Genomic DNA, 72089 nt, shown 5'->3' with positions numbered 1-72089 from the left:
GTTCCACTTACTCAATGTATTTGTGTATTTTATGCTTAGAATGCTAAAATTCTTAGCCATTTTTATTCAGCATTGTTCACTTGGTCATCTGAGTCATGCCTAGAGACTGCTCTGGCTCCTGAGAATTTTAAGCTTGCACTGACTCACCAGATGGGTATGCAGTGTGATCTTTACCATTTTGAACTGCTAGGGGTTATTTATCTTTGCTTTTAGCTGCAATCATGCTACATAACTAAGCAAAATTTTTTTTTTTTTAATTTGGCCCTTACTTTTTTTCAGCTGCAGTATTATTATATAGACTATCATAAGCACACTTGCTTTCATCTTTCTGGACCAAAGAAATACATTGATTCGCAGGGAATGCCCTTTACTAGAAGGCTTGGCCAATGATTTTACTTTTTTCTTAGATCTATCAAATCAGATGTTGGCAGACAGCTTTGCTCAAATAAAGTGACTTAATAAGCAAAAAAAGACAAGTGAAAAAAGGAGGGCTAAGGAGAACAGCAGATTGTACATATATCTAATTCATCATCAGCAGGATGTAAAAGCTGTTACCAAAATGTGCAGACAACTCAGGAGACCGTGTTTGAATTACTGGAGAGAGTCCTGGATAATCAGAAAGCAGAAGTAGACTGAATAGTGGCATTGACCACAAAATAATGCTGATCAGAGAGTATTTAATAAAAAATCTACAGGCTAGCAACGTGGCACTTCTCCTTCTTTGGCCCACTCGCTTCCTGAGTAGCCACTGCAGCTGAGGCCATCACTATCTTGCTTTAAATACCCACACAGAATGTATAGTTTTGCACGATTCATTATTTTTCCTTCTTTAGATCATAACAGTTCTAGACAATTATATTGACTTATGTCTGTCTCCATATTGGGCAAGCCTGTGGCATAAACAGATGAGGATTGCTCCCCTGTGTCTCCAAATGGTCTTGTCCAGGTAGCTGTCTGACAGTTCCAGACTATTGCAGTTTCTACAGATATTGATACACTGCAGTGAAGTTCATTGGTGTTGATGCCACCATGGTTGGGGAAGCTAATTTTGGTGCTTGAAAGTGTACTGTGTTAGTCTCATCACTGGATATGCCAGAACTTCATTTGTTAAGTAACAGCTGTTCTCTTATGTCATCCTTGGCACTGCATTCCCTGAATTCATGGTTCTCTTCTGTTTGATAGTTGTTTTTCTTATTTTATTCACCATATGAAGTAAGATAGAAAACAACATTCACTGTTGTGTATATAGATAACTATTATGACTGTTGGAATGTGATATTACATATGAATAAAAAGCTTAAGTCTTAGTGGATGGTTCTTCCTCATGTCTTGTATACTATTTAACTAAGAAGAAATGAATTAACAGAAGAAAAAAGGAGGAACAACAATGCAAAAATGTTTTAGTATTTCAGAGAAATTAGAGTCCACTAATACAACATGCAAAAGACAAGGAAAAGAATTTTAAGATGGCGTGTGTGTGTGTGTGTGTGTGTGTGTGTGTGTGTGTGTGTGTGTGTGTGTGTGTGTGTGTGTGATATGTGTGTGTGACACTGGAGAAGAAGGGTGATGGCAAGCAAAGAAAATATGTTTACTTGAAAAGAGTGGGCATTGTACGTAACACCTTTCTGATGATGTTGTGGGTTAAGAGACAGGGTGAGACACCATCATTGTCCTGTTCACATAAATTTCCCTGATATCCTGTGGCCATTCAAAAGAGGGAATTCCCATTTCTATGGAGACTCTTATAAACACTATCTCACACAAAACAGCCAAACGTGCTGATGACCAGCATCACCAAAAAGTTCAACTCTCACCCCACAGAAAGCAGACTTAAAATAAAACTTCAGCCTTCAACATCCTGCATCCATCCATTCCTATGCACAGTGACTGATTATAATATGGGTGATTTGGACAGTTGCTCACAACCCAAAGTACCAGAAGGCCAATTGACAGCTCAGTATGAGCAAGTGACATGATGAGTTGGGTGCCACAGCTGTGGCTTCTTTGAGTAGAAGTGCTATGGACCATTTATTTCTTTAATACAACAGCAGCATCTCTCTACTTTAAATGAATAAATAAACAAATGCCCCACTGCAGCTCTATTCAAAGCAGATGCAGCTATTTTGCACAAATAGGTAGGTGCATCTGATGAATCAACTTTCTAGTCCTTGCTGTCTCATGATCTATGTGAATCATGGAATGCAAATAGCAGATGCCTTGGTGCAAAGTAGCAGCAGAGCTGGCATTAGCATAATTAGCATAAAGTAATTTTCTTTCTTTTTCTTTTTTTAAACATGGCAGTGGTGGGCAACCAGATGGGGCATTGGATAGCTTTACATGGCTAATGTCAAATTACTTTGCTGTGGGGGTTAGCAAGCAACTCTATGCTTATGTAAAATGAAACTGAAATATATTACTGAGTGATCCTTATTTTATTTTATTTTTTTATCTCATTACAATCAGAGAGTGGTAAATTAAGGGTGCCTTGGATTCTGATTGGATTTTAGACCATGGACTTTTTCAATACTTATCTACCAAATTATTTTAAATTCCATTTATTGCTTAATACACCAAAGTTTGTTGGATTCATGTCAAGAAGTTGAGTCCACTTTGGTCAAAACTAAATCTGACTGAAACAATTATGCCAAAACCACTTTCACTGGAACTCAGAGTAAAACCCACTGCAACCTCATTTGGTGTGACAGCATATACATCTTTTAAACTTTTATATATATATATATATATATATATATATATATATATATATATATATATACCTTCTCAGAGTTCACATGACAGTAGAGAAAAGGGAATACTCCACTGTCAATGAAAATGGGTTTGGCATAATTCTTTTGGTTGAGTGCACTTTCACTTGAAGTGGATTACATCAATCAACAGGCTCCCAATATACTCAAGTGTTTTACATTTGAATATCCCTGAATATTTTGCCAGCAAGAAGTGAAACAAAATTTACTAACCAATACTTGTAAAATTATGCATTTCAGAACATTCCAACATTAGTCCTGCAAAGGCAGACCAGTGACTGTTTAACTGGCTCATAACAGCAGGGTCAATCATTTTCATCCAAAGATAGCTCCTGTACAAAATTGCCATATTGTTGTCTATGTACACTTTAGAAGTGGTGTAATAATAATAATAATAATAATAATAATAATAATAATAATAATAATAATATTGGCCACAGTAATATATTTCAAGTTTGTTTCACACAAGAATATAGTAGCCAAAGTCAAATATTCCAACTTACTTCACAGAAATAGACACTGGCAAAGCAAAGTCAGATTAATGATTGTTCAAAATAATCAAACAACAACCCCTGCCACCCCTCAGTAGTTATAGCTACTTTGTTGTCTGTGTGATTTAAAATAATGGCCATAGTAATGTATTACAGGTTTTCTTCACATAAACACCCAGTAGACACAGTAAAGCATTCCAACTTACCTTTCACAAATTAACACTAATGCAGCAAAGACAGATTAATTACCATTTAAAATGATTATGTGACAAGATGATATGTTACTTTCATCTTCAGTATCCTCCCTCACTCCCATACAGCAGTTATAATAGTTTGTTCCAAGGAGACAGTTGCCATAGTAAAGTGTTCTTTCTTACTAAACATAAACATCCACTAGTTCTACAAAAACAGACTAATGACTTTTTAATATGAGCAGATAATAAGACCGCAAATAACTTTCATCCATATTCGGGACCCCAGCCCCACACAACAGTTATAGCTAACATTCAAAATCTGACTGTGATAAAAAATAATAACCACAATGATGCTTTCAAATTGGTTTAACACAAATACACAGTAGCCACAGTAAATATAGCAACTTACTTCATACAAATTCATTAGTCCTGCATAGCCATTTTAATGACTATTTAAATTAAGAAAACAACAGAGTAAGTTATATTTATCCACAGAAAGTCCCCACAATGACTCAACAGTTAGAGACACTTTGTTGAATTTGTACAACTTAGATATCAGACTGTGATAAAATATAATAGCCACAGTGAAATATTTCAAATTTGTTACATCCAAAAATGTGGTCTGAGTGTGACACCCCTATCCACCAAAATGTATGCTTTTCTGAAAAGATTTGTATTAAGGAATTTAGGATTTCAATAAATACCAGCACTGGAGAGGTACCGCAGACATACCAAAGGCTCAGAATTCCACAAAACTCAATCCTTTATTGAAAAGCAGTAATAATACAACACAATTTTGTGGAATTCTGAGCCTTTGGTCTGTCTCCGGTACCTCTCCAGTGCTGGTATTTATTGGGATTTAGTTGGCATGGTTGTGCTTTTGGCACTGTACTTTCCTGCTGTTTTGTGTTAAGGAATTTAGGATGTTATCATGTGAAACACTTACAAATTGTACTACAATTTAAATAAGACAGAATTTAATATTTTAAAGGACTTGTAAAACAAGAATGACACTAGGGTCATGAAACCTGAGAAAGGTGGGGATATAGTACAGAGGAACATATGGAATTACACAGGAAGAATGCTGAATATAAAACTCAATGAAACTCATTCACAGCTTGTTTCTTTAAATGAGGTTCACCAGGCATATATTTGCTTGGAGGTGGAATTTATAATCAAGACTTTAATTTTTCATGGGTTTCTAAACTACACATTGCTATTATTTTTGGCATCCTCAAGATTCATAAAAATGTGTATGACCCTCCTTTATGGCTAATTATGTCTGCTGGGGGGGAGTCTAAGATAGAATCGCTCACCATCTTTATTGACAAGAAATTGAGACCTTTTTCCTTTTCATTATCAGTTATTTTCAAAGATTCCTGAGACCTTTAGGGGAAAATTAGAGAGCTAGTTTATAAGGAGGGAAACCTACTTGTTACCATGGATGTCATGGATCTGTTTATGGTGATCTTTCAGAACATATGTCTGGAATATTTCCAAGACTACATCAACATTAATGCATGTATAAGCAGCACAGGGATTAACAACCCCTGTCTGTTTATGGAACTTGTACATTAAAGCAAATTTTAGACCTTGGATGGTGACAGATTTCTGGGGCTGCAATGCAGATGGCTCATATATCCATGTTTGCTAATATTGTGTTATGCTATTGTAAAAAAGTACATAGTTTTGAAAACAAATATAAACCATTTCTGAAAACACACTAGGTTTTCTGATGACATTTTTGTTTGTTAGGGCACTAGGGATATTTTCATAGAGTTCATCAAATATTTAGAGAATTCTACTTATTTTTTTTGGAGTTCACATTTAGAGTGGAAGATTTTGGTACTACTTTCTTAGATAGTTTTTATGCAGTAATATGGACAAGGGTGCTATTCATCTGACTTGTACAGAAAAAAATACTTTTTCCTGATAGTTATCTGCATTTTGACAATACAAACATCTTTGCTTAGAAAAAAGTACCCTCCCCCCCAGCTTCCTGATGAAATGTTATTCATAGTTAAATCTGGCAGGGGTGACAAATATGCACCTATTCTGTGTAACCACAAAATTTAGAACAAGACTGATATTTTTAGAACTTTTCCAGAACTATGTTTCTGCAACATTCTGTTGATTCAGGGGTATGCAAGACCTCATGGTGCAGAACTAGTACTTGGTTATTAAAAATAACCTGGATCTTCAAAAACTGGGATCAACTCCTGGTATTATTTACAAATCTGCCTATAACATCAAAGGCAATTTTGAAAGGAATAACACCATGTATACTAACAATAGAAGAATGGCCAAGTGTAGAGCTTTTTCTTACTGCTGCTTTTTATTTGAAGGACCAAATGTGGTTCTGCAAGTTATCCAGAGACATAACTAGCTTTTTTATTGGCTGGCACCCCACCTCCCCAACTCTTTGTTTGAAGATTAAAAAAAACAAAAACAAAAAACAAGATACACTCCCCACCAGGACCTGTTTCTGCATCATACTCCTGCTCTAACACAGCCAAGGGGCAAAAAAAAAAAGGCTGTCAGTGAGTACCTGGGGATCCTGAAGTACAGGAGCTAATCGGGTCATATTTTTCCTCCCTGTCCTCAACCCTCCTTCCTCAGATGTTAATTGAGGGAAAAAAAAGAAAGAGAAATCTTTTTTTCTTTTTCTTTTAAATTGTAGCACTGTAGCAAGCAGCTGCTATGGTTTATACCATATAGACAGCCTTACAGCCCTCAGGTTTTGGTTGCAATAGTTTATACCATGCACAGAGTGCTATAGCACTCAGATTTTGGTTAAAAAAAGAACAAAATCTTTTTTTTCTTTTAAATTGTAGCAGACTGCTTGCTACATTCTCTACATAGACTTCTACAGTGCTCAGGTTTTAGTTAAAAACTCTTTATTTTAAACTGCAGCAAACTGCTTGCTGTAAATGTGCAAGCAGTTTGCTACAGTTTAGACCACAAATGGAGCTGTACAGCCCTCAGGTTTGACTGAAAATGCAATACTGTCATTTAAAATCTGGTATGTACTAAAATGTGATCAGGTTAAGTCTCAAAAGACTGATCACACCACTTAATACTTTGTGCGCAGGACAATTCCCCCTTCACACTGCCCTAGCTATGATACTGTCTAATTCATGTAGCTTTAATTATAATGCTACTGTTGTTGTTTATATTGCCCTATGGTCACACTATCCAGCATCTTATGTCAGTTAACCCAAGCATAGACTGAACAAAAGCTTATATGAACACCTCAAATGTATCTGGAAGGGTGACAACACCAATGTTTTATTTAAGGACTCACTTATGTACAAAAATGTAGTAGATGTGGGGATCGGGAAGCTTTGCTATTAAACAGAGAACTGCACTGGTAGATTTTATTGAATGCTTAAGTCCTAGCCATTTGGAATGAGCTTTTATCTATTGCACCTATTTTAAAAGCAAGGTATAACAGACTGAATAAATAGCTTATTATATGCCCCAAATTCATCATATGTTCATTTGAAGTGGATAGATATGCTATTGACTTTCATTCTGATGAAGTTCTTTCTACAGGGAATGAAAGTGCTGAACACATTGATTTTTTTTAACATTTCTCATAGACTGGTGTCTTTTTGGTATTGTGAAATTTGAACACCTTTGCTGTTTCTGTGTTTTTTGGATTTTACTGATAGTGGGATAGAAGTTGTCTTTTTTGTGATTTTCTTATTTTGTTTGTCAATCATTTGTGTTGTTGTGATTCATTTGTGTATCGATAATTTCTGCTGCTGACCAATCATGTTAGTATTTTCTGTTACATTAAAAATATAATCACAACAATGAGACTGGAAATAGTCTCTGCTAGGTTAGCAACCAAAGCGTGAATGGACTCGGAACAAGGAATAGAAAAACACAATTTATTGAAGTACTCTGTACAACGTGGTAAGCGCTTTCATCTGCAAAGCAGACTTCTTCAGACCAAGCATTTCGTCTCGATACCTGTCTTCTCCAGGACATCTGCGCTTTCAGTCTTTCAGTAACTGTTTTTGGGTAGCAAAAGAGCTTGGCTTGAGGCTTGGAGGAGGTGTTTATAATGCATGTTGTACAGATGCTGAGAACTAAAGTTTGTGAAAAGTTTGCCCAAAAACAGTTACTGAAAGACTGAAAGCGCAGATGTCCTGGAGAAGACAGGTATCGAGACGAAATGCTTGGTCTGAAGAAGTCTGCTTTGCAGATGAAAGCACTTACCACGTTGTACAGAGTACTTCAATAAATTGTGTTTTTCTATTCCTTGTTCCGAGTCCATTCACGCTTTGGTTGCTAACCCAGCAGAGACTATTTCCAGTCTCATTGTTGTGATTACGTTGTTGTACGGAGCTTTGGATTTATTTCAGTTCTTTTGCTATGGACAACACATTAAAAATATAGCCAAAGAGATATTCAGACATAATGTACAGCTTCAGTGTCTTGAATCATGAAGGAAATTAAGTCAATGACATTATTTATTCCCTGTAATTTGGAATGGCTTAGAGTGATGTGAAAACCTTAGCTTAGAAGATTATCTCATTGTGATATGCCTTTTGAATTCAGAACCTGCTCTACCACTGAGGTCTTTATACTTTAAGGCCATCAACATGGAGAGTAGTCTCACAGATGAAGTCACATTGCAATCTGGCTGCCCATCAGAGTGGTTAATGCTAATGAGCTATGTGCTGTCTCCCAAAAATGTCCCTGGCACCCAATTTACTAGGCTGTTTGATTCATAGAATCACTCAACCAAGTAAAATTGTACTGTAGTATGAAAAAGTGACTCCAGTAAAATCATTGTAGTCATCCATTCACTGTCAGACGAGTACTTATAGGGCAGGTAAACTCAGTGAGGACATGTGGGTGGGGGTATTAATGTGTGCATTTGTGTGGGCCTGTGTATATGTGTCTATAGGAGCATGAATGGGTCTGCATGAATGTGCATGTATGTGTGTGAGTATGTGTTTGTCTATGGAGTTGCACAAGGGGGTTATGCAGTGAATAAAGTGTATGGATATGTGTGTGTGTGTGTGTGTGTGTGTGTGTGTGTGTGTGTGTGTGTGTGTGTGTGTGTGCACATGTGTGTGCATGTGCTTATAGAGTGGGTTTCTTTGTTAATGCAATGGATGGGCAGTAGGAAGAACACTAGCATAATTAGGCCTTACATAATTACAGTTTGTTTCAGAGACATGTTGCTGAGCAGACAATGAGATATTGCTCATTGGTGCCATACCTGTTACTTAATCATATTTTCACTTTTGCACTAATTGACATCTGTGCTGGGAATTAGCACAAGCTTAGAGGATTATATTGAATCCTTGTCATTGTCTTTGAAACATTTACATTTATAGTTTTTGATAAATAATCAATACGTCTTTTTAAGAGAGAAAACATTACTTTCACTCCTGATGTTAGGTGGTAGGCTATTTCAGTTTACAAGTGCAGTCTTTGTAAGTGCTCTTTCTAAACTAATGATAACAATGATCCAAGTGGAGTAGTTCAGTGTTAAAGTATTTAGTAATAAAGTGGTTCACATAGCCATGGGAAGCCAAAGATTGGACTGATGCATATTTCCTTTATGAATTTGTATTGGGCAGGATCTAAAAGACCACATGTCTTACAGAGATCAATAAGCTGAGTCTATAAGAGGTGATTTTATTTATTTATTTATTTATTTATTTTGCCATAGTTAAGGTTGTTGTCAATGGTCTCCAGTTTCTTTGTTCCCTTCTTGATTTGTTTCTGTAAAGATGTGCTGATCTAGCAATTTCTAGTCTCTGAAAACCTCCCTTGCTGTTTGTGATCTACCTATCATCAGTGACATCACAGGAGATTAAAGTACCATCAGGAAATCTGGATGCAGATATCTTAGACCTAGCATTTGTTGTATTGAGCCAGATGTATAAAACAAAATTCTCCACATGGAAATCAATTTAGCACAATATATTTCAGCTGCAAAGTTTATTTTTGAACATAAGGCCATGGATATTGGGGAAAGGGTTTTGCCCCTCCATGATGCCTTACAGCTTTAAATATATTAATTCTGGAGTCATGTGGCCTCAGTGAAAATAGGAAATGCTGAATACTCAGTTTGGCAAATAAATCAAATCTGTCTATTTCTCCATTACTTTGTAGACGTAGAATATTCTGAATTTGTAGAGCTATTGATTTGTAATGTTTCATTTTGTAGCTTACCAGTCCTATGAACGTAAATTCATGAATCCATTCTACTAATTGGTTTCAGCCTGTGTTTCAACTTCCACATTTTTGACCTGCTTATTTTCCTTACTACATCCACATCTAAAGATAACCTATCTATACAACTCTGTTTCCCACCCCAAAGTATTTACGTACTCCTTGATGAATTCTTAGGCAAAGCACTGGTAGAGTACTTCCTTCTGATCCATGGTAGATTTATGCTTTATCTCCACAGCTTTTAAAATGCTTGAGTCAGAGTTTACTATTTTCTCTTTCTCTTACATGTCTTTCAAAACTAATATACCTTATTTGATCCCATCAACCAGCCTTCAATCCTTCTATAAATATTGTTGGCCATTTTCTAGTATTTTGTCTATCTTTTACACAACTCTCCATCTCATTATAAAACTCCCATTTACTCTCAACTGTTAAGAATTTTGTATTAGCACAGACAGCCTTTCTTCCCTCCTTTGGCTTATAGTAGCTTCTTAGTTGTGCACCTCTCTGTAGCCATTACTTCCCCTTCCTTCTGTATGTCTTGTGGCACTGCCACTGCCTCATCATCCCTAACTTAGATTTCCATTGGATCTAATAACTGTCATGTTAGCAACTGACATCATTCCATTATACCTCCACACGCAAGTACATCAGTCTGCTACATCAGGCCCCTACTTTAGACTGTTTCACAGATTCATATATTCAAACAGTTTACAAACCAGAATCAGTCCAGGGGCCAGAATCATCTTGCTAGCACCCAACATCATAGGGTACATTCTGCAACTAGGAGTGCAAAGTAAGTCAGGCCTAGGATGAATTTATGGATGACCATCTACTGTTCAAGGTTTGCCTTAAGGAAAGCAAAGAAGAAAGGGTATCACTCTGTTTATGTGAAATGGAAGATTACTTCAAGATGAAGAACCATTGAGTAATGAATCTGACCCTCTTTTGTTGATGGAGATTCAAGCAAATACTTTGCGTGTTTGTGAAGCCATTTTTTTGCAGAAATGTAGAAGATCAAGGAGAACTGGATCCTTAACAGCCCTGAATGCCAAAGATAAATCACTGAGCAGGAGTCTACAACAGGCAGACTATAGGGATAGAGCTTCAAGCTGAATTGATAGCCGAGAACCTTTAGTCTTACAGTCTTTTAGTTCTGAATCTCTGGGGTAATTTTAGCTGCATGATTTGTTTAGAGAGATATACACTGAAAGGGTGTTATATTCTACAACTGATCTGATCAGGGCAAAGTTTAGAGGAATAATAACTTATTTTGACATAAATAAGATATTTTTAGTTATTGTTTGGGCTAGATAGAATGATTTAGGAAAGTTCCTAACAAAAATGGTCACAGGCCTAAATTTATTTATTTATTCCTTGCTGACCAGGTTAGTTACACTAGCCTAACAGACACTTTTCAGGGAAAATCCTATATGTCATTTATACTTCTGGGGGAAATTTGGCAAGAGCACTGGAGAACTTCCCCGTCACTTGGTAGTAGGGGGAAGCATTTGTGTGTGACACAATGGACTTCCTTTTCCTGTTTCAGGTGCAGAGGTCACCTGGAGAAACAGGGAAAAACATGGCTGATTCAGCTTTTGCTGAAACTGGAATTAAAGTTGCTGAAAATATAGTCAAAATGGTAGAATCACTACCAGAAGTTTTTTTTTCTGATGATGTGGGTGCAGAAAAACGTGATATTGGAAAAGGAGATTGTGAAGGAAAAGGAGATTGTAGCTGAAACAGAGGTGATTTAGAGGAAAACTTTCAGAGGAGATTGAAGGAGGGACAGTTACCTCTGAAAAATGCGTAATTACAACCCTCCAGTTGAGGGGGGGGGTGCAGGATGATTATTTGGAAGAAATGGTAAACCAAAGTGAACCAGAAGATGGAGCAGCAATTTCATGGAGCAACATCATGGAAAAAAAAAATAGAAGAAGAAAAAGGAGAAGAAGAGACTGTACCAGAAAAAGTTCCAGAGACAAAAACTTATGCGCAGACCGCTGGAGATGGAACAAAGAAGAAAGAAGAAATAAAAGAAACAAAAAAGAAGTGTACTATATGTGTGAGCACTATAAAAGAAGAATGTTTTGACAGGTATAAGGTTTGGGACTCTGTCATAGCACCTCTGGGGTAAAGCAAAAGAGGTACAAGCATTTATTTTAATTAAAAAAGAGAATTTTTTGACTTGATATTTGAGACTGGACAGGCCATGGAAATTATTTTTGGGTGCATATGAATAAAACAAAAATATTTTTCCATGGTCAGAATATGTGGTGCAAGCTTTTTTCAGACAAACAAAAAACAGAATAATGATCCAGTTTAGAGCTCAAGCTGAAGCAAAAGAAATTGAAGAACATTTGTTAACTATATGTAAAGAAGTAATGCACACTACAAAAAATATATGATAAAAGAGGACTGGGGATGGAAATGTGGAATAACACTGAAAATGGAAAATGATAATGTTAGATATGTACCTAGTATTATTAATGTTCATGGTAATAGGAGTTTTGTGAAATACATAGGTCAACCAAAGACTTGTTAAAATGATCATTTAATCAATAAATGTGATAAAACAGATGTTATTTATGTGGTAAAATATGGCATAATGCAAACAAATGTGATTTGAAGTGCAAAACAGTGGCAATACTGGTCATTCATGGCTAGAATGTGAAATGAATGTGCAAGAAAATGAAAATTAAGTTATACAGGAGAAGGAGATAGAATAATGTGTTATACAACAAAATGCACAAAAGGATGTGTCTGATAAAGTGGTTGTACATGAAGCTAAATAAAGTAAAAAGGAAAAGGAAACAGAGGAGACAAGTGAGGAAGAAGCTGAAAGGTGTACAGTAAGAAATAAAAAGAATTTGATAGGGAAAAGAGTTAATGAAAGGAAAAGAAATATCAAAAATATAATGCTTAGAGAAAATAAAAAAGGAAAAGGATAACAATTTAATCATGCAAACTGTTCTTAAAAGCTGAAAATATTGGCTTTAAATGTGAACTGTACAAAAAATCTTAAGAGGAGAATAGGTGTATTACAATGGTGTCCTGCACTAGATGCACATATTATTGTTTTAGAAGATATCAGATTATTAACAGAGGAAGAAAGAACACAAACTGAAAAACTTTGGATTGGTGTGATAGTTTGGAACATGGGGAAAGAAACATGTTTGGGCATATGTATATGATGTCAAGAAAGCATTAACATATTAGCTATAATCATAATGGAACTGGGATGAATTATGGTAATAGATTTGAGATGGAAAAAATATGTCTATAGAATTATAGCTTTTTATGCATATATAACAAAAAACAGGGGAAATGATGTTTAAAAATATTCTTGAATATGTTTGTGTAAATATGGACATTATAGTAGTGTGTGATTTTAATTGTAATTTAAAAAGAACTAAGAGCAATTGTGATGTTTAAATAAAGAAATTATGAGAAGTAGAAAGTTAATTGTATGGGAAAATAACCACTGGACCTGCAAAAGAAATGAAATTAGGACAGAAACTGATTATTTTTTTAATATCTGATAGTTTAAAAGTTAAAAAAAGGAATTACGTATGCTGGATGTTTGGATCATATGGCTATATGGGTAAAAGTATGGAAAATGAAGAATATATAAGAACAGGAAAACGAATAAAGAGAATTAATGAAAAGGAATTAGATTTAGAAGAGAAAAAAGAACTTATGGAATTATGGAAATATAGGAATATGAGAGAATTTTATGAGAATTGACTATTTGGTGGCTTAATATTAAAGAGAAATATAAAAAGTGTTTTTAGAATGTATAAGGAAGAAAAGAAAAAAGAAAATGATAGATATAACATATTAAGTCAAGAAACATTCAGAGACTTTTTAGAGAAGAAAAATTCCTTTTATGAAAAAGAAAGAGAAATATATAAAATGAATCAAAATAAAATTAACAACTTGTTATATAAACAAAAATATTATTTACAAGGAAAGAAAGAAGAGGTAGCACCATATTTGAGTAAAATAATAAAAGAAGGAAAATAATAAAAGAATTAGGAAGGTAAGCAAATAAGACAGCAAGAAGGACTATATGAAATAATTAAAGAATATGTATTGGAATTATTTGTTAAAAGAGAAGACAACAAATGTATAAAAGTGAAAAATTCAATAATGAAGATAATGAGCATTTAGAACAAAAATAAGTATGAAAGAATTGAATGAAATTCTAAAAAATATTAACATGAATTCTGGAACAGGATTGGACAGAACTGAACAAACTAATAATGGAGTGGCAAAAAATAAGTTTTATAGAAGTTATATATTAATGGTTAGAAATTGGAATTAAAGAGAAAGAGATATGTACAGGAGTTATAAGATTTACATTTAAGAAGGAAATAAAGAGGAGATAAAAATTTTCAGACCTATAACATTGAATAATATGGATTATAAATTTTTATGAGAATAATAACAAAAAGGTTACAAAGAATTGATAGAATATATGGCCAAAATGTATTTGAAAAAAGGAAAAGAAAGTCAAGAGTTATTATGGATGATAAGAGAAATTATTGATGATATCATAAAAATGTAGAAATGAAGGTTCTGATAAGTGATATAAGTAAAGCCTATGATAATATTCAATATAAATCATTATGGGGAATTTTTCAAGTATATTATGTAAGCAAAAAATTACAAGTAATAAAATCTGTTTATGAAAGGAACCATGTGAAACTAAATGTAAATGGTTGGATTGGGGAAGAAATAAAAATAGAATATGGAATAAAGCAGGGCTGCCCAGCTAGTAGCATACTTACAATATAGTGTGCACTCTATAAAAGAACTGTCAGTGTTCCTGATCAGAACTTCTATCATCAACTTATCTATACCAGTTAAATGGGTCAATGATGTCAGCTCAGTCATGCAGATGGATGGAGACTTGGCTGTAGCCTCAACATCCCTGGATCAAGTAGGTGTTTGGGTGCTGGAGACGCTATGAGTTGGGGTGGACTGGGGGCTAGAGAAGAATGGTGATGTGCAAGCTTGCTTACCCTTCTCAGGGAGCAGGATGAGAGACCACTCTGGGGTCACTGCCAATGTCAGAATTCCTGTTGGAGGCTGGGGAGCACTAGGAAAAATGGTAGACACTTACAAAGTGGTGGGGCAAGGAGTTTGAGAGATATTGCAACACAGAGGGAGGGATTACCTCCTTGAGACATCCATTGCATGCCTGTACCTTGTATTATAACTCCACATGGTGTAGGAAGTTGGGCTAAGCCAAGATACACTCCAGCCAGTGATTGTTTCTAGAGGCGGCATTGATGGAACAACAGTTTCCATCCCTCTCCATATGACCGCCTCATTGACCAAGCTATCTGACCTACTAGTCAGGGGTAATGGTGGCTTAGGATGTTAGACAGAATGATTGGTAAACTGGAGGATATTGAGGCAGTGTGCAGAGACCAATATACATGTATCACAAGTGTGATTACTCCCTGAAATCCAGTTCCCAACATCTGGCAAAAATAAATAAGTAAGTATGCATTTAAGTACATAAATAAAATTAATAACCTGAGTCAGTTTTCCCTCATTCCATAACTGCATCCATGACTACTATACTACTTATTTGCTCCTTTTAGGAGCAAATAAGCTTTCCTATTGGTTAGTTTGTGTTAAAACTGTTTAACTTCGCTTGTATTTAAGCCTTGTGTTTGCACAGGCTTGTCCTTAGTTTACCAGAGCTGTTCAGAGTTTGGGGACTTTAGCTAGATATCTAGAGTGGATCTGAACAGAAATCCAAGACAATCACTGAATTCAGCTGAAAAATAAGTATATTTTATTGCCTGCATTATACTTTGTGGGCTGTATTTAACTAAATTGCTGCTTTGTTTTTGCTGTTTTTTGCTGTTGAGACTGTTTTTCTGCACTTTGAATTTTTTAGTACTTCTGCCTTATATAGCATAGGCTAGATACAGACTTGCTGACTCTAGACTGTTTGGTATCACTTGAGTATTAAAGCCATACATCTTACATTAAGAGGGCTTCCCTACACCCTTGTGGCAGAAGTGTGTAGCCCAAGACACATCTGAGTTGGGGATTGCTGGAAAAAAGCGCAGTTTTTGGCATTCCTATTGGTTAGTTTGTTAAAACTGTTTAATTTTGGTTGTATTTAAGCCTCACAAATGCCTAGAAAGGCAGTTTTCCCTTGATTCTGCTAGTGAGTCCCACTGCACTGAGAACAGTAGCACACACTGAGAAGCATTGTCACAGTTTTTAACCCTAGCCTACTACAGAATAGACCTCTTGTTTAATCTTGGAGCATAACCTGGTCTAACTATCCCACCAGTAATTAAGGTATAATCTGCCAAAATGGACAGTCAGTTCTCCATCATTTCTCCAGAAAGCCTGATTGGCATGGGCTTCCTGAGGCAATGTTCTAATTGCCTCAGGTTTACTGACAACCATTTACTCCTAAAACAAATACAGTATGTGAGAGATGTATAGACACTATGAGTCTTTAATCAATTCTCTCATGTAACAACAAGCCAGACATCAAACAAGTTGTCAACACACATACTTCACCTCTTGCACATAACAAGCACACAACACATAATTTCGCATATGTGGAGGTACTCACTCAAAGCCTACTAAAAGATCAGAGACCTCCCAAGTGCAAACCTATTGCACACACTGCAGATCCAATAGAATCCAATACACATAATAACATATACACACCAGTGTCTCAACTTATAAGCCCCAAAAGCAAAACACCTCAAAACCAAATGTAATGATCATAAGTGACTTCATACTGGGACACACAGACGTCCCCCTCACCAGGCTAGACAAGGAGAAGGTCACAGTTAGTTAGCTACCTGTCAGGTACCAGGATCCGTTAAATTATGCATTAATTCAAGTCTCCCCACAACAAGTAGCAATATGACTCTGTCATAGTCTATGTTGGAGTGAATGACTTGAGATGTACCTCTCTGGACTAAATGAAGACAGACATGACTGAACTCTCAGGTTATGTACCCAGGCAGGTATATCCCTAGCTCTAGGCAGCATTCTATCTTCACCCAGGATGATGCCTCAATATAAACAAAAAATAATTAACTTCAACAATTGGTTTAGTTTCTGGTGTCAATCCAGGGGGATCCAGTGTCTGTCAACCTAGGATGACATAGTTGACAGACCATGCTGGTTTGCTAGGGATAGTCTTCACCTGTTACCTCTTGGCTTTTGGTTATTGGCAAAGGTACTTGCCTCCCCCATAGTACCTTTTTTAGGCAACATCACAACAACAAAATTTCTGATGTAAAAAAATCCACTGGAGGCAAACTCAAGGTAACAGAAATTGCACTCACTGGAAGCACTCCTCACCTTGAAAGATGCTGATGTTTGTGCAGTTGCTGGGAGATGGTTCAAGGCCACAGACAGTACCCCAGCCATGGAATGCTACAATGCCCTCCACACATTTAGACCTCAGAATGAGCATAAAAGAATCAAAGGCAGAGGTATATCCATCTTCATTAAGGATAAATATACGTTGATACTGCTTAAACAGTATGACTGTCTCAAGCTACTCCAAGTCCAACTAACTGTAGGTAAAACCCCCTTCCACATCATTGTTAGATATAGGTCCTCCACCATGAACCAAGTGAAACACACTGCCTACCTGGGCTTATGACAATCACTCGCTATACAGCCAAACACCTTGGTCATGGGTGATTTCAACTATCCTTCAATCAATTAGGAGACATATATGAGCACAAACATGCTCACTCTGAGGTTTCTGGACTTTGTCAATACAAATGCTCTGGGACATATAGTCTGTAACCCTACAATGGGCTCAAATTTCCTAGACTTAGTACTCATCAACCTGGAGGGGTCACTGACTGCACTACTCCCTGCATGTTGACTTCCCTGGTAAGGTTTGATCATAAATCAGTCTTGTTTGAAGTAATGATTGGGCATGATTTCATGATTAAATTATTATCATTATTTAATGATTTAAGTAATGATTCCCCCAGGGAAGCTAAAATAATGAAACATTTCTTCAAAGAAAACTACAGCCTACTAAGTGATGGTATAAATAGTTTCAAACCCCCTGCTAACACAGCAAAGACTCCTATGCAGAGATGTACACAAATACCCTGTATAACCACTTCTACAACTGTATAAACTTGGCTATACCTGAACAGATCAAAACCAGGTCCTCATTAAAAAACAAGCCACCCTGGTGGATCTCAATTAAAATAGGTTATATAACAAGAGGAAGAAAGTGATGTCTAAGAACAAGAAGGAACTAACTAAGCAGAGGAAGAATACCCTCCACAGCTTGAACAAGTAAATCAGCTATCTTGTAAAGTCCTCTAAAGCTTATTATGAAGATAAATTAACATTCCTAGCTAAGGATAATCATAAGCCATTCATGAGCTTTATTCAAAATCTAAAAGGGAAGGCCCAGCTTTGCCCCCCGAACTAGTAGTGGATGGTACCACTCACATTGAACCTGAGGAAATTGTCAACCTGCTAGCTGACAGATTTGGTGCAAACTTCACCTCCCCTGTCCCCACCTGTCATACCCCAAGCATACCAGCCACCAGTCCTCTACCTAGTATCTTAAAAGAGCAAGTCATAAATGGTCTCTCCAAGGCCAAAAACACAGCCGCAGTGGGACCAGATAACATCCCAGTCTGCTTATTAAATAGCCTAAAACAAGAGCTTGCGGAACTACTTGTCACTTTCTTTATCCACAACCTAGGCACTGGCTTTGTTTTATAAGAGTGAAAAACAGCAACAGTAATCCCCTTGCACAAAGGGGGTCCATTAACTGACTCTGGTAAATGTAGAACCATAAGCCTAACCCGCCTTACCTGCAAGGCCATGGAAAGAATCATCATGGACCTTATTAACAATGACATTGGCGACTTTAAAACTCTCAACCATACCCAACTTGGCTCCATTAAGGGTAAATCATGTTTATTAAACTTGGAAGACATATTTGAGAATGTCATTAAAGCCCTGGATGAAGACAAAACAGTACATACCACCTATCTCAACTTAGCCAAGGCTTTTGAAAAAATCCCCCACTCAGGTATCATTGAGAAAATTTCCCAGCTGGGGATTAATCCATACATCACTAGATGGGTGGCCAACTGGATCACCAACAGAACACATGCAGTCAAAGTTGAGGATCCCACCACCACCAGTAGACCAGTTACCATTGGTGTACCACAAGGATCTGTGCTTGGCCCTCTACTGTTTGGAATCTATTACTTGGTAGTCCAAGCAAAATTAGACAGCCTGTGGATTGCTAAGTTCACTGATGATTGCAAACTGGGTGCAATCATTGAGTCCCCTAATGATATTAACATATTATAAAAGGGACTAACACAGGCAAACATTTGATGCCAAAGCCATGGACTCAAACTAAACACAAAAAAGTGCATTATTATCCCCTTTGGCAAAGGGGGTGTCACTGCAAATTACAATATAGACAGTACCCACCTAAGCTCAAACTCAGTGATGTGAGATTTTGGGAACATAGGTTGATAGCAACCTAAATTTCAATCACCACATGTCCATATGATAAGGAAAGCTTTCTACTTTGCACATCTCATAGGTAAGGGCATCACATCGGGTACTAAGGATTTTATAACTCCTGTGTACTCAACCTTCATTAGACCACTAATAGATTATAACCTCCCTTCTGTAAGTACTTCACCAGACACCTGCAGCAGCTAGAGAGACCACAAAGGTTTCTCACAAAGAAAATACAGGGCCTTCAAAAAGTGTCCTAGATGGATAGACTGAAAGCCCTGTCACTGTAATCTGTATCTTATAGGCTGCTGAGAGGCGACTTGTGCCTGGCCTACAGAGCAGTCTCTGATCTTGCTCTAATGAAAATGCTACATATCCACAAGTCAAATGAGACACGACTCACTTGCTCCAGGGAACTTAACCTAGCCTGTAAGATTAACAGGACATTGCTGCTCCTCTGTAAGAAACTCCGAACTGATGTCAAGCAGAGCTCCTCAATGACCCTATTTAAGCAAAACTTGGACACTTGGATGGGAGACCATTAATTCACCCTGGGAGTGGCACCTATGTTCGTCATGGACAGGGGCAGTCTTTGCTGATCATTGACTCGTAAATACATACCATCTAACATGGTCAATTAGGGAACACAGGTATAACATGGCTAGGCTTGTAAAGGCTCTAGGGCCATTAGCCTAGTAACTTCCTACGATCCTATGATCTGACGATGCTTTACTTACACATACCAATTTTTTCAGGGTATTTTAAATCTCTTCCTAATAATTATGTCTAATATCCTTTTACTCCCTTCCTCTTCTTGACTCCCATGAATCTAAGCTTAGTAGCCACTCTCTCTCTCCTTCCATCATAATGACTGCCAAGGCCTCAGCAACCTCAGTTCTTTTCTTCTCCATCTTCAGACATGCTTTTTTCTTCCACTAACCAGTCATTGGTCTCTGTTACAAATGTTGCCTCATTTCCATGAATTCTCTTTTCTGACCTTTTTATAGTCATTTCATTTTTATTCTAGTTTCTTTCCTTCCTGGTCACATTCTTGGTAGTTTCACTGTATCTGTCCAAACATAAGTGCAGTTTAGTGTATCCTACATCCCTGGCATTTGGCACTAGTTATGTCCATCCAATTTCTTACATCCTTCCCTCATCATACTCCATTCTACTATTGTTAACTTACTATCCAACTTATAGTCTCTCTGGCAAAGAACTAAGTCCATATACAGTAACAGGAACACTCTTTGTCCCTAACCAGCTATCATTCTAATTTATTTTTAGATGCATTTTGCATGCTTGTATGCCCACAGATTATATATTTCAAAGTTCTTGGACTTTTGAAGCGTATCTTTCAAGCTCTCATCAGTGTGATTACACTGACTGCCTTCACCCAACTATACATGTGCAAGCCCCTCTCCCTTCTGTAAGGAGCTTCAATCTCCTGTGCTGTCTTTAATAATTCTTTCTGAAACAGGTATAAAGTAGAGAATGAGTAGGTCTTAATTTCTCCAACCCAATGTAACATCAGCTCATGTCTTTACATCAGTTTAGCTGTGGCAGCATTTTTTGGAAGTCCATAAAGGAAGGTCCATCCTTGTGCCACAGTCACATTTTCCTCCTGTTCCCCACTGTCCTCATATGCAGTGACATCACAATTCTTCCCCACTGTCCTCATATGCAGTGACGTCACAATGGAGTGATATTATTTCTGCTAATAATTCCACTTAATGCTCTTGTTCATAGAGGTACCTGGCACACATACTTTTAGCTTCTAACAGTTGCCAGAGCCAGTTGACATACTTATTTAATTCCCAGTACAGGGAGCTTAGATGACCCTGCTGCTGTCCTGTGTGCATTTGCCAAAAACAAAATGAGTGAAGAAATCAGACTTCAGCCTGCATACCATAGACTTGCTGTAGCCTCATTTTACCCTCAGTTATTACTCTTAAGTTTTCTGTGAGTAACCACCAGTCAGACACACCTTTGGAGACCGCCAAATATGCCAAATTGTTCCTTTTCAGCCATCTATCAGTAAACAATTCTTCTGCACATTATTTTTGCTTAGAGTTATAATCTGTAATCTTGAAATTTATCTGCATTTTACTTTTTGATTACTGGATTGCCCTAATTATTCATAATGTTATTTGTAAGTATCTTGCAGAGCAGTACATCTAAAGAAATGATTACCTTCTGATATACTTGTTCAAAGCCTTCCTATGACATTGTTAACTATTCTTCATAGGTTACTTAATGGGTTTGGAGATGTGGGCAAACTTCTATCATCTTCCAACAAAGCTAAAGTAGTGCTTCTCTTCAATTATGGTCTGTTCCAAGACAGACTAAATATTTCAGGTTGATTTCAGTCCCTAACACAGATAATAAATCATAAAGATCTAGTTCTGCCATCTTGTCACTAGTGTAGATAAATGATTCTCCCAGCAGAGGTAGGATTTATATAAGGGCTCTGAGCTGTGGATCTCTGGTTACTTATTGATATCCTGATTCAAAAAGTGTAGACTGCTGCAGCTGTTTGCCTTCTGTCCATACAAAAGGTCATCATCAACTTGGAATGGGGATACCGTTAACACATTTTGAGGAAGAGTGGGTCTGCAAAGACCAATATATAATGGGTTAATGTGTCTTGCTGCTCCACTCTGCTAGAGTGCTATTAAGCAATGTCACTAGTCCCCATTTCCCATTAACATGGTCAATAAGAAAGAATATTCCATCTTTTCCATTCTCTTTACCTTGACAACTGAGCATCGTTCCAAGGTATGGGGCTAGACATGGATGGTGTGCTCTAAGATAAACTGTGGGACCCTATGCAATGTTTGGCAGAAATGCATGACATCCTAAAGTGAATAGGAAAAGCTGCAGGACTAAGAAGCGATGAGAACACTTTAGTGCTCATGGCGTTACATGACAGGTATACTGATTATGGAGGATATCTCCATGGCTTCCCTCACTCACAAATACCTAGAGTTCATTGTGCAAATCATGATGGAGAAACAAGTGACTGATGTCTCTCCACATATGTAAGCCAATTCTAAGTACATATCCTTTGGACAGGAATGGGAAAATAGAACTGTAGATCAGAGTGTATGTGCTGTATCTTTAAGAAGCATATCAAGGACTGAACGTGCACATATAAATACCGGGCACGTGCTATTCCCAGTGGCATTTTGAGAGTGCAGCCAGAGAGTGAGCATGTATAATTGCAGTAGTTAGTTTGTATATAAGTTACTTAAGTTAAAGTCAATAAACTTCTATTGTGTACGTATATAATAAAGCTGCTTGAACAGAACTCACGGAGACTCTTCTGTTGCATCCAAAGTAGGAGAGCGACATGGTGTCAAAACTGGGATCCAGAGAATGATATTCAGAGCCATGAGGTGCAGAGGTGACTGTGAAGGTAAACTATGAGAAATGAGCATAAAAAAGGGCCAGAAAATAACCAAAGGTAATGCGAACTTGCACAAAATGCTTATTTTATAAAAAATTATAAAACGGAGCATTACAAGGGCACAAACCACTTTATTAAACAACCGGGAGGCATGAAAGGTAAATGTTTAAGATTAAGATATCTGATGAAACAATTATTACAAAAGCAAAACAAGTGTGTTTAAAGCAAAGCGAGTATGTTTAAAGTAAAACAAGTGTGTTTGAGGCAAAACGGGCATGTTTAGAGTAAACGTGCATAAGAAAAGTACAATGGGCATGAAAACAGATTAAACGAGCAAAACAAATATAATAAGGGCAAAAAGGGGCACATTAAGTGTAAATAAAGTAAGGCAACTGCATGTGTTTTGGCAAAGTGCTGTGTTTATGCATAACTATAACTTTGTATTGTATCAAGGGCATAACTAGAGTTATTCAAAGTATCTCAAAGTGTGTAAAAGTGATTGCAGTGTGTGCTTATTACTGTGCATGTATTCTGAAGAGATATTTGTGTGCAAAGTGCAACTGTTTCGTGAAGTACAGTCAAAGTATAGCCATTTTGTAAAGTTTTTTGTGCTGGGTGTGTCTATTTGCAAAGTGCTGCCATCACAGAGTGTTTTTTACACTGTAAAGAATTCCCTAGCAAGGTACTGCCATTTTGGGGAAATTTCAGTGTGCTGTGTACTGTTTATTTGCAAAGTGCAATTACTTCGAAATGTTTCTGACTCTGAGCTTCTTCTGCCCAGTTCATTCACATTGTGCAATATTTGAAATGTTTCTTATACTGATAAGAGTTGATTTCTTGCAATACAGTAATTTCAAGAGTATTACATTGCCCAAGAGACTTATTTTGTAAAGTTCAGTTATAAAGAGGCTTGTTGTGCCATTGGGCAAAGTAACAGATACTGGAATAAATTTCTGGCATATGTATATATGTATGTGTATGTGTTCATGCTTATTTGCAAAACCCTTCACTGGTGTGTGTTAATATGGCAGATGGATTTAGAAAGCCCTTACCATTTGTATTTGATCAGAATATTGCAGAGAACTGGAGAATATTTGAGCAAGAGTATGATATTTTATACAAGCAGCTTATTCAGATAAAGCTGCACACACCAGGGCATTCATTTTGCTAAACGTAGCTGGGTCACAGGCCATTGAAAGAGTGTTCATTTGTGTATACACCAGCAGTATATGAGAGAGAAGGAGAAAACCATCATATTGTTGTACAGGCTGAATCAAGGGAAGACCTTCAGTGTTTGAAGCACAAATTCAGAGAAATATGTAACCCCCAGATGAATATTACATTAGAGAGGCATTTGTTTTCACGAAAAATCAGAAACCAAGGAAAACTTTACAGCTTATATAACTGGCCTGAAAAATAAAGCTAAAATGTGTCTGTTTGGTGACTTTAAAGATGAGTTAATAAAAGACAGGCTCATGTGTGGTATTAATAGTGCTGCTATGAGAAAGATTTTGCTTTGTGACAGTGATTTAATGTTGCATAAAGCCATTGAGATTTATCAAGTCTATGAAGTTACAGAGAAACACACAAGTATGCTTGCAAGTGACAAGAGCATGGTTTCAGCAGGCTCCACAGCAAATGTAGATAGCATGCAACACATGGCAAACAGAAATAGGCCTAAGCACAAGGCAGCCACAACCCCTGCTAGCTCACCAGGGAAATCCCGTAGTTTTCCAGAAAGTTCTAAGACCAGTTCAGTTAAAGGAGAATGCTCTGTGCAGTACAAACGTGAATGAGCAAACCCAAAGTCCAGCTTTATTGTTAATTATCGCAATTGTGGTGCCAGTCATGAATCTAGACAAGGGAACTGCTTAGCATTTAGTTAGCAATATCGCAAGTGTAAAAAATGGAACCATTTTCAAAAGTTTTGCAAATCAAGTAACTCCCACACAGTTGTAAAGAAAGGTCACACAAAAAAAGCAAATTGATCAAGTAGGGTTGCAGCAGTCTACTTTTTATGTAGATGGTGTATTGGTAATTGGTGAAAGAGTTGATGCAGTGAATTTATTGGCAAAGAACTGTTTTGTACAGCCCAGATCAATGGTAAATTCACAGAGCTAAAAGTAGACACAGGTTCAAAGTGTAATGTTATATCAGCGGACACATTTGCTAAAGTGAGAACTAATGAGCAACTCAATGTGTCTGGTAGTGTGAAACATGTTGCTTATTGAGGTGAAGAAATTCAAACAGAAGGCTCAGTGATGTTTTTATGTTATTTGGCTAAGGATTGTTACAGCATGTTATTTTATGTAGTCCGAAGACCATTTCAGTCATTACTGGGTCACAGAGACAGTTTGAAAATGAATTGGCTTTCTTTTACCAAAGAAGTTCATCACATAAGTACATCTCCTACTTCCAATTTTTCTTGAAGCCATTTTCTCAGAGTATGCTAATGTTTTTGATGACAAGTTGGGCAAACTTCCAGTCGTGTACTCCATGAAGTTAGACCCAGAGGTCACTCAAGTAGGTAGACCAGCAAGAAGAGTTCCAATAGCTATGCAGGATAAAGTCAAGGCTCACTTGGATAAAATGGTGCAGCAAGGTTTAATTTGTCCAGTTACAGAACCAACTGAATGGGTGTCATCCATGGTAGCCACTCACAAAAAAGGCTCAGATGAAATCAGAATATGTATTGACCCAAGAGATCTGAATAAAGCATTGAAGAGACTGCATCATCCAATGCGTACAGTCAAAGAGGTCGCAGATCTAATACCGAATGTCACTGTTTTTTTGTCTTGGATGCAAAAAGTTAATTTGGGCAAGTGACGCTTAGTTAATTTGAGCAAGTTACGCTTGATCGCAAATCCTCATTACTAATCACTTTTGATACCCCATTTGGCAGATACAGATTCCTAAGGATGCCATTTGGAATAAATTCTGCAAGTGAAGTCTTCCAGCGTGCAATGGAAGAAATTTTTTCGGGTTATTCTTGTGCCATAATAGTAAATGATTTATTGGTTGGAGGCAATGGTGAAACAGAGCATGACAGAAACCTAAAGAGAGTTCTAGACAGAGCACATGAAGTAAACTTAAAGCTCAATCCTTTAAAGTAAAGATTCAGACTTCCAGAAGTTACATATGTTAGTCATTTATTTATGAGTACTGGCTTGAGACCAGACCCGCCCAATCAAGCAACTATTCTTGAGATGTCAGCACCAGATAATATTCAAGCTCTACAGAGTTTCCTAGGCATGGTCAACTATTTAGGTAAGTCTATACCAGACTTCAGTGAGTTAACAGCACCTTTAAGAGAGCTGATGTGCAAAAATGTTACATGGTCGTGGTTAGAACAACACCAGAAGGCATTTGAAGATCTTAAGCAGCAAATTGCCACCCCACCTACATTAAGATACTATGATGTAAATAAGCCAGTCACACTTTCCTGTGATGCTTCAAAATTTGGTCTTGGTGCAGTTATTCTTCAAGCGGGCAAACCAGTAGCCTATGCATCTAGAACACTTACCCAAACTGAAATACAATATGCTCAAATTAAGAAAGAACTTTTGACAACAGTATTTGCATGTTCCAAGTTTCATGATTATATCTGTGGTCGAGCTATTCAGATTGAGACTGACCACCAACCTCTAGTTACTATTCTAAAGAAGCCTATGCATTCAGCTCCAGCAAGATTACAAAGAATGATGCTCAAATTGCAAAAGTACAACTTCACTATTGTCTATACAAAAGGCAAACTACTTTATCTGGCTGATACTTTATCCAGATCACCCAGAAATACAATGGAACAGCTTGACGCAGAGACTTTTGACTTTGACATGATGGCAGTGCATAATTTCTCTACCACGAGACTTGATGAGTTGAGAGATCACACAAAGACTGATCCAATTTTGCAAAAGCTCAAGCAATCTAGTGTACCACCTGACGTGCAAACCTATTTTCCTTACAGAGATGAAATGTTGATGAAAGATGGCATTATTTTCAAAGGTCCTAAAATTGTTGTTCCTGCTTCCTTACAACAAGAATATGTCCAGATTTTGCATCATGGTCACCCAGGTTCCACATTCACTAAGGGAAGGGTGAGAGAACTAGTATTTTGGTCTTCATTACTGAAGGACATTGATAAAGTACTTTCTTTTTGTTCAGTATGCAATAGTACTAAACCACATTTGCATAGAGACCCACTTCAGCTAAGTCAAGTTCCAGAGTTGCTTTGGTCAATAGTAGCCACTGATATATTCGAGTCTGACAATCAACACTACTTAGTACTGGTAGCCTCTTATTCAAATTGGTTTGAGATTGACTTACTACCTAATTTAACATCTACTACTGTTATTACTAAGTTGCAATTTCATTTCTCAGTCCATGGTAGTCCACACAGAGTTATTTCTGACAGTGGTACTCAATTTACTAGTCAATTGTTTCAGAAATGTGCAAAAGAATGGGACTTTATACATGTTACTAGCAGTCCTGAATATCCTCAGTCAAATGGACTAGCTGAACGTACAATACAGAGTGCAAAGCAATTACTTGAAAGGTCAAAGCGTGACAATACTGATGTCTATTTGAATTTATTAAATCTGAGAAACATACCCTATGACAATATATTTGGCTCACCTGCTCAAAGACTTCTATCCAGGCAAATCAGAACAATACTGCTTATTAGTTCCAGTTTACTGAGGCCTAAAGCTAAGAACAACAGAACCATCACAGCCCAATTATTCAAGAAACATTCTATCCAGAAGTCCAGTTATGACAAAATTGAACAGATTTCTTTATCCATTGAGGGAAGGAGAGACAGTGAACATACAAATGGCGAAAGGTTTCAACTGGATTGGTCAAGTTACAGGTATATGTGCTGAGCCGAGATTAGACCTTGTTGAATCTGAGGGTGTGGAGTACAGGAGAAATCACAGACATCTTCCTGTACCAGAATCATCATCGCAGCATTGTTTCTGTGATGCAGACTCTAGATCTCAGAGCAAACCAGACCTTGTTCCCATCCCAGAGTGTGCCTCAACCTGTACTTCCATTCCTGAGGATGTTCCAAATACTCCCGAGGTTGAACATTCTGTAGACAGCTCCAGTTGCTAAACCTAATTCCCAGTTTTATGTCACATGATATGGTCGAATTTCCAGGCCCAGTGTGAAATACACAGCAACATGGACATACTTGTATATATGTACCTAGTCTTGTATAACTGCATTACAAAGAACTACTTGTATTATCTGCATGCCAAATAGATTCATAATGTTGTATCGTCTTTTTCTCAAAGAGGGAGGATGTAGATCAGAATGTATGTGTTGCATCTTTAAGAAGCATATCAAGGACTGAACGTGCACATATAAATAGCAGGCACGTGCTATTCCCAGTACCATTTTGAGAGTGCAGCCAGGAAGTGAGCATGTGTGATTGCAGTAGTTATTTTGTATATAAGTTACTTAAGTTAGAGTCAGTAAACTTCTATCATGAACTGGGAAAACTACTCATGTACCAACTCTTTTGCGGAACGTTTTCTGGAAATCATCAATTCCAATGCCTTGGATTAACTTATCCACACCCCCAGCAGGGGCAGCAATATCCTACACCTGGTCTTCACCAACATGGGTGACCAGTGTTCCACACCAGAGGTCAGCTCCTCGTTGGTCAGATCCAACCACAAGCTAATCACCCTAGACATCCACATCCCACTCCCACCCCCCATTAGGAAAACAACCGTAAAAAACTTCTCCAAAGCCAACTTCACGCTTCTTAAGACAGAAGTGGCAAACTTCACGACACCCATGCAGATGGACAATAGAGGTACGACTGCTGAATCCTACACAAATGCACTTTATAAGCACTTACACGAGTGCATGGATCATGCTATCCCTAACAGAACCAAAATGCTATCCTCCAAAAAAAGGAAGCCAATCTAGTGGTCTTCTGCCATAAACAAACTCTACAACAGAAGAAAGAAACTGTTGCAAAAAAGAGTAAAATCCCATTATTGGAGAAACTCCCTGGTCAGTCTCAGTAAGAAGCTGAGATCCCTCATAAAATCCTCCAAAGTTAGTTATGAAAACAAAATTGCCAACGATTCTAAAGACAACCACAAAGCATTCTATAGCTATGTCAAAAATCTCAATGACAACACTCAGATCTACTCTGAGTTACAGCACAATGACACTAAATATACAGAACCAACTGATATTGCCAACATCCTGGCAGATAGGTTCAGTGCTAACTTTACCCCCCCTCTCACCCCCTAAAGGACCCATCTTTATACCGGAAGAATGCAAAGTTCCTGTAATCACGGCTGCACAGGTAAAAACCTCACTCTCCAAAGCCAAGAACACAGCATCCATGGGACCTGACAACATCCCAGGCTGCCTTCTACATGAACTACAGAATGAACTGGCACCCGACCTAAGTACCATGTTCAGTCATAACCTCACCTCAGGCGTTCTGCCCACTGAATGGCGCACCATGACACATCCCACTCCACAAAGGGGGGGGGCCACAACAGACCCCGGGAATGACCGCCCCATTAGCCTGACGAGCCTCGTCTGCAAGGCCATGGAATGTATCATCATGGAACTCATAAACAAAGACATTGGAGATCTCCAAACTCTGGACCCCACACAGTTTGGGTTTGTAAAAGGCAGATCATGTCTCCTAAACCTGATGGACTTCTTTGAAGTAGTCACCAAAGCCATAGACGAGGGTAAGGTGGTTCACACAGCCTAGCTAGATTGTTCGACACCATCTCTCACTCTGGAATTATAGATAAACTCACTAAACTAGGTATAAATCCCTATGTCACAAGATGGGTTGCCAACTGGCTTACTGACAGAACCCACACCGTGAAAGTAGCAGACTCCAAATCAGACTTCAGACCAGTGACAAGTGGAGTACCACAGGGTTCAGACCTGGGTCCTCTCCTGTTTGGTATCTACTTCTCTGAAGTACAGGCTAATACAGAAGGTCTTTGGCTAACTAAATTTGCAGATGACTGCAAACTAGGAGCCATAATCAAAACTCCTAATGATGTGGACATCCTACAAAAGGGCCTCACTGAGACAGATGCATGGTGTCAAAGACATGGTCTCAAGCTCAATGTCAAAAAGTGCATTGTCATCCCCTTTGATAAAAACTCTGTACCCATGAACTACCACATAGGCGGTAGTCTACTTAACACCAAAAGTGTGATAAGAGACCTTGGGACACAGGTGGACAGTAGTCTCTCCTTTGATAATCACATCGCCACAGTGGTCAGGAAATCCTTCTACGTGGCACACCTCATCACAAAAGGTTTCTCATCCAGAAGAAAAGAGGTCATTATTCCCCTCTACTCATCACTCATTAGACCCATTATAGAGTACAATGCCCCTTTTGGTATGTACCTCACAAGGCATCTACAACAACTGGAAAGGCCGCAAAAATACCTCACAAAGAGGATTACCAGCCTCAAACAGATGCCTTACGCAGACCGTCTCAAAAAACTCCAGCTTTACTCTGTCGCATATCGCCTACTCAGAGGCAATCTCTGCCTAACATACAAAGCTATGTCAAACCCAGAGCTGTTGGACATGCTCCACTTAAAGAAATCCCAATCCCTCCGAGCTACACACTCTAGGGACCTAAACCTTGTCATCACAATAAACAGAACATGCTGAAGGGATAGATTCCTGTCCCAGAGACTTCCCATACTCTGGAACAGACTACCTATCTATGTCAAACAGAGCTCCTCATTAGCACTATTCAAGAAAAATCTTGATGATTGGATGGGTAATAGGAAATTCACCCCAGGGATCACTTCTGTGGTTCTGCTTGACTGGGGTACAGGAAAATCATTTTCTTGGGTGGCGAAAGCCAGGGTACCTTTTTGGCTAGGCTTGTATAGGCCCAAGGGCCAATAGCCTAGTAGCTCCCTATGAACCTACTTATGAACCTACCTATGATGTGTTTGTATATAATAATAAAGCTGTTTGAACAGAACCCACAAAGACTCTTCTATTGTATCCAAAGTAGGAGATCAACAAGAACCTTTACTGCAAGATGCGCTGCCATCAAAACCATAGTTTCCCTGTAGCCATACACCACTTAAGTCTCATCATAACTCCACAGACTTTTTATATGGGCAGGCACATTACCCCTGCTGAGCAATTCCACACTACTTCTTAAGTAAGAAAGATGTGGGGGGGGACTCCCCCCAAATGATGTTTTATGTGCTTGACCCCCAACACATACACACATGCACAGACACACACACACACACACACACACACACACACACACACACACACACACACACACACACACACACACACTCACGCCTAGGACCAATTTAGAGTGTCCAATCCATGTACAGCATGTCTTTGGGATGTGGGAGGAAACCGGAGCACCCGGAGAAAACCCACGCAACCACAGAGAGGACATGCGGACTCCGCACAGAAGGCACCCCAGCCGGGGATCGAACCCGAGAACCTCTTGCTGTGAGGTGGCAATTCTACATCTACAGGTGAAGATATATACTTTCAAAATTTTCTGGAGTAATGAAGAAATAAAGGTTTTTGGAATCAGAGGACATCTGCAGTTCCTCATTAACCTGTATCTTAAGGAATTGTAAAGGTCTGTCATGGAATCAGGTATGGTATAAGTACTTACAACAGTTCTGTTTGGAATCTATCCCTAAATGTGCTTTTGGCTAACCTTTCTAATGCTGCATGTGCAGCTGTTAATAGGTTTATAGGTGTATACTAGGCTAACAACCACTAAACCTAGCTGAGTAATCGAAATGTGACCCATAAATTTGATTTATATAGGAGGTGATTTACTGACTGCCTCTTTCCATAAGAGACTTAGGCACCAGTCCAGAGGTGAATTTCTGATTACTCATCCATTGCTCTAAGTTGCAATTAAATTGGGATAGGGAAGAACTCTGCTTCACAAGGATGGGGAGCCTGTTTCAGAAAATGGAAATTCTTTGAGAAACATATCTGTCTCTCTAACATGTCCTATTTATGTCGCAAGCAAAATGTAGGTCTTTTGATCTAGTAGCACTGATGTTGTTCATTTTGTGGATGTGCAAAAGGTTAATCAAAGATACCTTGTATGCCAGGCAATGGTCACCCCTCAGAAGTCTGTATGATACTGAGTAAAGCGACAGGGCTTTGATGCAATCAGTGTAGTGCATTGTGTTTACTCCGTGTATTATTTTTTGTAAGGAACCTTTGTGGACATTCAAGTTGCTGCTTTGCGCCTGGTCAGGTACATACCATAGGGGGCATTATACTCTGTTGGGTCTGATAAGGGCTGGGTACAGTGATATGATGAGCTTTCTGGACCTAGATGCCAATGTCCTTAGTTATAAGTTGATCAACATGAAGGATTTTCTTACTACCTTGCTCCCATGCTGGTCAAAAGCTAGGTTAGTATCTACATGAGTTCCCAGATCTTTGACTAATGAATCAAATTTAGGGGAGTTTTATTGATGCTGTAGTTACCCAAGGTGGCTGACTTCCAAAAAGGTACTATAATTGGGTTATAAAAGGTACTATAATAATATAGCCAGGGGACTCACTATACTCCTGTTACATCTCCAAACTATTGAGCACCCTTACTCAAGTAAGAATAACTAATAAACTCCCAAGTTGTAAAATGCAGCTCAAACAATACCTTACCTGAGCTTGGTCATGCTCATGTTCATCACCACGTTGAGACCTCTAATGAAAGTACAATGTTCTTATTGCTTAACACTACCTTTTGAATCACTACACCCCTGACAACTTTCCCTCCTGCACTTGAATCAATGCACCCCTTTTTACCTCCTCTTAAGCAACACTTCTCATCTTTCTCTTTTTCTAACTGCCACCATCCACCCTTCTGCCCCTTTCATGCATCCCCTGTAAACCTAAGTTATAAACATTCTAAGGCAGCCAAAATAGAACTAATCCTATATAATGCTCTCTTGTCATATGCTATTACCACTATCCTCCTACACACTACTAATATCTCCCCCCAACTACATCATTTTATAACTTATTTCATTATATCTCTTAAACTCTTTACAAACCTATACAATACTAAAATTTCCCTTACTGTTTAATTTTATAACTTACTTCATTATGTATCATGAACTCCTTGCAAAACTTTCTTTATTGGAATGTACAAAACACTAAACTACTTTACAGCATTGTTTTCATTTCTACAACATGATTCCCTTTACGTCCTGCAAGATTTTAGAGCTACAAGAACTGTATAGACTTATCATTGTTGATGTAAATACTTTACTGTACATACCTGTGTTTTAATTATGTTTGGCTTTTATGAGAAAAGTAACTTGTTTTTTTCTGAGAACTGTTTGAAATTCACTTGTTAATTTAAATGTACTGTAATGGAACTTTTCTCCCTGGGTCTCCTCTAAAATGGGCTGTGCCCAGTCAAAATTTTCTGGTAAATAAAGACAAAAAAACAAACAACTAAATAAATAAACAGCTAAATAAATAAATAAATGCATTGTTTGGAATTGAGTTTTAAGCCATGGCTTTGGCACCAAACACACCTTCCAGAGGAGTGTTCTCATCTTGGGGAATTCAATAACTGCTCCAGTTTGCAACCATCTGCGAACTTAGTCAGCTAAAGGTCTTCAACTTTGGTTTTGACCTCCTGAACTAGATGTCAAAGAGGAGCAGGCCCAGCATAGGGTTCTGAGGGACTTCACTCATGACCAACTTCTTTGTAGAGGTGGCCTCACTGATCCTAACCTCTTGGGTCCTATCCATGAACTAACTAGCTATCCAGCATATAAAGGGCCTATGCCTAGTTCTGTAAGTTTGTTGACAAAGCCAGAGTTGGGCATTGTATCAAATGCTTTAGCCAGTTCTAGGTTGGCAGTATGCAAAGCTTTTCCCCAATCATCGCCTTAGAGACCTTTTCACAAAAGCCCACCACGTTCAGTAAGCATGACTTTCCTTTGACAAAAACATACTGGGATGGATCCAGTATTTGGAAGTCTCCTATGTTCTTGTTGATAATTTCCATGATAATTCTTTCAGTAGCTTTGCATATAAGACTAATGGGACTGTGGTTTCCAGGATCTGTTGAAGGTCCTCCCTTATGAAGGGGATAACCGTCGCAGTCCTCCATTCTTGTGGCTCAAAGCATGTTTTAAGGCTATAGTTAAATAGTGACCCCAGGGGTCCTGATAAGGTGTATTTCTGACTGTTCAGGAGACATCTTGGGATGTTATGAGGGCTCATTGTGGCTGTGTTCTTGGCTTTATCAAGTGCATCCACTACATGCTCCCTAGTTAGAGATGGCAGAGTTATGACTTAGGGTATTTCTTAAGGGATGGTTGTAGTGAGACAGGGGTAAAGTTGGAATTAAATTTGTCCACTAGCAGGTTTTCTATATCACCAGGCTTGTTGAATATGGCAGCAATTAACCACCAGGTCTGCACATTGATGTGTGCTGTTCTTGATGTTCCTGGCATAACTGAAGAAGGTCTGCACATCGATGTGTGTTGTTCTTGATGTTCCTGGCATAACTGATGAAGGCCTTATATTTAACTTTCATCTGGGAGGCTATCTTTAACCCCAGAGTTGGCTTTGTTTGACCTAATTAGTCCTCTCAGTTGTCCATTAAGTTTGATGAGAGAGTTTTTTATCTTTGTGGGAATTGCCTTTCCTGATTTTGCCATAACTGTTTTCCTTCTGTTGTACATCCTGTTTAATTTGGGAGGCCACCAGGTTATTTTTTTTCTGGGGCTACTTCTGGTAGGTACAGCAGCCTTTAAGCAACCAGAGTTTCTGAGAGCAATTCATTGTATGCTGCTGTGTTCTCAAGGTTTGTAGGGGCATTGAATTTTGACAAAACATCACTTAATAAAAGGTAGTTTGCCTTGGAATAGTTCCTAACAGTAACTGGTTTTATTAGGGTTAGAGCTGATTTTAATTTAGAAGGAGACAGCTTTATGGTCAAACCTTGCAAGGTAGGAGGTGACAATGGGAGGGGTGTACAGCATTTGTGAATCTGAGGTCCACTGTGTTGGAGTCTCTAGGGAGCGTGTTTACTATTTCAAAGGTGTTTGTTTAACAAGGTCCATGAATCTCTATGCTTGTAGATTTTAGGTCTTGTAGGATTCCCAGTCTATAGAGGGTAATTAAAGTCTCCCATGAGTAGGGAGTTATTTCACGTATATACTGCATTTCATGATAAGTCTGTAAACCACAGTTCTGAGATTAGTGCAATCTGCTCTAAACATCTGTGTTACTATCAGATAATGGCAGACAAATAACTGTGACTTTCTTTTGTCTGTAGCTGGATTTATGTGTTAATGTGCTACAGATAAAAAATTCACTGCTTCGATAATGTTAGTTTTGACATATCCATTGTTCTTCTGCCTGCTGCTTTCATACCCCTGTGCAGCATTTTCTTTTTCCTAAGGCACTGTCCAGATTTGTAAGTCATATTTTTAGAAGGCCAGAATCTTCACATATGATAGAATAAGCACTATAGTTTCAGGTTTATGGTGAACTATACCAATTAGAGATCATCCATTCTCAGAGTCACCCACTTGCAAATCTATTGTCTCTTTTTCTTTCTCCCCCACCTTGTAGGTAACCATCAGCTACCACGAGCTCCTCTCCTTGTTCTCTGGATCACGCAGTCCCACCATAGACTACCTGGGCTCAACCTAATCCATATCTGTGGCCTGTGAGATCTGGGGCACTGTTATGGTATCATACTGCTGTCAGGGAGTGTGACCTAGCCCTCTCTCACCCTGCTGCAGTGGTGTGAGTTCAACCATTACTGCCTGCAGGAGTTGCATTTTCACTTCCATGTATATGCAACCTCCAACCAAATTATATCTCACCAGGCTCTTAATACTGCTATTGCAGTGAGGCTATGCAGTCTCACTTTCCCCAGGATGGGCAATAAAGAGTCAGCCATTCATTCCCATCTTCTTCCATCAGTCTTTCCAGCTCTTGTGCTGTTAGTAGAACCTTGGTTGTCCAGGGCACAGTAGGGGTTTTATCTCTCTCTGCCACAAGCAAGATCAAATTCAATTTTTCTTATTCTGCTTTGAAAACAGCCACTTCAAAACCACTTTTTCGTTGGTACTTTCTTATATTAGATGACTGAAGCCTATTCCTTAAAGAACATCAGGAATTTTCTTGCTGTTGGGTGTGCCTGACTTCAACTAACCCCTGGCTTGCTAAAGTTCCTCATGATGCACATCACATTTTTTTTGCCATTCTAAATATATGATTGTTGATTTTTTTTTAGTTTTTCTACCTCATGAGGAGGTTGTCTATATGCAAACCTTTAGCATAATGAGTGATCCATAGTGCTCCCTTTCTTCTTAATTGTCTGATTTGTTCTACTGTTTTGATTTGTGACCTTATACAGACAATTATACCTTCTCCTATTTTGTCTCTGGGCTGGATTCAGAAAATTCTTCCACATAATGCTAACTGAATTTGTATGACGAGTGGCCACACACACACACGGTGGGTGCAATTCAAGAAAAGCATCTACATGACATGGCCATGTTTTATGTTAATGACTGTATAATGAAGAGCTGTGTATGATAATGAAGCAAAACAAGATGGCAGAATGATTCAGTACCACTGGGTTGGATTTACATTTGAACTCAGCCATAGTGTTCAGAGTACATCACACAGTATGCCTAAGGTTGTCATAGCCATTGTAAACGCGTATCTGCAGAAAACTTTAATTTCAGCTGCTTTAACAAAAGTACATGACATCGCCCTTAGAGGTGCAGGATTATCAGATCACACTTAACATTTCATGTCCTCCATAACACCAACATAGTGGACTGATACTGTGGACAGGGACACGATTCAACAAATTGTGGACATGTATTGGCTTTGTCTGCAGCCCTATGAGAATTGTGGAGTACCTATCCCAGTGGATACAAAAGTATATGTGGCTTTATGGATATTATATACAGGGACCTTTTTACAACATACTTGACACAAAGTGGGTTACCTCAGGCCTCTGCCTTGAGAACACTCCATTATTTCTTTAATACCATACTGTAGCATGTTGGGGAGCATATGGGGGTTCCCATCTACCCCAGAGGAGAGAGTGACAGCCAACACCATGTGGGAGTTCTATGATATAGCCTGCTTACCTAAGGTTCAGGAGGTCATAGACTGTAACCACTTTGAAACCAAAGCTCCAACTCATGAACTGAGAAGAATGTGGATGAACCACAAAGAGTATCACTCCATCAACTGATAGGTGGCATGTAATTCGCAGGGTATTATCTCAAATGTATGTGCAGGCCACCCAGGAAGTTGTCATGACTCCCACATATGGTGCGCATGTGACATGCACCAATGGTTTGCAAAAGGTGAAGTACCACAGGGGTATCTTGTTGGTGGTGCTGGATATCTGCTGAAACCCTGGTTTATGACATCCATCAGAAATCTACAGAATCAATCTGATTAGGGGTACAATGAAATACACCAAAGTAAAAAATATCCAGAGTAAATATGACCCAACATCACAACTGCAGATGCAACTGATATATTTGCAGCTATAAACATAACTAAAAATAATACTCTGACCTATACTTTGTGCAGATGGATGTGCATGCTGGATCCCCAACATCCCTGTATACCATAAGAGATTTAATAAACTTGAGAGAGACAATAAAGTAATGAGAACTTGCACTATTGCAAACTAGAAACATTATGGAGCATGTGTTTAGGCTGCTGAAGGCATGCGTCCACTGCCTGGATTCATTTGGTGGTGCCTGCAGTATGAGCCCACCATGTGTGACAAAATACTGACAGTGAGTATAATGTTACACAATATTATTGTTAGGAAGCAGTTACAGTGAAATGTTTCCTTGCAAGGCCAGCAGATCTCAGCATCACAGGAGTGGATTTTGAGACAGATGAGGAGTTATAGGAGGAGACAGCAGCAGGTGATGAAAATGGCAGATGGAGGTGGGCTCAGTATGCAGTGGCACTATCAAATAGGCAGCACAGGGCATATAGCTTTACAGCAAAACTATACAAAAGTTAAGCAGATGCACTACAATAAAAACGATGCATACAAAACACCAGACCATGTTTACTTGTGCATAGGCCAGCCACATTGTGCATCAGACATAGACAAACCAAGTAACAATGTTCAAAGTGCAGTGCACAGTTATCATTATTTGCACAGGTAGACAAGGGAGTACAAGCTGCATGTCTTTCACAGAGAACTGTATGAGTGTGTGTGCTTAGGTGTAGCAAAAGGAAGCATTTTTATGGAAAGTGTGAGAACTGGTATTATTGGTATTGCTGTTATTGTTGAATAGAGCTTGGTTCTGTGAATGTGTGGGATGTACTCAATGCAGTGGTGGTGGTGGTGTGTGTGTGTGTGTGTGTGTGTGTGTGTACACGTGAGTGTGTGCATCTCCAGGCCAAGGGCAGAATCACAGAACTTGGTGCAGCAATTTTACTATCCTACTAGCACATATAGTATGCTGTACGTGTGCCTGACATCAGGTATCTGTATCCACAATCTTTCAGTAAATGTCAAGGATGTATGTGTACTGAGCACATATTCTTAACAAAAAAGAGCATAACTGCAACTGAAAATCAGCACCTGACCATTACAATAGCGCTGTTAAAAAGGTTGTGGCTGATAACATATGTGCAAGGCATAGAACACCACAACCGTGTTAAACATTACTCTCAGTATGTCCTTTTCAGGTTGCTTTACGGCCGTATCTCTATACTCACTCTCCTTCAGGTTAATGAGAGGTAATCTATGCCTGTCATATCAGAGCCAGACCTTTTGGATCTATTGCACATCCATAAAATGAACAGCACCTGAAACAGTAGATTCAAGGACTTCAGCTTTGTTTCTAACATACATAGAACATGCTGGGGAGACAGATATTTGTCTCAAAGAATCCCATGCTATGAAATAGACTTTTTATACATGTGAAGTAGAGTTCATCCCTAACCCTATTCAAATGTAATCATGACCATTTAACAGGAAGGCATACAAATCATCCCTGGTCTTGCCCCCATGACTTTGATGAACAGAGATGCCAGTAAATATTCCCTGACTAACATACCCCGAAAAACATTTAGCAAACTCTTAACTTACATACCCCTCCATACAGATGCCCAGGGTACATGAGAACACAACTGGGTTGGGTTGTGTGGCTAGGTTTTTAAAGGCCATGGTGGTTGTTAGCCTACTATATACCCATTACCCTATAAATTGAGTTCAGGGGTGTATCTGCCATCTACCCTAACAATCCTGCAGGCTACTACATTTAGAATACTTGCAATGTTACCCTTAGTATTAATACACTTTTGGGCAACACATTTACAAGTACTGACAAATTGGCATTCCTTATAGGCCTTTAGAATAAATAGTAGACTGAAAGCTTATGTTCTGTAAAGAAATAGATGTGGAAAAATTGCAATTACTTTATTTAAGAAGTTATCTTAAACTTAGAAGGAACATTTGTTTAAAAACACCCTTATCAGGGTTCAAACCGGCTGCAAAACATTTCTTCCATAGTGTGATGAGGTTTTGAGCTTTTTGCAGTGTATATATTGTGTAATCTCACCACTTGGGGAGAGATGATTTTGTTAATTGTGGCTCATCTCATCATTGTTTCTGAATAACTCAGTTTGTACAATGAGCAACCTGATAAACATCATTATGATTTTTATACTATGACATGCACATGCCTGAGCAGATGGCGTGCACTGGCAGCCGGTTATTTTAGGACTGAGAAACTTGTCATTCCATATTTATCATCAGCTGCCATGGCTCAGCTTGTTAATGACCTGCTTCGTAGACTGTCAATGCACAGAGTATGGTGTTCCCTTATTGTTATAGTTTATATTTTACTTTTCTGCCTACATTTTGTCCGTGTGAAACATTCCCCTGATATGCATTTCCCTGAATCCTCCTTTAATATAACTTCTACAATGGCTTAAGTTATTAATGCTGTGTTTAACTGATTATCCCTCCTTGGGTTCAATTCCCTTGAGAGCTGTCTTTTGGTTTCTGCTTCCAGTCTGTCCATGTGCAACATTCCCCTAATATTTGTTTCTCTGATCCCTTTAGCGCAGCTTCTACAATAGCTCTAGCTGGTAATGCTGAGTTTAAAAGACTACTGCTGCAGTGAGTCCTGGGTTCAATTCCCTTAGGGCCTGTGTTTTGATTTCTGCATCCAGTCTGTCCTCGTGTAACATTCCCCTGATATGTGTTTCCCTGATTTCTTCAATATGACTTCTACAATTGCTTAACTTGTTAATACTGAATTTAAGAAGATATTACTGAACATCGTAATGTGATGAAGTCCCTTCAGGGATGACATTTTTGTTTTTTAATGCATTTATATTATAGTACAGGCACATTGATAAAATAAAAACATGATGATGTAATGGGTAGTGAAGGTCGGTACAGCATGTTGCTTTACTGTTCCTCCCGATTCTGAGTTGCGCATAGTCTGTTTTCAGGCATTTCAGATGGTTATTTATGTGCAAGTGTCATACCCCTTCTCCATTGTGTTCTGTATCCCTCCTATGTTCACCAGCTCCATCTTCAGTCTTCTGTTAGTTTCTGTTGTTTTCGTTGTTCTACTATTATCACTACACTCAACCTGTGACAAGTCATAACCTAACTTTGTTCAATAAGACATTTTTATGCATATCTTTTATGTTGACTCACAACAATAATATGGCACCTTAGTATTACCATCTGTGTGCACTATCTCACAATGACTAAACTAAATGCTCATGCATAGAAAATGTTTACAACAGCCGCTCTACTTTACTCTGTCAGCGGGTTCGTCTAACATGATCTTTCTGCAGGTCCTTTCTCCAGCTGCGACAAGAAGCTTCTTTTTTCACACACTGACCTAGCTGCATGCATTTATAATGAGCCTTGCGCCTTGTTGCAAATGTATAGTAAACAGTTTTGACTTGGCCGTGATCACTAATGTGATGTTTCTGAATCCCTGGATAAGTCTTATCTATAAGCTATGTAACTTGCTATTTTTACATCCCAATCATATTTAAGTATGAATTACAATTTTCGTTCTGCCACAGTAACAGACCATTGATTGTTCCTTAATTAAAACATCTAGCTTAGGTAAATTTTTCTAGATCACGGAATTCTTATTCATTAACTTCCATTTTTTTCTTTCTGTTGCTGTTGTTTGTATCAGTGTATGTACTATCATCAAAGTCTTTCTTCCTGTATCTAACAGAAATTCTGCTGATCTTGTTCCCACTATAGCACACTATTGTTGCTAATTACATTGATGCTTTATAGGTTCATAGGTTCATAGGTTCATAGATTAGTACTAGGCTAACTGCCCTTGTGGGCCATTCTAAGCCTAGCCATTTACCCCATGTGAGAATCAAACCCAGTACCATTTTAAATTGAGAACCAATAATTTCTTTTTTGTGTGTTTGTGTCTCCACCTTAACTAATATAAATGATTGCAGATGAAAAAGTTAAACCTTCCTCTGGCATTATGCATGCCTTCCCAGAGAGATATAGAGCGTTATTCAAGCAGAGGCTACTTTTCATTCAAATTGGTCTGCCATCCCCAGTGAAATGAAAGCTCTGGACTCTGCAACAGTTATTTGACATTTTGCTGAGCTCTCTGATATGAAGAACACTATTTTAACATTGATAGGGGCAGCCAATATGTACTACAGTATTACATTTTTTTTGCCCCTCCATTTCTGCTGAACTGACCAGTTGCTTTGACTCCACTCATTTGTTTCTTAACTGGATAAGAGATGATTGTGGTGGGACCCCTATTTAGGCAGCTGTGAGGGTGGAGTTTTATGTATCTACTATTCCCATGTGCATGCTTGCAAGGTTCCTAGGAGTTTGAGAAAAGGGCCAGAACTAGGGCATGTCACCTGCTTTTGTGAGTACTGCTACCCTATAGCCCCGGCCCTTTTGAAGGTGGGTGCCTCCATCCATTTTCAGTCTTGACTGGAGATTGTAGGCAGAATGTACATATGTCCCCAGACACATGCCCCAACCTTCCCCATAAGAGAATTTAGCAGGCTCTGCCTCATCATTTCTCTCCTTCTCAGGCCTGATTTTCGTGTGCCCATGTCACTAACTAGACCTGGGTATGCTGAGTCATAATCAGAGCCTCATTCCTTTATTCCACAGAGCTGGCTAATTTCCTAGATAATTACTATGTGTACTGCTCTCTCCATCTCTCTTTAAACTACTACTACACTGAGCTGATCCCTTTCCCACCAAAGACTTATGTTGAAGTTAACTGCTGGTCATCATAAAGGTTATCTTTGCCATGAAGTACCATTCTTGGATATTTGGCAAGTTTCCTCCTTTGATGTTGATTTAGAAGAAAGTTGTTTGGGGGCCATACTCTTCAGTGCTAATATACATATGCACACAATTCATTCATCTCACCAGCCTATCTTTATTTCTATTACAAAACAGAAAACTAAAACAAAACCAACTTGTAAAATGAAAAATGGCAATGCTGGAATGACTCTTAAAACAAAGTGTAATGCTGCCAAATGATTTCAAACTTTTAACAACCACAACATCTACTTTAGTTCCCCACTGCTCCTGCGTACTTTCTGGTCTGTGAATTATTCCTATCTCAGTCTGTTTTATTGCCATTCATTGGTGCTCTGGCAGTACTTTTATTACATGAAGTAGCTACAGATTCCCAGAGTCCTTCATCTAGTGTTAGAGGCCTCTAAACTTCTCCAGAATATCCTTGTTGTCTTTCAGCCTCATTCTGGTTGTTTGCATTCACAGTTGTGACTGTTAACACTTTCCTCTCCTCTCCTCTGTAGTCTTTCTTAAAGAAATTCTAAGATTATCTATGCTTTTATGTAAATATTGCCAGCCATTTTGTGTGTTTTTCAGTGTTATCTTCACATGCTTTCTGAGACTTTCATCAGGGACTAATCATTATTTTCTTCAGAAACTACAACAAACATTCGTAGACTTCACTGCCTGGAATCTCCAGAGATCATAGTTCTGAGCACAGACCAGTGTTTTCATGCTTTCTCGAATGCAGAAGTTGTAAGATTCCACTTTACATATAAGGACAGTTTTCCCAGTGCACTGACAGTATTTTACCTAGTCAGTATATGTTAATAGATAGTTGCTAGATATGCTGTCTAGGAGACCATTAAGCAACATAGTCCAAATTCTTAATTGCCTCAAAGCACAGTTTGCTCAAGATCAAACAGTAGGCAAATGAAGGTGGAAAGATTCAAACCATGTAAGCTTGGCACAAGAAGTAGGTTATTAACAAGTCAGATCTTAAGTTCTCTGCACAAACTACCAGTATAGGTAAAACCCTAGGTAAAATGTAAGAGACCTACAGGCTTGAGCAGATCAGCCTGGGTAAGTAAAATGTATAAATAATTTCTGGTCACACTTTGTTTTTAATTTTTCTCTCCATTTCCTGCCCACCATCAGACCCTCTCTGAGTAAATTGGCCTATTCATTCCCAACAAGGGAAGGGATGACTAAGAGGGGTCATTGGCCATGCAGCAATCTGGGTGACTCAAACTTTTCCATCTAATCTCTCCTGCCCTGTCTATGCATACACCCAGCCAGCAAGGCACCAATGAGGGACGTGCAACAGGCTGATTCAGAGGGGTCCCCCCGCTTCATAGAATGTTTCCTTCAAGCAGCCCTACCCCTTCAGCATAAGTGGTGATCTGATTGGTCTCCAACAGGAAAGTCAAATTGCCCTTATGTGTCTCTGAGTGAGTTCAAACTCCTGCCCACCTAGAGAAGTGAGAAGGTCATACTCATTCACTCATTCGCTCCTCTCCCATCATACCTGGCTTCTCTAGAGCTAAGGCCATTAATCAGACTCCAGTGACTAGGGTCACAGTTCTGCACTATGGGGCCAATCAATCTGCTCACACATCTACTAAAATAAGAATGACAGCATGTATTTTTGTGTGTGTATGTGTGTGTGTCTGTCTACATGCACGTGTGTGCATATGCTTATACTTGTATATTTACTATTTCATAAAAAAATCATACTGTCCTCCCATTGGAATAGTATAACATGGATATGATTGTACAACAAACCATCAGTATTGTAATGACAACCTAAAAGCGTATCAGTCATTTAGGAGGTAGCATTTCTTTTTTTTAAACATTTTTTATTGATTTTCATGAAATAAAATAAATATGCACAATGTATGGTTTAAAAACATCACAACATGGAACAATAACTATTTACAATGTCGATAACAGATATAATGTCATTGTTGTGATTACATTTTATCTAGTACTTTTTAAAGCTTCATCCAAGTTAATTTCTTATGTGTTATCTTAGTAGTTCTTTCTGAAATAGTTTGCAACTCCCTATTACATACAAGTTTTGCTAATAGTAAAAAAATCTGTAAATGTTAGGATTTTTTTACACTTCCAATTTGACGTAATGATTTTTTCTTGCAATTGCAAGCAAGGACCAAAGAAGGTGCACCTGTATTTTGGGGATATGTGTTGGTATCGGTGCATTGAACAGTAATAATGAGTCAGATACATCACACTTGTCCGACCACAATGCTTTTATGAAATTTCTGAACTCTATCCAGAATGGAGTTACTATTTTACATGTAAGAAACGTGTACCCAATCTGCACAAAGTATTTCCCAACATCTCCAACATTTATTAAGATTATTTTTTTATATCAAGTCCATCTTATGTGGGGTAATAATGCTCCTAAGGATGAATTTCCAAGTGAAGATTTTCCAAGAAGGGGATGACGTTGTGCTACTAACTGATTTAAGAACTAATTCTTTATCACTATCTGAAAAAAATGCATTTGTTTATTCTCTCTGCGAAATTCCATAAGGAGTCCTCTGGGATTTGTATTTTGGTTCTTAAAAGATTTATATATACTTGACAATGATAGAATATTATTAACATGCAAAGTGTTTATTTCACAAAGAAGAGAAAGTATTTTAGGTAAAGGTGTTGTGCTGGTGATATGACATATTTTGAATTCATTAACTATGTATTCTCTAAATATTTGTATGTTCAACCAGTTGCTGTGCTTTATGTTATACCTGGCCATAAGAGAACATGGTTCGTGGATATTATTATTACAGAGAAACTGGTGCCAGAAAACTAAGCCATTTTCTTCCATTACTTTTATTTTAGATATGTTGAAAGAGTCCAGACATGTCTTCATGCATGCTATGGGAAATATGAAAAATATTAAGCTTTTTGTCATATGATTTTTGTTTAATATCTTTTTAAAATTATCCAATATATAATTACTGAAAAGATAATTGTTTTCATTCTTATTGGTATTGTAGAAATGTTCTTTGACAACAAGGAGGATATTTTTATTTTATGAGAATATATTATTGTCAATATTTGTGTCTATGTCAGATAATAAGATACTTACATGGAGATTTTTCCAATTAGAACTATATATGGAGTTTAACCATTGGCTCATCACATTAAGTATGGTCAATTCCGCATAAAGTTCTAAATTTGGGAATGCTATTCCCCCATCTTTCCAGCTTCTGTAGGGTCGAGCATGGCTGATTCTTGGCTTTTGAGGAAACCATAGGAAATTTATTAATGTAGAATTTAGTTGCTTCATTAACTTTTTGGATGGGGAGGCAATTAAAGTTTGGAAGTAGAACAAAATTTTGGGTAATATGATCATTTTTATTAATGACAGTCTTTCTTCTATCGTGAAATACATTTTATTCCATCTATTTAAAAATTACTTAAGGATAATAGGTATTTGTAGTTTGTTTTTAAAGTATTATTCCAACTTGACTTTATGTATATTCCTAAGTACTTAATGGTGTCATTTGCCCAGTTAAAATTGTTGTGTTTTCTTAGTAAAGTGTTTACTTTTTTATTTATTAATAATGTTTCTGTTTTGGTGTGATTAAAGCTTAGGCCTGAAACCTCTTCATAAACTTGCTGGGATTTTGTTATATGACCTATAGAGGAATCTATATTTCTAATTGTTAGCATGAAATCGTCTGCAAAAAGTTGTATTTTAGAAATGTAGCTTGGACTAACAGAAAATCCCCTTGTATTAGAATTTGCTCTTATGAAGTTAGATAGAGGTTCTACTGATAGGGCAAATAATAAGGAGGAGAGTGGGCAACCTTGTTTAGTGCCTTTTAGGATGTTGAGCGGACCTGATAAAAAAGCGCCAATTTTGATGTACGATATTAAGTTAACATATAATCTGTTAATTATATCGATAAAGTCAGGGGAGAAGTTATATACTTCTAATACTTTAAATAAATAGGACCAATTTATAGAGTCAAAAGCCTTGTTTAAGTCTAGGCTAATAATTGATAGTTCTTTTTTTTCCCTAAAGAACATACAGCATTATGCATTCTCTATGGTCAGTGATTTCTGGTTTAAAATAATAAACCTTATGTAATTTTGCTTTTAACCAGTCAAGTAACTCTGATACTAGAGTTTTCCTGAATTTTTAAATATGAAAGTATATTATGTGGGTGGCAGCACACAGTGAATGGAAATTCACATTTACAGATCTTTGCACATTTGTTACCCTCGGTCATAATCTGTGGTTCAAAAAAATATGTATTTAAACAGGTTTTCAGACAATGCACAGATATCAGCATTTATAGCTCAATGAAATTACTGTAGTTCATCTCTGTAGCTTTTAACTCTAATGGCAAAAAATATTTTTATAGCAGAGTACAGTCACTTCACAGACCGTAGTCTAATGCAATGAGATTGCATAGCTTTGGATGGCGATCCGATGATGAAGATTGGAGACATATGGGATTCATGAATATATCTTGTATAGTAATAACCTAAGAACCATCTACCACACATTATTTGCAGAAGACTGATGGATTTTCTTTTTCATATAGTAGCATCATTTTTAGGTTTATCCTTGAGTGTTTGTTAGAGTGATGCCAAATTAAATCCACATTACCATTTGGATTTGTTTAGATATGTTACCATCTAATCTGTGCAAATTTAGCCACCAGAAAGGCAAAAGTTAAAGACACTGTGGTTGCAGACATTCTCTTCTGCTGGCAAAATAATAAAATCATGACACTCTGAAATAGATAGCTATCACATAATCAAAGTAATTCACTGTCTTAGTATATGAGAAAAGCTTGTTGTAGCAATATGCCTGCATCTATTTTCAGTAGAACAGTATGTTTTCATCACTGAAGAAACAACTTATTACAACTGCTTTACTGGCTAATGATTTTTCTTGTACCAAAATGATCCTGCATAAATACAAGTTAATTTATTAAACTGGACCTTACTCATCTGATGACATACCACTAAACAAACATATTCATTGTGTCTAATTTTATGAAATGATGGTAATGGCAAACTAGCTGACAGTCATTTGCTTAAGTTTGACAGGGAACAGACCTAATGAGTTTGCTCTGTTGACTCTGTAAGCTTGCATAATTTTACAGCTGCCTTATGTCAACATAGCACGGCATGTAATTGAAATATTAGACCAGCAACTAGCTTGTCTAGTATTTCAGTCTTGTAACAGGTGGGTCGTAAATCTACGGGAATGCAGGCATGCATAATTAAGTGAATAATAAAACAAGACAAGACACTTGTTTCTTTGTCACAACATTAGAAGAATATATTAACTGGCACTGAGCTTAAGAAAACAAGCTTGATGGGTGTTGGCAATATTTGGACCGAATATTTTACCTCATAGGAATTTAAATGCTGCTAAATCTCATTCATGTTTTACATGTTTTTTAAAACAAAGTTAAATACTGGATATATTTTAAGACATGATTTTAGAGAAAACAATGTGATCTGCATGGGCAATAAAAGCAAGTGAGTGATTAAGAAACCATGACTGAACTTTTATACTAAACAAACCATTGATCAGGATTGGGAGAGTCTCATATCTAAGACACTAGTGAAATTCACAGATTTTTCTCAGTGCAGGAAATCAACTGTGAATAAAACAGCAGTGCTTCTAATAACAATCTCCCATTAGGAAACATGGGAAGTGAATCAGAATGCATTTGTTAAGGTTGGAATGTTTAGCATGATTTGTTAAAGGTAAGAAATAATAATGATATTTATCCTGTATGCTTGGGTTCGATACTCTCATATCAAAGAGGCTTGTATGCCTTGTGGACTTGTCTGCTTAAGACATTAATCAAATACAAATATACACACACACACATTTCTGAAAATTATTACAATACTTCTAACAGAAACATTCTAAACAAAAATGTTTATTTCATTTAATTTTTTATTGATAGAATACTTTATTTATTTCATTTAATGGTATTTATTGTGACATTGTACTGATCCACCTGAGACCTGTTACAGACATAGTTTACGATCTCAGTGAACAAGAACAGGAACTATAGGAAATAATCACATACATTGTCTTAAACAAAAGAATGCAAGAACAGAAAACTTAAAATTGCAGTAGGTATGTTTCAACAAAAAGGGTTTTGAAAAGCCCAGACCTCCTAGTTGTACTTGAGAGGTCTGTCAATACAGGGCAACCAGAAATGTACAGGGTCTTTGGCAGCAGCGCAGACTATAGGTGGTGTCTATCAGTGGATCAGTCATGTGGACCAACCGCTTCAGGCATCACATGAGGTACTTAGTGTCCTCTAGATATGTTATGACAGACCATAGATTATGCATTGCATCAGGGCTAGCCAGTTAGCGGAGTTAACAATTTGCTCTAGGTCATTTGATCAGGATGACTACTATTGCCAAAGGGGCATGGATATTAGCTGGTGCTAAGTGGGTTGAGGACCTGGCCTACTCTGAATGATGCCAGAGACTCATGCAAATCTCATTGGGTAAATGTATCCTTAGTGACCAGTGACCAATGTCTATGCCCTCCAAGTAAGCCAAGAAGCACTGGGTCAGTAAGATACTGGACAGAAAGTGTCTAGTTGGCCAAACCGGGATATCAAGGATCATAGTCAATCTCTTAACCTAAGAATCAGGGACAAGGCAAAAATGGAAAAAACAAAAATTTTATGAGGGACCAAACAAAAATATGAGGCAAAACCTGGACATTCTGCAAAATTCTGAACAGTTGATAGGTATGCCTGGAACCAGTCTGTTGAGAGATAGACATAAAGCCAATCAGTCTGCCAAAAGTTAACTAAGGATTCCTTTGCTGAATTATAGGTTCACTGACCTGATGCTGTTTGGAAGTGGGTGACATAATAACAAATAGGAGGCTGGATATTCTGTGGGCATCCAAGAGAAAGGGCAAAACAGCAGGGTAGAAGTGTTTCCTGGTCTGGGATCCAGAGTCTATTATTCGGGGAGTGAACAGACAAGAAATGGTATGGGAACTGTGGACACCCTTCCGAAGATAATGAAGGGATTTTATTAGAATCAATAACACAGTAAGGGGAATCAGACTCCAGTGTAAAGACTGAGCACTTTTCATGATCTCAGTCAATGATCCACACCAGGGCAGGGCTGTTATGGTGAGGAAAATAAGGTATTTATGCATCTCATTGATATAGTAAAATAAAATAAGTTGGCTTTTGTGATGCCCTTGCACTAGCTCAGTAATCAAGGAGCTTCAATCCTCACCACCAGCACCAGTGAGGGGTGTGCACATTGGAAAGGATAACAAGTACACACACACAGTAAAGTACAATTTCCCTTAAGAGCACACAGAGATCACAGTCAGTCTGGGGCTTATTTGTCCCTTTCTTTTCAGATCCCCAACATGATTCCCCACTGGCACAGCTATAGGGTTCAGATCTCAGTCAAGCCAAAACATCCAGTACCCTATCTGTCCAACCAGTGCTTTATGTCCCTGCCCAAGTACTGTAGCTGACACACACACACTTTGAGATTTGATTTATATACAAACACACAGACATTCCTGGGGAAGGCTGGCACAGGTTCACTAGCTTTTCTCCCTTCTGCCCAGGCTATAAGGTAGTAATCCACTGCCACCAGCTACTCTTATCAGCTACTATAAAGGCCCTTACCAAAGGGTGTCCAATTCTACTGTGCAATGTTACTGTTATCCAACTAGTAAGTGTGACTGAGACTTGAAGGCTATTTAGGAGTGGCTTATACATTATCACCAAATACATTCAAGTACTCTTAAGAGCTTAAATTATCTCTACACAAAATAGCCACAGTTAAAAGGTTTAAATATATTTAAAAATAAATAATAAAAACACAAGACAATACCTGTTAATTCAACACAATGACGTTAGAGAGTTCAGAAATCACAGGAAATACTTTAAAACAACATTGTAGGACAGTCAGACATAAATATAGAAAACAGCCAGACTAATCTGGCTATATTCCTATCTATCTCTAAGAAAAATACTAAGATCTAGATCCTACTTACAGATCAAAGCAAGTGCTGGTGAGCTGATGTGTTCAGGTTCAGACAGAATACAAAATGCCAAATCTTTCTCTCTGAGATGTCTTAAATTGATAATACCCACTACTGCTGAGTCATTTCAGAGTACATCATTCTTGACACTTCTACTTAAGTTTCCCAGCCTCACAAAACATAAAATTTTAACATTTCTTTTTGTAATCTGCACCTGCTAGGAAGGCACAGCAGTAAAACACTTTACATGTAAAACATAGTCCTTGGGATTCATGAAGCAGTAATTTCCATGCAGGAACAGTGTAGCTGCTCCTGCATGGAAAATGGCTGCTTCGCGATCCAGGTACATGCCGTTTTGACGTGCATGAGCAGCTCTACACTGTTCCAGCATGGAAACCCATGCTGGATGCTAATCAGCTCATTTGCTGGTAAAACCATGCAAATGAGATGGATGAGTGAGCCAGCAAAGTGGCATGTCTCCATGCCGGAACAGTGTAAGTTGCAGAAATGTATTCGGCTACCAACTGAATACATTTCTGCAATGTACACAATGGAGACATGTCAGCACTCCAGAAAGCATGTATTAAACAGGTTATGCATGCCAATGGCCAAATATATGGCCATTGGCATGCAAAACCATTTCAAAATAAAGAAAAATAAGCATTATTTTTTTGTTGTCTGAACTCTGCCATTGAGAGCAGGGGAGGTGGTATGCTAGTGGGAGGGGGAGAATATGCAGAAATGGGGGGATACACCATTAGAACAACTTTCTACATTTTGCCATTGTAGTCAATATAGTCAATGGCATGCAGAAAGTAAACATTGGCAGGGAACAGTGGCTGCTAAGGGGGAAGGCTCATGAATAGTGCAGTAACTAGGGCTTAAGGTAATGGGGTATGTTAATGAGGGGACTTAGAATAATTTCTTAAAAAGTTGTGATTCAGTATAAGTGTCAGACTGCACCTAACCATGTAGGTGCTGTAACATGATCATGTAAGCAGGAGGAGCAAGGAACATGAAAAGGGAATGTGTCATGCTTGCTGTAAGCACATTGGAGCTCTGTTGGCTGGTTTCTGCTTAGCTAAGCACAGCTAAGTGAGGGGTCATGTCTGAGGCTGTTTACTCTTAATTCCATGAACTGAGGATCATGTTCACATGCAGGGGAAGGACATTTCTTGCTGTTTACACAACCTACAGGCTGAAAGAGGAAGTTAGAAGGAAAAGGCAAAAGAAGTAGCAGAACAAGGGAAACACACTACAAATCAGCAATGTGGGACTCTGCAACCCACAGTGAGCCAGTGAAAGCACTCAATAATACAGGTGGCTGCATAGCTGAAAATGGGAGGAGATTTAAATAAAAAATAAGGGGAAACAGCACAAAATAAAGGAGACATTAATTAGAAATCACTACTATGGGAGTGTTGCAAGTCAGAAAGGGCCATGCAGATATAATACAGCTAGCAGGTGGCTGTATAGTTGAAAATGGGAGGAAATGTAAGTAACAATTAATTACAAGAAGAGCAACAGCAGAATAAAGACAATCATACAAAAATTACTACTAATGCATGTAACACTTACAGTGGCCAAAGCAAAGGCACGAGTAATATAGCTGGCAGCTGGAATGTATCATAGTCAGACAATCATACAGGCAGTATAAGCAGCACAACAGTATAACGTATAGAAACACCTTACAGTCTGTTTTTTCCCACAACTTCTGCACCATTGGTGTACACGTGCGGGGGAATTTTAATTTGGAAAATGTTAGGGGCTGCCATTGCTGTGATCCATCAGTATGTGCTAGAGGCTGATGGTGGAGAGGAAGATAATGATGACAACTGCCACAGACCAAGGAGGAGAAGAGTGTTCAGACCCAGGGTAACCTACCAGGGGCTAAATGATCTGGAGATAGTAGAGTGCTACAGGGTGAACAGAGACATACATCAGCAAATCACTGAGCTGTGCTGGCCGCAACCCAGAGCTAGAACTAACAGAGGGGAACTCATTCCAGTGGATTCCAAGGTATGTGTAGCCTTAACAATTCTAGGTACAGGTACTTTCCAAACACCTACTGGGGACATCATGGGGGTCTCACAGGCATCTGCATCCAGGGTACTCCACCAGTTCATGGATGCCATGCTACCACATGCCGGTGAGCACATTTACTTCCCCAACACCTGTGAGGACAGGACCAGAAATATGCATCTCTCTTCCACCGTGTAGCAGAATACCCAGAGGAACTGGGTGCCATAGACTGCATGCATATCCACCTTAAAGCACCACCCAGTGAACAGGATAGGGTCTACATAAACTGCAAGGGATTCCCCTTCAACAACTGCCAGGTCATGTGCAATGCCCAGGGCATTATCATGAATGTGTGTGCTGGCAGTCTTGGAAGCTATCACAACTCCCACATCTGGCATTCATCACAGCTGTACCAGGCATTTGCCAGTCGGAGCATCCCGTATGGCCATCTGGTGGGGGATACTGGCTATGCACCAGATCAGAGGATGATGACACCCATCAGAAATGCACCCACACCCTCATTAGAATGCCATAATGAGGCACATGCAAAAAACAGGATCATTATAGAGCATGTGTTAGGGAAGCCCAAGTCACTGTTCCACTGCTATGACATATCTGGTGGGGCTATGCAGTACTCTCCAACCACATGTGCACACATGTTCATAGTATGTGCCATGCTACACAATATGATCCTGTGGAAACAGCTGCAGCAGGAACAGCACGGGGAAGGGCCACACAGCCCCCCACCATTGCCAAGGTCCCCACAGGCACAGAGGGACTCAAAGTAGGAGGCCCCTGAGCCTGCCCCCATAGGCAGATTGAGGCATGCCCAGTATGCTCATGCCTTGGCAAAAAGGCAATACATAGCACACACACTGACACTGTGGGGACCCCAGGGACTGACACCTCTCTCTGATCCACATGCACACAGTTAAATAGATGATACAAACACATCACATTACCTGTACCTTACCATGTATAGGCAGTGTACTGTGTGCATCCATCATAGGCAGCCCTCAAGAACCATCATCAGAACTGCTACAAGCACAAGGAGTCTTCTTAACAATAAAGGAATGGAATAGTGTGTTCTGCTAGCATATCTATGGTAATGATGCATGCATGCAAGGGAATGGGGTGGCCCACTCGGATAGCAGCACACAACTGACAGTTATGTGGGACACCAGGAAATGTCAGGCCAAAACTGGCCTCCACACACTTTGCAGTAGTACCCAAGGTGGCAAATCCTACTGCAGTATATGTGTGGGGACAACTAACTGGGGAGGGTTATAGGTCACAGGCATGGATGTCAGGGTGGGGGACCCATAACCACCCCGCACACAACCACAGAGAAATGTCTGGTAAAGGCACACAAATGGCAGCAATGTTGAATTAACCCCCTACAGACTCACACAGTCATAGCATAGCAGGACCCACAGTTGCAGTAAGGCTATGAAGTGAAAGAAGTCTGAAACTCAAATGTATGCCAGTACAATCTGACTTGGGCTCTGTACTGATATGCCTCCAGTCCTCAAGATAGGGCACTATAGTATGGGAAATTGAACCAAAATGTAAAGCAAATATCAGCACAGTCTGTGCAAATGTGTACAGTTGACAGGTTTGCCCCCCCCATATACCCACACAAATGCAGTAACAGATATGTTTGCATGGAAACAGCAGCATAGCACACATATTGGCAGGGCTGTACTCATACACATGAAAGCATGTTGCCTGTCCACAATATGCAGGGGTCAATGAGCTATGTGTATGTGTGGTTAATACTGTCTGGATCTGGTCAGCATGTTCTCCTGGAAGTCGTCTTGTACTGCCCTAGGTATAGTGCTGCCTTTGACAGGGCCATGTGCAGATAACTGCAGTGCTAACTGTTATGCATGTCAGTAACACCCACTGCTCTGCCACTGACATACCTGGAAGTGACAGTGCTATGTGGAATATACTAAACATATGAGCGACATCTTGAAGGATGTGTAGCAGAGGTGCCAGGGCTTTTGTGAATATAAGTGCTTTGTGGTACTGTTGCCAGTGGTCATTGTCAATAATCCTTTTTCTCATGTTTGCTTTTACAAATAATGGACATGTCTGCACACATGAATGCATTCTGTACCGACACTCATAACTCCCAACCTCTGACAGCAAGATGTCTGTACAGGGCAGAAATAAAAGTGGAACAAAGGCACAATTATAGGCATGTGTTGTAAATATCGCCCTCATATACTGAGAAAGTTGGTAGGGTGAGGGGTTTGCAGTAGTGGAAATGGTCTGAAGGTTATGTATACTGCAACAGGAATGTCTGTATTATCGTGTAACATCACACTTCAATCATATGTAACTAACTTGCCATAAAAACACATGTTTACTTAGAAAGGATGAAACTTCTAGCCAAACACCTGGACAACCTGACCAAAAATGTACAGGTCAGAGGTATGCACACACAAGGATATGGCATCACAGGTTAAAAAGATACCACACAAGCAGGAAATCCCCAGCCAGTATATCACCAGGTTGCTGGACTGCTTACACAGCTGTGTGCCGTTACTACACTGCCTGTAGCCACACCTCATAAATTACCTTGTTGGACAAGAATTTACATAGCTGCCCTCATAATATAGCTGCCCTCATAATATTGGTCTATGCATCATACAACTAGTATGGTAAATCAGTGTGATGATCTGAGGATGTCTGGGACTAGGTAATGACACAATACATTGCAGTTTCAGACTACAGATATGTCAGAAAATGTCTGCTAAACAAAGCAAGTACCCTGATGAAACTCCTGCGTACTCCTGAGAGGTATGGCCGTAACACACAAAATCCTGGACTGGAGTACACCTGTCTCTGAAATGGAGTCCCATACTAACTATAGAAGGTCACACTGGGCAAGCTCCTACACTTAGGGAATCACAGGACATGTTGGAACCCACATCAGAATATATGACTGTACTGTGAATATTGTCCGTGCATACAGACAGCTATGTACACCTCAGCTGTCCCTGCACAAACACATCAGACAGGATTACCCTCAGCTAGCTGTAGGTGGCCCATATGTGATATATCTGCATCTGTTGTGTCACATACACACACCTATATATGGGCAACAGATAGCAACATATGTCAAGCATACACACACATAGATGTGGGGAACTGAGAGACAGACAGTGATACAGAGAGAGGCACAGGGGGACACAGACAGAGTGAGTCACACACGGATACCTTGAATGGCATACAGTGATGTCCTGCTGTGGACAGTGGCATGCAACAGTTGTACGTGCTAGCATAAAATGTGAGCCCCATTGTGTAACAGTACTGAAGTTGAGTTTATAATATCACATCATCTGCCTGTGTGTGTGTGTATGTGTGTGTGTGTGTGTGTGTGTGTGTCCATAGGTCCAAGTATTAGGAGACTCTTCCTACTCAGGTACACTTCACATCACTCTATTTCACAAGATCTGCTGCTATCATTCACTTTAGAAAGTACTGTTGGACAGTGATCACCCTTATAAGGTCTGTAGCACGTGTGATAGCTGCGTAACACTATAGTACAAATAACTAGATAGGTAGGGGGTTCTAATCTCAATACTGGCAACTGTGCATGCATGTGACAGTTGTGTATGTGAAAATGAGGTGGTGTGTGTTTGTTTTGCTGTAGGTGAAACAATTTTAGGCCATTCCCACCCACAACACTTCCCAGTGGCCCAATTTATCAGTTCTGCTGATGTCACTCCCCTTATTGTTACCTTTGGCCAGCTCTCAGCCCAGTAAGCTCTGTAGTGTGTGTGATAAGTGCATAACACTGTAGTAGAAATCACTAGGTAGACATGGGTTCTAGTCTCAGATCTGGGAAATGAGTGTGTGTGTGTATATGTTTGTAAGAAAAAGTATTTTGATAAGTCTCACACCCACAAGCCTGATGATGTCATTCCCCTTAACTGCACCTTTGGCCAGTTGTCAGCCCAGCAAGTTCTGTAGTGTGTGTGATAACTGTATAACACTATAGTACAAAGAGATATATAGGCAGGGGTTCTATTCTCAGATGTGGCAAGTGTGTGTGTAAGTGTGTATGTTTGTAAGATGTATTATTTTGACAAGTCTCACACCCACTGGCCTACTTTACAGGCCTGCTGAAGTCATTCTCCTTATCCTTCGGCCAGTTGTCAGGCTGACAAGCTCTATAGAGTGTGTGATTGTGTGGCACTATAGTACAAATAATTAGATAGGCAGAGGTTCTATTCTCAAATCTGGCAAAAGTGTGTGTGTAAGTGTGTATGTTTGTGTGAAGAAGTATTTTGATAAGTTACCCATCCACTGGCCTACTTTATCAGTCATGCTTATGTCACCCCTCCTTATAGGTACATAGGCATACCTCTCAACTGTACAGATTTTTACAGAATGTCCAGACATTTGCCTCATATTTTTGGAATATTTTTGACAGAATTATGGTTTTCTGGTAAATTAGTGGCAAATCAGTAAAGACTGAAGTTAGAAAATAAAGACAGACATTTGAGTGTCAGACTTAATAACCTGCAGACAATTCTTGCTGATGCAAAACCTGTTATTCTATGCACTTTCTAAGTTTGTAGGAGCAATATTTAGAAATTGTCCCTATTTCTGGGCCTTTTCCCACTTTTATTTATGGCTTTGTCCAGATGTCTTGCTCTAAGAGATTGGGAGGTATGTGCATAGGTGTGTACTAGGCTGATGGCCCTGGAGCCATTACAAGCCCAGGCCATAGATGTGCCCTGCCATTGTGCCACCTGATGTTAGTTACCAGTGCCTCCAGCAGGTAGAGCCCCTGTAGTGATACTTGGGGTGAACTATCTATTACCCATCCACTCATTAAGACCTCTCTGCAACAGGGTCATCTAGGTGCTTTGCTTGGCATGTATGTGAAGTCTATTCCAGGGCATTTGCAGTCTCTGGGTGATGAACCTGTCCTCCCTGCATGTTGTTTTGATTGTGGTAATGAGGTCAATGTCCCTGCAGTGTGTGGTGCAGACAGATTGGGATGTGTTTAGATGTAGCAGTTATAAAAGAGCTGGGTCAGACATGGCTTTTCAAGTCAAGCAGACATTGCCTCTAAGTAGGTGACAGGAAACAGAGAATAATTGGTATTTTTTTTGTCTGTCTGTGTAGGACAGGTGTTGAATGCTTAGGATCCTCATTGTGAGGTACTTCTGTGTCCTCTCCAGCTGTTGCAGGTGTCTACTGAGGTACATGCCAAATCTGCCATTATACATGATGAGTGGTCTAATGAGGGAAGAGTACACAGAGGGGGGGATTCAGTAATCCTCCATGCAGGATGAATGAAGTCCTACTTGGAGACTGCCATCTAAGAGTTAGACGTCAGCGCATCATGCTTATGCATGAGGGCATGCTGACTCAGCTCCCAGGCTAACACGGAGCATGTAGGTGTGCAGGGGGCGTGTCAGACTGCCGAGCAGTCCAGATATCCACACCCCTGCAAGTGCCTAACTCTGCAAATGTCAGCAGATATGAGCGAGTCCGGTCAAATGTGTATACCCCCAACACTACACTCCCCCACATTAAAAAGCCCTGTACAAATGAAATAAAATGTAAAACAATTTTTTTTTATTATTCACCATATAGCTACCTGTATTTGAGCTTGTGTGTGCGGGTGTGCCCATTGCCTAGCTACAGTTAGCAGTTTAGACATCGAAGAGGATAATAAACCACTTATATGCAAATTAAGCCAAATAGCAATAGTGTAGGGTAGAGCCTTCGCACAAAGAGGAGGCATTCCCGGTTCGAGTCCCACCACTTCCCTCTCCTTTTTCTGTATGAAATCTGTGCATAAAAATAATTCCTGACATTTACTTTTAAAATTATATTAAAATGCATCGAAATGACCTATGTAGTAGTGAACGATATTTTAAGTATATATAAGAAAGTGAAACGGTCATGCATACTAATGAATGCATAAGTAACCTATCTTAAGCAATGTGAAGCACTGCTAAGCAACGTTCACCAATAGTAAGCACATTTAAGAAAAATTGCCCATAGCTAAGCACTGGTTTAACTAGCGCAATAGCTTTGGAGGAGCTGCGCATCGCGCCAACTAGCGCAAACCAAAGATGTTTGCACTCAGCTGCGCACTGCGCTAACTAGCGCAACGTCGAGCAATGTTGGGCAACGTCAGTAAACGTAGAGCAACATTGGGCAAAGTTGAGCAAAGTCGGCTAAACCCAGCCACACCCCATACCGGTCAGGCCAGTAGTAAAATAAAAAAGCAATGACAGGTCTCGAACCCGGGAGAGTGTGCACCATAATCACAGTACTAATCCACTAAGCCATGACAGCATTTGATGTCCATGGACTGTCAACACACATATACATATGAATCAAAGTTTACCCATTGCTAAGCAGGTGTGCACTCAGTTGAGAACTTTCAAATCCGGCCAATCACAAATAAGTGCGGGAAATGAGGCATATTTAAGCTCCATAGGCGGGAATACTCACCATAACTGGTTGCAGCTCTCATCTGCAGGCAGCAATGGCTGGTGTCGGAGAGGGCTCTCACTTCTGAGCGCAACGGTAGAGCATTGAAGAGTCAAAACTGATGGTTTGGCTCCTCTTCCATCGTCATGATGCTAGACTCCTGCAGGTCCAGTTCCAGGGCACGGAATACAAAGCGGAGGCCTGGAACCGTCTTGCACATGAACTCACCAGTGCCACAGGTGTCCCTCAGACTGGTGAGCAGGTTAGACATCACCATGCAGACCTGAAGAGACGCAAGCAGGACCTACTGAACCAATGGATACAGGAGGCCCGTGGGATGCAAAATGCCCCACTACTGAGTAGGTAACCATGGACTGAAGTATGTAAAAATTGCTAGTGTAGTCGATAGTATGGATAGGTATATGTCTCAATATCACTTCATTTACTTCACAGCTGAAGGTGTCCGTGCTGCGAATCAGCAAGCCTGTGCAGATAGGCTGCTAAGGCTGCGCCACCAGGCAGGTTAGTAATTTTTCTGCATGTACTGTTATATAAAATAAGTGAGAGAGCCTGGCTAAAAGTGTCTCAGCCCAATAATAAAGGTATAATAAGGGTTGAATAACCTCTCTGCATGAACTGTTATGTAAAATAAGTGAGAGCGCCTGAAAAAGAGTGTTGTAACCCATTAATAAAGGTATAATAAGTCCTGAATTATTTCTCTGCATGTATTGTTATATAGAATCAGTGAGAGAGCCAGAAAAAGAGTGTTGTAAACCATAAATGAATAAGATGTCTGCATGCACTGTAATAACAAATAAATGAGAGAGCCACTAGAAAAGTGTGTAATGTAATTAATAAAGGTATAACACCTGTAGTGTGTCTGTGTCACTTTCTTTGAAATGTTGATGTACTCTTGCAGTATAGAAATAGTAGTGTTGTATTAAGCACTGTCAACCCACACTTGGGTAGGCCCATAGAAAGAGTACGCAGGGAGTGCCAGTACCTCTTAAGCATATATACAGTCCTCAACTGTAGTTTCAAGCCTGGCATGTATAGGTAAATCTGGCACATGAGTAGCTTGTAATTGTGTGCACTGGAAATGTCAGTGTGCTGCTAGAAATGTAGGGGGCTGTTAAAATATAACTGATAATGTCACCTGAACACATCCAGATATGTAGACATATGAATATAAATAAAATATATAAATACGTAGCAGTAACATCTGCATCCTGGACAGTTTGTATAACAGATCCAGGTCAGGTACATAAGGAACTAGCAAAACACATCCCACAATGTAATGGACATTGCCTAGTGTAATAATACATGTAGGGGATATATACCTGCAGTCAATAGGAATGTAGTGTAAACTATAAGTTCATATAAGTTGTTAATGGAGGTATCTTTTTACACCCTACTGTATGTGCATAAACAATGCAATTCCACACCTCAATGGGTATGTGTAATGTCAAAACATTTGTTGGGACATATGTCCTATTGGTTTATAAATATCTGCATAACTTTGATGCATGTGCCCTTTTCAAACACCACAATCTTGGTGGCTTGTTGCCACCATTCATTTCTGCATGCTGTTGGAATGTCCACTGTCGTTCAATATATGCATTTGTTATGCTTGCAGTTCAACTGTTGGAACTCTGGTGTGTTGGGTTAATGGGAATATTACTGTATGCTGTTACAACTAATTTGGAATGCTGTTGGCTATATTGTCATTAAAGTCACCTAAACACAGAATGTATGGGAAGGCTGGTCCCAGCAGACCCACCTGTCCCACCTCAGCTGGCGATGGCACCTGGCACCAGCAGGTCCGGTGCCCAGCCCGGGACCTCCTCCTCCATTGGCCCTGTGCCACCTTCAGGTGGAAGCACTGCAGGGGATGGGGCTCATCCCCCCATGCAAGCGTGGCCAGAGGAGGGCCACCTGTCATCCTCCGAATGGTCCGGGCTGTGGTGAGTAAGGAGATCCAGCGTTCAGTCGCTGATCCCCTATGCCAGCTCGAGGCAAGAGTGGCATGACTCACTGGTGAGCCTGCCCCTCTTACGCAGCCCCCAGCACAGCCACCCTCTGGGCTGTGAAGGTGCAGTGGTGACTGGTGACTGCCCATGGGTGGGGATCTCAGTTCCACTGTTACCATCTGTGGGCTCATGGGCTTGCGATTTCCAAACATCCTTCCCTGTCAATTGTGTTCACCCACCCCATGTGTCATATTCCGCCCCTTTATGCATTTTGTTTGTCTTGTCTGTTTACCTCCCCAACCTACCTCCCAAAACATGCCTACTTCCCCTACCCCACATTCCACTCTCACCTGAAAAAAAAAAAGGGCAATCTGCTCCAACAAAAAAATTACGCCCCATACATAGCTGCCCATTTTGCACAGATGTCCGCTGGACACAGAAACTGAAATTCAATTGGCAGTACAACATACTTTGTTGTCCTCACCCCTCTCTCAGGGGTGGAAGGTTTCAAAATTCCCTCCAAATTACTAATATATGCACAGCTGTTGCTGTTAAAGAAATGGGCAGCTATGGACCTTCCCTACACCTGTCCTGCACATCCCGAGCTATTTTCCCTACTGTCTTTCCCTCTTTGTGCCCCTTTTTCACAACTTTCCTATCTCCCCATTTTCTTTTCTTTCAAAGAAATGAGCTCGAGGTTTAGCGGGAGTAAGCACTTTTAAGCAGCAGTAAGCGGGTTTGAGCGAGTGTGCGCATGTGTGCACTTAGCTAAGTATTGCTAAGCATCGCGCAAACCCACGTAAACCCACTTACAACTGCTTAAAAGTGCCTTAGTCACCCTGCATATGAGGGGCCTTGTTCTGCTCAGCAGCAAAATAAAACACCAATGTCAGTCTCGAAACCCGGACCTTAGACAGACTAGACTGCATGAAGTACCACTAGGCCACATTAGATATACAGCAGGATGTTGCTGAAATATATATATCATGCATCAGAATGTGTGACTGTAAAGGAAAGATAGGAATGCCATAACACAAAACCTGTTCTGTGGAACTTTACCAGCAGTTACACGACTGTGATAACAGAACCAGACATTCTAGCAGTAAATACTGTTACAGCAGCACTTCACAACCCCCACACAGTATCATAGCAGGACAATCCCCACCCAAATGTACAAAATACCAGTGTGTTCAAAGTACAGCAAGGATGTAGGTAGGCATACTCAGTACTGGAATTGTCCAGTTTCATGAGCATCCTGTGATAATGTCAACAAAATAAAAAGCACGAACAGTGCAGAAGTGAGTACATTAATATCCACAGTATAGCTGTTCCCAAACAGTTCATGTGCCAAATGAAAACATCTCAATAACTACATATGTATGGCCGCTAATTGTGGATGTTGTAAAGAAACTCCATACTCCCATGTATCTTGTGTTAGCATTTCTAGGGGTGAGTACAATTCTACACTGTCAACTGTGTACTGGAAGAGGCAGCATTCAGGTCTGAGTACAACATACAAATAACTGGCTACACCCTTAGCAACAGTTAGAAGAATTATACCAACCTTCTGACTTACACAACAGTGTCCACAGCAAACAAGCATGGTCCCCACTCTGGAATTCTGAAAGGGCTACACCTACTTGACCTAACAATTTATAGCACTGGGTTGCTATGACAGTGAGTACTGCAAGTACCACACAGCAGGCTACATGCAATTGCCAAATGGTGGCCACCAATTGGTACAGAGGCCATCACATGCACATGTGCAGATACCTATAAAAGCAGACTGTACTTGCTGTCCACAAGAGAGAGAGAGAGAGAGAGAGAGAGAGAGAGAGAGAGAGAGATGTAAAGTTAAGAAATATAACAAAAAGAATATATTGAAAAAACAGTGTACTGACAAAAGAAATTATATTGAAAAAAATATATTGAAAAGAAACTATATTGAAAAAAATCATTGAAATAAAATATATTGAAAAAAAAAATTTGAAAGAAAAATATATAGAAAAAAAAGATATTAAAAAAAATATTGAAAATCAATATATTCCGAAATATAAATCTATTAAAAAAATCTTTAACAGTAAAAGAGATATTGAAAGCAAAACGTATATTGGTAAAAAAAGTATACCAGGATATACAGCAACATATACGAACACATACAAAGGAAAGGTATGTAACTGCTATGTATTTACTGGAATGTAGTAGATGTTTATGAAGAGTACTCTATATAGTTTGAATCATCCATATGTGTCAGCAGTACGTATCGATGCACAGATGCCCTGCATAACCACTGGCATGGGGAAATGAGTGTGTTGCTGTGTGCAGTGGGATGTGACGGTGACATATGTAGTTCAGCATTAAATGTCAAACATCTGATCCATGTTATCTGTGTTCTGCACAGTAGTGTGTACAATGTCTGTTTGGGGTAGTAGCCCATACGGTTATGCAAACATGGATGTGACAGAGTAACAAATGCATGATAGTCATATTAATGTGTAGCTTAGCATTGGCAACAGTTGTACCAGGCCAGTGTTCTAATTCAGCATTAGCAGCTATGAATACACCCTCTAATATTACTGTGTGCTCACATGTGACACCTGTTCATGTTGCAGCAAGGCCCAACAGTTCAGCCGTGAGGTACATGTACTTACAACAGTGTGGTCCTTGTGTGTGTATGGCACACACATACGGAGAGATCTGTCCATGTCAGATACATTAGCATCTGTACATGTGCATTGAGCAAGGGACATACTGCAACTGTTTGTGAAAGGTAAATATATATATGTTGTTGAAGGTTGTTATGTGCATATTTCTATGTAGGTTGTAGTGTGTGGCAGACCAGACAGCATACAGTGCTGGTATATGACATGTGGTGGTTAAACTCTGTGAGTATGGTTCATCAGGTTTGCAGTGTTACAGCCAGTGAGGCCTGCTAAAGCTACATGGGCTGAGAACACATTCAACGCATTCTGCACAACACTGTGCAATGTTATGACATAACTGTATACGTCACAACCTTCCCATACTTGATATACCCACCATGACAGGTAGACTGTATATGTACGTATATGCATATCTATATGTACAGCAATGGATGTTCATATGTATGTGTGTGTGTGTGTGTGTGTGTGTGTGTGTGTGTGTGTGTGTGTGTGTGTGTGTGTATATGTATATATATATATATATATATATATATATATATATATATATATATATATATATATATATATATACACATATATATATATATATATAGAGAGAGAGAGAGAGAGAGAGATAGGGTTATAATTACTGCAACAGATGCCTGGTGACAAAGCCATGGACTCAAGATCAATGGTTTACACTGTATTGGCATCCCTCCTTGCAAATACTCAGTACCCATGAACTACCACATAGGTTGTAGTCTACTTAACACCGAAGGTGTGATAAGAGACCGTGGGACACAGGTGGACAGTAGTCTTCCCTTCAATAGTCACAGTGCCACACTAATCATGTAATCTGTCTACGTGGCACACATCATTACAAAAGGTGTGTCATCCAGGGAAAAATAGGTCAGCCTACCCAGAGGTGACCACCGACTGACATACTAAGCTATGTCAAACCCAGATCTGTTGGACATGCTCCATGTAAACAGATCACAATCTGTACGAGATACATGCTCTAGGGACCCAAACCCTTTGACCACAATAAACAGCACATCCTGGAGGGATAGATTCCTATCTCAGAGACATCCCATACTCTGGAACTAACCAACTATCCATAGCAAACAAAACTCCAAATTAGCAGTCATCATAAATAATCCTGGAGATTGTATGGGAAATAGTGAATACACCCAGGCAATCACCTCAGTGTCTCTGCTTAACTGGGCCATGTGTAATTTAAATACCTGTGTGGCAGTGGCCAGGGTAGTGTATGGCTAGAGTTCTATAGGCCCTAGGGCCGATAGCCTCTTACCTACCTATGAAGTGATACACACCCACATGTACTTGTTGCAATAATCGATATGTGAGGTTGACTGAGTGTGATGGTGAATGTGTTGGTGAATGTGTCAGAGTTCGGTATATGTGTGATAGCTTAGTGGGAAACTGTTTCAGTCATGGTATTATGTGTCCTAGCTGTGATCCCAGCAAAAGATGTGTATGCAATTGGTAGGCAGAAAAAGCAACACGCCATACAGTCTGACGTAGTCCCTTGTCGACTGGGGTGTCCCATTGTAGGCTAAAGCAGTACATGTATGCTTATTGGGTGTTACTGCTGGTGAATCCAACTCCTGTATGAACTGTAGTACTACCTGAAGCTGTATGCCTAAACAGCACAGTATGGTGTATGTGCACATTTATTGGAACCACTGTTATGTGTGTTCCCTATAGTCCTCACAGATTACATACCTCAGGCATAAGGTCTGGTAACTACTGACACACATTACTGTAAAGTACACAGGTAAAGGTCACCTGGGTTGCCATACCTTTGTGTTTGTTATGTATGTCTGCTGTGTGTGTGGGTATGCTTGTACCATGGCCTCGGTCATATGTGTGTTACAGGATATAACTGCGTATCTAGCAACATGTATAGTTTAGTACAGCAGTATGCCACCTATATTAACGAATGTGAACATATGTTAGGCAGGGGTCCGCCATCAATGACTAGTGTGTTATACTGGTAATACTGTCAGTAGACTTTACATTCATTGCAATGGATTACATATTTCATGATGCATTAGCATGATATATACCTCCTGTGGCTAGGTGGTGCATTGTGTCACATACAGTGTGCCATGTACTGTTGTGTAGTCTTACATACTGTTATAACTTTGTTGCTGTGCAAAACATGGTTTGATATATAAGAGTGTGCCAGGCACTGTCAGGTATCTGTGTGTTGAGAACTGATATGTGGTATTGAAAGTGTGCATCTTCTGACAGCCAATAGGTTGCTATATATGGCAGTTAATTTATATCTGTACTTTAGAATGTTACGTGTGCCACATGACTTGCTCACGCATATTGTTTAATTGTCTTCCAGGGTAATGTCCCACCACCGTAACCCGGCATATAGCACGGCCGAGGAGGAAGCCATCATAGCGTGCCTGGTGCAGCACTATGCACGGCTGTTCTCCAGAACCAGCCAGGACCAGCATGAGCGGGCTGCACAGTGGCAAGATCTTGTCCATAGGGTAAATGACATAGGCATGCATAACCGGACATATGAGCAGGTACACCATCACTGCAGTGATTTAATTAGACATGTCCAGCAGCGTGCATCTGATATCTGCAGACAACAGCTTGCCACAGGTGGGGGGGGTAGCCATCCATCCCCCCTCACCAGAGTGGAGGAGCTGCTCCTGAGCCAGGTGGCTCCTGACCAACAACAACCACAACAATTAACATGTATCATCGTGGAGGCCGGAGCCACCCAGCAAGTTGACATGGAGCGTGCAGGTAACATGGCATAGCTGTAGAATACTGTTACCTCTATTGGTAGAGCATGCTTATGTGAGATGTGTACTGTGTAGTTAGATGATGTGGTGCCTAGTGTTGTGCAATACTAATAATTAGGAGCATGATATGTAGGCCTGTGACTGTCCACCATTGTACTACTGTAAGATTGCAAACACACAGTAGCAATGCCACAGTTGTTGCCACTGACAAAGTGTCTGATATCCTTGTAGGTCTCTCTGGTGTGACAGCAAGGCAGCAGAGCCATGCTGGTGAGTGTGTTATACCTTTAATATTGCTAATTAAATGTGCATGTCATAGGTGAGGTGTAGGCTATGTACAAGTAACACACCTACGCATAATGCATGCTGTGCATGTTTGCTGTGAGACTATGCACATCCTAGTAACATGGGTAGCTGCCTAAAACACATACAATACACAGAGCATCCCACACAATTGTGGCAACACTGTAGTGGACATCAGATAGGCAGAGTCGATACACATGCACACAACATACACACCTTTGTCATACGCAGCACACGTTAACATGCTACACATGGCATATTCAGACACCCACTTTAAGGTCACACTACAGTATCCCAAACCTCATCCACACAGCACACTTAATATACCTGAGGGGTAGATGCCTCACATGTGGCTGTGCAACACTCTTCAACACATAACACATTCATGTTAGGCAATACCCCCTATTGGGCACCTCACAAACCCATGTAACAACTGGCCGTGAAATGGTGAATGTAGCCATGGTACTGCAGTTCACATACAGCATGCTATGTGCCTGTCTGGCACACATTAGTAGCCTTGAGTGACCACATGATGCTGCATGATGATGGCTCATGGTACTGCACCCCATCCAGTTACAGTGGCCACAGTAATACACATATCATGAATTGCTATGCACCTCAGAGTTTTGTGTTTGTGCAGACATATGCACCTATATGCAATATGCATAGCAATCCCCATTTGTAGAAAGTGACACACATATGTCTTGTAATGCTATGGGGTGTAAAGATCACATGACACACATTGTGTATGTGTGATGTTTCATGTTGCAGTTGTGTGGTAGCATGCCATGCCATGTCTGGCACTGGCATGTCCACAATATGTCCTGCACTCACCATAACCACTGTACAATGGCTATGTTGAGCAATGGTATTCCATCAGGTATACATGCACCACTCATTCTGTGTGTATACATAGCATGCATGTGCTACACCTGTGTCCACAATAATCTGCTAAAGACACAGATGCTTTAATCAGAAATGGATATCTATGTGACACACTGATACACATCCAGCCATGGTATGTATACCTGCGACTGATGATGCACAGGACATTGCAGGGCTTTTAATACCTGCACAGCAATGTTGTGTCCATGTACACATTGCGTTCCAGGGTGAGGCCATTCACTGAACAAAACACACATGCATCAAGGCCATGTATACTGTTATTAGCAATGGCTGTCTACACTCACACTGCATGCTGCTGAGCAACACATGTCCTACATGCTGTCATGTTTGATATAAATGTTTGGCTTGTGATACTGTACCCCAACATCATACGCTATTGAGTATGTTCGGGATTGCTGGTGGTGTGTGTGTGTGTGTGTGTGTGTGTGTGTGTCTGTACTAGTGAGGAGTGTATTTGTGTGCATGTGTGCATGTGCTCATGTGTGCATGTGTGCATGTGTTCATGTGTGCATGTGTTCATGTGTGCATGTGTGCATGTGTGTATGTGTTCATGTGTGCATGTGTGCATGTGTGCTGACATCATGTACAGGTAGTAAAGTGTGTTTCATGTCTCCCTCTCACAGGTGCTGATACTGGGCTGGTTCAATGCAGCTGGGGAAACTGATGTCACTGAGCATGATAGTGACAATGATGATAGGTGTGTTGAGGCACAGGCATGTTTGCCAGGGTCTATCGTTGGGCCACCATCGACACTACACAAGTGTCCACCCCATCCATGCACACATTCATACTGCCAATACATCCGTCACCAATGCCCTTAGCAGAGGGATAGCGTACAGCCGGCATTAGCCAGGACAGTGTGGTATCCATGGCACATGCATCCCGACACAGCTGCCATACCCAGATGTCTGGAATGGTACCACATAGGCAGATGTCCAGGGGTTCTCGTCGGAGCACTGCTGCCCATCATGCCACTGGCAGACATGCCACAGGTCTAACTACCTCACGCATATTCCAGGCTGTCATGGAGGCACAGGCACGTATGGAACGGTACACCAGACAGGGACTCAGGGCACAGAGGGCACATAACACAGCCATAATAGACAGTATCCGTGACCTAGCTGGTGCCATCCACAATTACACTGAGGTCACTGATAGACGTTGGGGAGAGACACTAGATGTCCTCCGCAATGTCATGTCCATGTGTCAGGACAGTGCAGGATGGTTGAGTCGTCGACGTGGATGTATGCCAGCAACATCAGCAGCTGGCAGTTGCAGCGGACGTCCCTCAAGCAACAGCCGCTCCTGTAGTGCCAGTACCAGCCCCAGCAATGTTGGGGGTGGGCTGTCCATAGAACATCCTAGAAGACCACGTGCACATGGCTCCGGACAGTCCCAGCAGGGACCTGGGTCCAGTGTACACCCATCTACCTCTGGGGATAGTACCCAGTCTGGCTTGGTACTTGATAGTGTCAGTAGCACCCCTGCCAGGCACAGGTACTGTATCCGTGGCCAGAGATGGTGATCTGTAAAGCCTCACAGGTACAGTCTGTGGCTGTCCTACAAGTACCCGTATGTGGCAGCCACATGGTGGAACTGTGTGCATGCAGACACACACACACATAATCCAGACACCTAGGGCTAACACATACCCACACACACTACATCAACATTGGCCCATACCATTATTCTTGTCCTTCACACACACACACACACACACACACACACACACACACACACACACACACACACACACACACACACATGCATGCCAATTGGATGGCTCACTGTAGGCCTCTGGCAGACCAACAACACACCCTGTGCATATGATGAAACCTGTGCTACCTCCTGTCATCTTTAACATCGATGCAGGAACAGGCTACCATGGTGCTGATGCACAGGGTGTCTTTAAAGCAGTATAGCAATATTAGTATGTTGTCAGCAGTAGAGTGTAATGATATGCTTGAAGGTGTAGCTGAGCAGGCATGATGCATTAAAGCTATGATTATCATTGTAGTGTTGTTTACACCAGTGTTAGTTCCAATTGTATATTGTCCGCCCATGTGCCACTTGGCTGATGTGTGCAGTATTGGCAGCATGTGTTAGAGAGTGGACAGTAGGTGTGGGATGTGTGTAGCACATATTTGCAGGTGTACAGTTGTGGAAATGGTGGAGGTGCACTGTGTGCATGTACGTGCATAGTGGACACATGGACAGGGTGACATGCTCTGTATTGCACAGTAAAACTCCATAGTTTCTATTGGTGGCCAGTATGTATTGTACTACACACATTTTGGAACCTGACTACACATGTGTGTATGACATGGTTTGACACTGTGGGTGATACTGTTACTATCTGTCATTGTTTTGCTTCTGGTAATATACATGACTGCAACAGCCTGACCATAACCAATCATTAGCTGATGTCCTGACAACTGACACACAGATGTAGGACACACAGCAACATTTGGATCCTTCGGGTACTATACTATACCAGTAACCAGTGGTATTCAGCTGCACCCATTACTGAGACCACTCCTGTTCGGCATATGGCTCTCTTAGGTACAAGCAATCACAGTAGGGATATGTCTGTCCACATGTGCTAATGCATACTGTGGCCTATACTGCATTCTCCAGGTGACACACACATCCTCCACAAGGGTATCATACAGGCAGATACCTGTTGTCAAACCCATGCTGTAAAGCTATAGGCAAAACTAAGCATAGTCATCCACCTTTACTGAACATAATATCCCCACAGTACCACATAGGTAGTAGCCATCAACATCATGAACAGGTACCGATGTGTACATGCAACCTAGTGTTACATCATATCTCCTTTGATAATCACATTCCCTAAGGTATTTTGGAATCCCTCGGTGGATCACATAAGCAATCAGGGGTCTGCATGCATGGCCACAAAGGTTGTTGTACACCTATAATTCATAGCCATCATTGACAGACTCTGCTGCGTTTGAACAGGTCTGACATATACCTCGGCCATAAACCCTCACACACACAATTCAATAGAAACCGTAATGAGTGTGTGTGACACGGATGACCTAGGTCAGGCATCACTGCAGTGGCTGGCCTTGTCACAAGCATACAGATGTGACCTAAGGTCTGTGAAGTAGCACCACAGTTTGGCAAAGATGCCAGCAGTGTACTTGGATAAAGCAGGGTTCCCACACATGCAATACTTGAGGTAAAATGTACATATATGTATTTGCCTCATAGCTACCTCACATGTGCAATGCCTACTGATATGTCATACGGTAGTAAAAGCAAGAGCCCCACCACATTGGCCAACATTGTCACACACGCTCACCAAGTGCAAGTTTCAAACCCCTACCTAACTAATTCATGATACTAGAAGAGTACGCATCAACATGTCGTGCTGTACACATTACTAGGAAGCATTGTTTCCACAGGTATATTTGTAGGATGGTGACATAATCAGACTTGACAAAGGATAGTTTACCACTTTTAAGGTGTTCCCCTAAAAGGTTGCTCCTTCCAAAGGAAATCACACACACACACAGTTGTCAAGTGCAGGATTCAAACCCCTATCTAACTACTTCATGATATGAGTACGCATTAGCACGACGTGCTATACACATTACTGGGGTTCTCTTTTCCACAGGTATATTTGTAGGATGGTGACATCATCAGACATGACATAGATGTGTATACCACTTTTAAGGTGTTTTACTACTCTCCAAAAAGGGTGCGCCTCTCCAAGGAGATCACACACGAACATATACACAGTTGTCAAGTGCAGAATTCAAACCCCTACCTAACTACTTCATGATATTAGAGGAGTATGCATTAGCGTGACATGCTATACACATTACTGAAGGTTCTTTTTTCCACACATATATTTGTAGGATGGTGACATCATCAGACTTGACAAAGACTGGTTTACCACTTTTAAGGTGTTGTATGACCCTCCTAAAAGGTTGCTTTTTCCCAAGGAGACCACACACAAACACTTGTTAAGTGCAGGATTCAAACCCCTACCTAACTACTTCATGCTACTAAAGGAGGACGTATTAACACGACACGCTATACACATTATTTGGGGGTTCCTTTTTCCACAAGTATATTTGTAGGATGGTGACATAGTCAGACTTGACAGAGATTAGTTTACCACTTTTAAGGTGTTTTACTACTCTCCAAAACATTTGCTCTTTCCCAAGGAGACCACACACAAACACACTTGTCAAGTGCAGGATTTAAACCATTACCTAACTATTTTACGATACTACAGAGGCACACATTTACACGCCGTGCTATACACATTACTGTGAGTTATCCTTTCCACAGGTTTATTTGTAGGATGGTGACATCATCAGACTATACAAAGTGGGTTACATTAGGTGACATTACGTGGGCTACACACTTTGGCCATGTCATCATCAAAGGGGTGTGTACTATCTACCTGTGTCCCCAGGGCCATAATGACTTTCTCCATACATACTGGATTACCACCTATGTGGTAATTTGTGTGCACTTTGTTGTACCCAAAGGGGATGACTATGCATCCTTTGGCATTCAGCTTGAGGGCATTGTTTTGACACCAGGTATCTGTCTCTGCAAGACACTTCTGGAGGATGTCTGTGTTAGCCATGCAGTTGATTATGGACCACAGTTACCATTCATCTGCAGACTTGTTCAGCCATACACCTCCCATGCTTGCCTGTACCTCTGAGCAGCATCTACTGAACAGGTGGGGTCCCAGGAACAAGACCTGTGGGATGCAATTTGTGACTGGCTTAGAGTTGGACATGGCACCAGCAACTCTGAATGTGTGTTTGACCTGTGAGCCACCTGGCCAACCATCCTGTGACATAGCTGTTAATGTTCCAGCTGGTATGCTTGTCCATGATGACAGAGTGGAGAATGGTGTGGAAAGTCCTTCGTGAGGTCCGGGTGGGCTTTGTGGACTACTTTCACCTCCATCTATGTCCTTGGTAACTGTTTGAAATAAGTCAACTAGGTTTGGGAGCCAGGATCTGACTTTAACA

Source organism: Protopterus annectens, chromosome 3.part1 (assembly GCF_019279795.1).
Source record: "Protopterus annectens isolate FY-2018-M chromosome 3.part1, PAN1.0, whole genome shotgun sequence".
Lineage (NCBI taxonomy): Eukaryota > Metazoa > Chordata > Ceratodontiformes > Protopteridae > Protopterus > Protopterus annectens.
Note: the sequence above shows the minus strand (reverse complement) of the source record.